The sequence below is a fragment of the Cupressus sempervirens genome, chromosome 1, assembly GCF_028749045.1.
Source record: "Cupressus sempervirens isolate cs-2001-9-10 chromosome 1, ASM2874904v1, whole genome shotgun sequence".
Classification (NCBI taxonomy): domain Eukaryota; kingdom Viridiplantae; phylum Streptophyta; class Pinopsida; order Cupressales; family Cupressaceae; genus Cupressus; species Cupressus sempervirens.
In genome coordinates, this window is record NC_143118.1 from 344,624,617 (window position 1) to 344,696,705 (window position 72,089).

At 37.1% G+C, this 72,089-nt stretch overlaps 1 pseudogene; it reads right to left on the bottom strand.

Moving 5' to 3' along the window:
* Window positions 1–8,564: 8,564 nt before the first annotated feature.
* Window positions 8,565–38,410, bottom strand: LOC149577635 (uncharacterized; annotated as a pseudogene).
* Between the last annotated feature and the right edge of the window lie 33,679 nt (window positions 38,411–72,089).

Below are 72,089 nucleotides of genomic sequence, written 5' to 3' on the forward strand. Positions count from 1 at the left end.
AGAATGAATTGTTTAAGATTACTCTTTCAAATTAAGATGCTTTGAGGAATTTATTGAGAAATTCACAAGTCAAATACAAGTCAATTCTTGAAGGAAATATGACGGAAAAAGATACATGGTTTTCAATTTTTCGAAGTCAATTTTTATTAATCATTCTAACATTATTTTTCCAATTTACGTGGAATCATTCTCTTGATGATTTAGACCCTTAGGGTCAGTTTGGTTCCTAGAAGATGACAGGAATTGGCTTTTTCAAAACCTAGATTTGAAAATTTGTGCGTTTGTTTCAAAATTTGCAAAATGGAATTAGCATACAAGACTTCCAATTTTGCCACAAAACCAAGTTTTCCAACTTCTTAAAAAAAGTAGGAATTGAAAATCAAAACCTGGTTTTTTTTTTCAAGGAATGTAAAAACAATAGATTGGACTACTTTTTGAAATTTGCCTTCAACTCCAACCTTATGCATAAAAATGTGTCTTCACACACATCTTCCGAGTGAAACAACTAGTTTCAGTAAAATCCCAAAAATCAGAATGAAGATATACAAAACCTTGATTTGGCTAAACCAAGGTTTGTAGAAATTCGGGTTTTTTAAATTCCATGAACCAAACGGACCCTTAAAGAAAACCTTGTATTATGAATTATGGCATTCCCATTGAACGAGGTTTCTAAATTTTGGAAACCGGTAATTCTTTTAATTTTAATTTTTTTTAACTAAAAAAAATTGGTTCATTTTATTTCATAAAATTGTTATATTTTTCAAAAAATAAATAAATATACTTTTAAATCATTTTCATTTGGTTAAACATTTTTTTGATGTTATGGATAACAAAATAGATTAGCAAAACTAAGGGTATATAATTATGCAAATTTTATAAAGTAACATATAATTTTTCAAGGTAGTTTATGGAAACCTTGTTTCATAGTACTTTTCTTATCATTTAATATATTTCTATTTTTAATAATTTTAAGTCAATGAAGTAGTTGATATTTTGCATTTATTGTGTATATTTTGATAATATTTTATAATTAAAAATTTTAATTTCTCTTTTGTAACTATTTCATTATGATAATCTAAAATGTTGATGAATAAAAAATCTTGTATAATCAATTTTATAAAATATTTTCAATATATTAAAAAAAACTATGTAACAAATCTTTAATTTGTATATATTTATGAACTAGCTTAACCTCTTTCAAAATTCCACACCAACTTTCACTTTAGACCTTGTTGGTGTGTTTTCTAAGAAAGAGTCCTTCCTTCCATGTTAGGGTTCTTATCATGCCCAATTGCTAAACCCTACTTGCAAGGGTTTTGAGGTTAAAATCCTAGATATATGTGAAAATCCCCTATGTAAGTTCTTTTTCTTTGTTACCTAGATTCTTTAAAAAAAAAGAGGTGTCCACCATCATGTTGTGTTCGAGCCTAGACATTATTAGCTTTAAGTCGTGACCCCGTGCCTTTTGCTTTAAATAAGACAAGGGTTACTTCATCGTAGTTAGGGCCCCTGTGTGAATATCCTAGCTGTTGATTTTTATATCACCTGCGGTCAACACTTTAATTGAAAGCTAAACCTTTTTCTTAAACATCCTAAACAATAATTAGTTTTAAGCTCATGAAATGGTGGGACCTTAAATCAACGATACACATTTCTTCACAAGATTTGGTAGTTCTTTTAGCGAGAATACACAGTGTTTCCATGTGGCTGATGGCGAGATCAGACACTTTTCTTTTAAACTGGCAGCTAAACCAAATCAATGGCTACCACTTGTTCGCAAGATATTTCTCTCTGAGTGGCGATGTAACGGGATGATGGCATGTGTCTAAGAGATGGGCCCATGTGTTCTCAAATATAAAAGTGTTGATCAACCATTCCCATTAACTCATAAGCCTGGACAATAGTAATAGCGATGAAGCAAGATCTTGCTGAGTGGAATAAGACCCAAGCTCAAGTTGTTGGTGAGAGCAATTCCAAAAAGGATTTATTGCATTCTAATTGGTCCACATACATCCATGTCAAATAGTATGAATGGCTCTGAGATATGAATCGTACAATGGAGACACCAAGATAAAACAATGTGGATGCGAGGATTAGGTTTTCATTTATAATACAATGGGAACTCTCTCTTCTTTGAATCAACAATTATCAGACTCTTGCAAACTCTTAACAAAATTTTTAGCGAGAAACTGAGATCATGACGTGTGGTTTTGGTCCATAGAAAAGTTTCTAGTGGGACTTGAGAAGTCATTAGTGAATAGACATATGATTGGGCAATGTTGATAGTGTTAGCAAATCCAATTATGTAAGAATCTACAGTTTTAACCCTAAGATGATTGGATGACCCGTATTGTCTCACAAGGAATCTTTATCCTCAAGGCAATGAAACATGATGCTTCCAAGTGCCTACCTTGCACCATAGTATTCTATTGTTACCTAAAAACAAGAATTGTGAATGAGGATTAAATCAACCATGGGGACTTAATCACACGATAAAGATGAGTTGTCCATGTGTTCAGAAATAAAAAGAAGATCAATGGTTTGTGTGTTATCACGAGGGCTTGGCATCTATATGGCGATAAAGTGTGTTGTGGAAACATGTCCCGCCCACTTCAGTGTATGGAATTTTCAAAGGAGCTTATGTAATCACTTTTCTAATTTCTACTTAGTTGATGATGGGCCCCAAATGATGAAATAGATGGTCAGCCAATATCAAAGGAATATTATAGTCATCTAATGTAAGTTGAAAGATGATCAATGGTGGATGTTTAAACTTGGTATTGAGATAAGAAGAGAGGTTTTCTTTGGCTTGATAGGGTGATAATTATTACACATGAATTCATGGCTTTAATGCTACTACAATGGATTTAAAAGTTGTAACCTCATTCTGAATTGTCAACACCTACGTACGAAATCTACAAGATTGGGAAATCCAAACTCAAATATTTTCAAAATTGGACTCAAGGTTTTTTGAAAATTTTTGAAATGAACAAGCAAGTAAATATTTTCTCTTCTTATGCTCTAAATTAAGAAATTGTGTGTTCTGGGTTTTACATTGATCAATAAAGCCCTAGCTTGAGTTTTTAGACCCTAAATAAACCCTAGTTGTGTGGATACCCTTTAATATTAAAAACATGCCTCCAAAGAAATATTCTAGGAAGTTCACATATGAAGATAGAAGACTACACCATGATTTCATTGAATAATTGGGCCTATGTCAAAAGAGGGTAAGGAAGCAGTTGAGGTATGGAAAACATTGAAAAATGAGTTATGCTCTAGCTTGAAGGATAGGTATGAAAATGTTGGTGACACAAATATGCCAACTAAAGGTTTAGAAGTTTTTAGGTGGTGTTATGGTCAAGCTAATTCAGGGATCTGTCTTAGTAATGTTTGGCGATATGATTTAGGTAAATTGATAATGCCTACAGTTTTCCTCGATATTAACATACTCTTGGAATTGGTGGACAAGTATGACCCAATTTCACACATGATCAAGACACAAATGGGGAAGTCCTACTAAGGATTGATGTTGAATCTATCATAATGACTTTTGACTTACACCCTACAGTAGAAATAATTGATGAAATAGACTTTAAAATGTTTGAAGAAGCTTTTGATCAAGTAGGGGTTGACATGCAATGGAAATTAATAGTTTCCTTCATAAAAGAGTTAGATGGAATTAAATTGACACCTCTAGCCATATCACACACCATAGGTAATTATGAACTATAATGATACCTTGGTAAATACCCATACTGCTCTTAACTAGGTATTAGGGTTGACAACTATGAGGAAATTTAGTAAATCTACAATGAAGACATGTCTTAGGATTCTAAAGTATGGGAATTTAGTAATTTATGAGTTCCCTAAATATCTGGGAATAAATATCAATGAGGGATTGACAACCTTGAAGAAAGGGGAATCCATGGATTTTAGATGGTACTCACTACTAATGTATATGATTCTATTTCACAGAAAAAAAAAATTTGCAAAATGGATGGATGTTGAGTTTGAAAGATGATGAAGTGTTTCCTATAGTTATGGGCAACCATTTTGTTAATGGATTAGGAGGGTTCTAGTTTTGTGTTGTTTGTAAACCAATTTGGGACAACTCTAAGAAGAAAGATTTTATCAAATGTCACTGATTTTCCTTGTTCTTTGAGAATTTTGTTGAAGCCAATTGATTTTAATATGGAAACAAAGATGTTTCGTCAATGGGGAGACATTTAGTTCTACACTCATACAACATTTATTAGACTATATGGATTTCTAGGAAGGCCTTTTGTGTTGCCTAACTATTATCTATTGAGGATTAGTTTTCTTGAAGTCAAGAGGTAGCTTTTCATGCTTCAAGATACTAATTTCCCACTAGAAAAGGCCCAAAAAGGAACTTTCTTTCATGATCTTACAATTTTTCACCACTTCACAATTATTAAAGATGGAAGGAATAGTTTGGTGCAATTTCTTAAACATTACAATTTGGAAGTTACTTCAAAAAGGATGAATGATATAGAGGGTTTCTGTGAAAGCAATGTAGGAGCATCCTTGGTTCGCTAGCAATCCTGCATGATGGTGTGGTTTGACCTTGGAGTTGGTGGACTTGATCAAAGAATGAGGTGTAGCTTGGTTGATATTGAGTTGTTCATGATTGTTGTATTAATTGAGTAGCTTGGTCATTGAAGGGCCTCGATTGTTGAAGGAGGAACTCGGCATACACTGGCGATCTTGGCTTTGTCTAAATAGTTTGGTTTCTATGTTGACTAAATGGCTTGGTCAATGAGGGGGCTCAGTTATGCTTGATGGAGTTGCTAATACTTGGAAGTGGTTTCTAATGCTTGGTCATGTCTTGGTCGATGTGTTAACATAATTATTTGTGAGTTGACCTTTTGGCATTTAATTTGGGTCGTAGGTATTTAATGAGTGTTGTAACTAACTTGTAGCTTATGCATATATTTAATACAAGGGTTTAGTTTAATTTGTAAAGGGCTAGACTGACATGTGGCTTAGTTGGGTATAAGAAAGGGATCACATAGAGTCTTTTAGGCATTCATTCAATGAAGCGAGTCAAGATTCATCTAGCTTGGAGATGAGGATGTGGTAGAAGAGAAAATTTTGAGAAGGGCTAGTAGCTGAGGCTTGGGAAACAATGAGTTTTCTTGTTGGACTTGCGAGCACAAGTTGAGATTTTCCTTAGAGGTTTCTACTAGAGTGTGTGAATCTAGACTAGCTAGGATTTGAGTTAGATCTTGTAGAACTATTTTCGTAATTGCTATTATATTTGGCCCTAACCTGGAAGGCCTTATAGCTAGGCACATTGCATGCAAACAATTATTTTATAAATAAAGAGTTGTGAATTGGTATTAGATCTTTCTTTATTGTTGTGTGGTTATTTGCAGGGATCCAAATTGCCTCTAGTAGGCATAACTTTAGATTCTCACTGCATCAAAAAGATTAATGAAAAAATAAACAAGGCGCCTAGGGGTAAACATGAATTTTATTATCTAGAGGAAATCATCAAATACAAGAAATATTTCAAATATTAGAAGAGAAAGAAAGCATATTGGCATACATACCAAGAGATATTGGGGAAAATTTGGGAGAAGGATCTAGGTTATGATCCACTCTCAAACTATGAGAACTTGGATAAGAAGTTGATAATTTACTTTTTGATAATTTCTTAAGTATAAATGATACCATGCATTAAAAGTTCAGATATAGAAAGAAAAAAAGGTAACTTTTGTGGATGATGCAGAAAGTTTGAATGTGTTGTTGTAATTTGCAAACGTGGTTCGTAAAGATGGTAGAGGACAAAAGAGAATAAGAGAAGAGTCAAAAACTCATGGTGATGAGTGAGAGAAAAAGATTGAAACTCTAGAGGTTTTAAGAGTGTATAAGAGGAGGAGACTAGGAGAGAGGCCCATTGATCCAAGGACAGTTGAGATAGTAAGTCTAGAAGCACTAGAGGAAAAAGATATGATAAGGAGATCTCCTTCTCTAGAATCTCCAAGACCACCTGCTATAACCTCACCACATGGAAGGCATCATGAGGATATACCTAGTGGAAGAGAGGCTCTAATGGATACATAAAATGTTCAGGGTATAAATAAATTTGGGCAATTAAATCTTCCTTATGGAGATGATGATGAAGTGGGAGAATACATTGAGGTCCTTGAAGAAGCGTTGGCAGGAAGATATCTTCAAGTTCTTAGGGCACCAATTTCTAATATCATAGCACAAGAAATACAAGCACTTTTTGAAAGGGAATTGAGAACAAAGTCTTGTAAGGTAGATGTGACTAATAATGAAATTTTCAAATAATTCCCCTTCAAGTAATTATTATTGCTATATTATTGGGAGGATTGTCTCAAAAAGGATGAAGAGAAAAGAATACAAAGGTCAAATGTTGATCCTAATGACCTTGCTCAAGAAGTGGAGTATGAGATGATGATATTTAGTTTGATGCTATTACCCTGGAAGAAGGGAGGAGAATTGTTAAAGAATTAGGGATCCAATTATCTCCAAATCTTAATATTGTTGATGTAATTGCCTTTGATTCATTTATGAAAGACATGAGGTTAAAGAGGCCTAAGAAGGAAGCTGAGAGGTCTATCTTTGGAATGTATTACAATGAGGATTTAGTTATTTTAGCTACTTGGTCTTTCTTACCTTCTTCTTTTGGTCAAAATATTGATGAAGATAGTGGAGTTAGAGGGAATGTGGTTTTACAAAGGGTGGATGATGCTAAACTTTCCCATTCCACAAAGAATATGCAAGGACATGTTTCCTATATTCATAATATTGTAGAAGGAAACAAAAAGAGATATGAGAAATTATAGTAAAGATGCAACCATATGTTTCCAGCATATGAGAAAAGGACAAAGGAAAATGCTAATATGCAAAATTAGATAAATATGTTGGAAAAAAGGATAGCTAAGCTTGAAAAAAATTAAAATTCTTTTATGGATCAATTAATAAGCAGAGACCAAGCAACCTCATCAGAATAGTTGAGCATAGTACCTTTTACCTCTGCAATTAGATTGGTGCATCCCAAAGAAAAGAAAAACTAATGATGCTTTGATATTTAGGAGGTTGTGGATATACAAATTTAGTTGGAGAATAAACATATTGATTTTTATAATAACAAAGAGGTTATTGTTAGAACTGGATTAATTTTCTTATATGAGAAGATTAATTCTAAATTGTTTAGGATCCATGAAGTATATAAAATACTTTATTTGGCCAAATTAGTAAGATGAAGGATGCTAGGAACTTGTTTAAAACAACATATCATAAATGGGTAGGAAGGATTGAGAAACTAAGAAATAATGAGTTCTGTGTAAGAATACACCTTGATCCTCCCCCAACTACTATGGCTATAGTGAAAATTGTCAAGCCACTTAAAAAAAAATCTCTATTGCCTGATTATATTAAAAGTAAAATGGTGGAATTAAAGGACTTAATAGAGGATTTCCAAGATACTTTGATACCACCTATTTTGGATGAGGAAAAAAATATCAAACTGCTTAGTCCCAAACTGCATGATTGAAAACTGCAAACTGCCTTCAAAAACAAGTAGTTGTTTCAAGGTGTCGGACAGGTTTATATGAAATGCCCACCTATAATAGCCTATCAGCTAATTAAATAAAAGAAATAGACATGATAACTAAAACTTATTTTTCCAAATGCAATGAGAATATATATAACACATTCATATTTGAACTTGGTTACAACTCCTTTCATAGCAACAAAACCTTGTCCTCTACAATAATTACTTCAATGTCCTTGTCCAAACAAATTCTACCATTTGACATCAACTACAAACATATGCTAACATGTATATTGTAATCTATTGGGAGAATATTAGAACAAAATGTTTACTTTAAAGAGAGCTTTTAAATGAAAATCCAAAGACCTTTCAAATATAATGAAAACCTTCATAATCTAGGTTAGATAAGCAAAAACTTCTTTAGTGCTACAGAGTAATAAACTCATCATATATTACAACACTATCAAAATCCTTTAAAACATACATATATGGTTCAAATGATGAATAACATTCCTTTTTTTTTTAAACTGAAAATAATGAAAATAAATGAATGTCATTTATGAGTTATGTCCAACAATAATGCACATAAAATAAATATTAATAACTAAAAGAGAAATCTACTTTCAAACTTGTATTTTAAAACTTTATATACATTTGAATGCAAGGAGAATTATTTTTTCTTCATATGAATCCATGAATTAATATGGAAAAGAAAAGAAATATTTTATCTAAATATAATATTCAACTAACACACATTATAGCACACAAATACTACAATTAACATTTTACTCATAAATTCCTCCAATTAGCATAAATAACTTTTAACTAAGAAAAAATAGTTTCCTCCAAGATCTAATAACGAGGACCCTATATTTTCTAGTAGCCATCAAACTATATTTGAAACTTGAGAGGCTTCTTAGTAAAACTTCAGGTTTTCCTACGAAATCAATACATCATGTATTTAATCAACATTAATATGAACTTCAAATCCATATACTTTCCATGCTACTTGTTATCTATGACTTGTAGATCACATACATGTGTATTCCATCAACATTAATATGAACTTCAAATCCTTATACTTTCCATGCCACTTGTTGTCCGCGACTTGTTGATCACATACATGTGTTTCTAAAGAGCTATTCTGAACTCCCTTCTTATCGCTCCTCTCTTCTCCTTGTTTAGGGTTTAACTCTATCACCTTCAATGCGAACAGTTTACCAGAAGGCAGCCCCACTCTGTAAACAATCCCTTTGCCCCCTTTACCAATTATATACTTCTCACTTAGGTTTTCCGTTAATTGCAAAATTTCTTGCAGTCCAGACGGAACTTCTTCACCAGATTTGGGGTCATAAAGTCTCCATGAAATCAAAGCTACTGGGAAACAAGAGAGCATGACTGCTCCGATCACAATAAGGACCGTATAGACAATGCCAAGACGTTTGAGTTCCTTGTTAGGGAGAGTAAAATCGCCCCTGCATCTACAGAGACTCCCCTTTTTCTCTGTTGCACACAAATTTGGATTGCCAGTGAACGAGCTTGAGGAAGAATTCCTAAACTTCAACCATGACTTGGGTGGGCAACCACTGAGCTGATTGTTCGAGATGTTGACTGCAACAAGCGACACCAGGCCGTCAAATGCAGATGGAATGCTACCAGAGAGATTGTTGGATGACAAATCCAAGCTAAATAGTTTATTTAGATTTCCCAGGGACGCTGGAATTGTTCCACTCAATCTGTTCTTGCCTAAATTTAAACCAAATTCTAGATTTTCTAGATTTCCTAGTGAGGGTGGAATTTGGCCTTGGAATTGATTTTGACCCAAATTGAGTTGCAGCAATTGTCCCAAATCGGACAGCCAAGACGGAATGCTTCCGCCAAAAAGGTTTCCTTCTAAGTTTAGGTTCTGCAATTTCTGTAGTCTAGCTAATTGGTCCGGCAGAAAACCGTTGAAGGAATTGAAACTTAAGTCCAACAAAAACAAGAGGGAAGCATTACCTAGCTCCCGAGGAAGCGGGCCAGCCAGATCATTACAGGAAAGTTTTAAGCGCTGTAGCTTAGGGAGTTGTCCTAATTCTGCGGGAAGACTACCATTGAGTTGATTCATGGACAGGTCAATGGAGCTCAGATTTTTGCAGTGCCCAAGGCTCCTCGGCATTCTTCCTTGCAACAAATTATTGCTCATGTCCAGATAATCAATGATAGAATTGGAGGCCAGAAAATCTGAAGGAATAACACCAGTGAGATTGTTGTGGCTCAGGATCAGTCGCCTCAAGCTCCGGCATCGACCAATCTCTGGAGGAATGTTCCCCTGCAGCTGATTATGTCCTATGACTAGAATCTCCAATCGCCCCGAGAAGCAAAGAGATGGAGGGATTGTCCCCGTGAGCAGGTTCCCCATTAGATCAATCCCTGCGAAGTTGTTCTTGGCACTCAATTCTGAAGGTATTGGGCCTGATAGTTGGTTAGCCTGCAAAAAAAGGATTTGTAAGTGTACAAGATTGCAAATTTTGGGGGATATGCTTCCCGTGAGACTGTTGCTATAGAGATAGAGTTCCCGTAAGCTCCTTAAGCTGAAAAGCTGGATAGGAATTGGGCCATAGAGAGAATTTTCGGCCAAGAACAAGATTTGCAAACGCCCCAATCGGCCCAACTCGGGAGGTAGGAAACCCTCAAGTTTGTTGCTATGTAAGCCGTGTGAAAAATCAAACTATTGCAGTCACTGATTATTAATCTCCTATCACAAATGATTATTAAACTGCTGAAAATAAATTTCCAGCTAATATCGAAAAATAACACAACTGCAACTTCACTTAAAATACGGAAACAAATGTGCAACAGAATCAACACAATATTTTCGGACAAATTGTCCCTGGAAAAACCCCTAAGGGAAAACCAGTTCTACAGATGAGAAATTATATTAAACTTCAGCAAATCGAGAGATACAAAATTCCTTGCCTCTCACTGGCAGAACTCCGACAACCTCCTAATTTCTCCCGCTGATATTTCTCACTGCTATCCCTGCGCTAACACTGCGCCCTTGCTAACACTGCAAGACTGTTTGCTAACACTGCAAACTCCTTCTCCAAAACGCTTCTTCCTGTGCCCTTGCTAACATTGCAAGACTGTTTGCTAACACTACAAACAGCTTCACCAAAGCTTCATCGCCTTCACGCAAAGCTTCCTGCAAGACTGTTTGCTAACACTGCAAACTGCTTCACGAAAGCTTCCTTGCTAACACTGCAAGACTGTTTGCTAACACTGCAAACTGCTTCTCCAAAGCTTCCTTGCTAACACTGCAAAGCTTCTCCCTTACGCAAAGCTTCCTGAAAGACTGTTTGCTAACACTGCAAACTACTTCTCCAAAGCTTCCTTGCCTTTTGCCCTTGCTAACACTGCAAGACTGTTTGCTAACACTGCAAACAGCTTCTCCAAAGCATCACCGCCTTACTTTCCAAATGCCCCCTAGACCCCTTTTTATACTACTCTCGTTGGTAAACCAACGACCGAGATTAAATCAAACCAACGGCTAAGATTAAGACAACTCAACAACCAATAATAGAATTGGTTGCAAGGTGTCCAAAAGGGAATGCTGTCTTGACATCCATTTGATGGATCTGTCATCCCATCTGTGCTGCAAGTGAGATTACAGCTCGTATAGAAGTATACCTGGCAACTGGAGCAAATGTCTCCTCATAGTCTATTCCCTCCTTCTGAGAGAACCCCTTTGTCACAAACCTAGCCTTGTATTTCTCGATGCTACGATCTGCACCGTGCTTTATCTTATAAATCCAGTGTGATCCAACTACAGCCCTATCTGTTGGTCTAGGTACTACCTCCCACACATCATTCTGCATTATTGAAGAATATTCCTCAACCATAGCATCTCGCCATACCTGATGTTCTGCAGCTTCCTGATAGCTAGAAGGCTCACTATCTACCAACTGACTAACATAGTCATTGAACTTGGCTGGTTGTCTTCGCTGTCTAGTACTCTTCCTAGGAGCTCCCACAAACTCCTGAGTATCCCTTTGTGCACAATCTCTGATGAAGTGATATCTGATATCTATATGTTTAGACCTGTCATGAAACACTGGATTTTCAGACAACTTGATGCAACTCTGATTGTCACAATGTATCACAGTAGTCTCAACCTTCTGACCAAACAAGGCTACTAACAACTTCCGAAGCCATATAGCTTCACATGTCGCCATGCTAGCTGCTATGTATTCTGCTTCTGCTGAACTTAGAGCCACAGACTTCTGCTTCCTGCTGAACCAAGATACAACTCCTGATCCCAAGCTGAAACAACACCCTGAAGTGCTCCTTTTGTCTGTTGTACTTCCTGCCCAATCTGCGTCAGTATAGCCTATCAACCTGATACCTTCACCCTTAGATCTTGTGTCACTCCTTGGAAAAGATGCTTTCGCAAACTTCCCCAACACACATCCCTTACATACATCATCATGCTCTGTGCTCACCTCTGGAACACCTGTCACGGTCTCACGAAGCAATCTAAGTGCTCCATGATGAATATGGCCCAACCTCCTATGCCATAGCTCTCCAAGATCTCTAGGATTATTGTTGCTCATAAGTGCCTTAGGAGTATCAAATTGCAATCTATAAAGGCGACCACTCCTAACTCCAATAGTTATGGGTGATTTCCAATCCTTGTGCTTAATCAACACATGTGTCCCTCTAAAGAGTACATTATACCCCCTATCCTGAAGAACAGATACAGAAATCAAATTCATACCTAAGCCCGGCACATATAACACATCATGAAAAGGAATTATCTTTCCATTCTCCCTCTGAAACTGAACAGTCCCTTTCCCAACAGGGTTGAGTTTGGACAAGTTTCCCATAGAAATTTGGATGTTGGTGTCCTCCTCCTTGTAACTGGAGAAGTACTCTCTAACTCCTGTCATATGAAATGACGCCCCACTATCTATATACCAAACACACTGTGAGGTTGATCTAACCATACAAGCTATGAGTGCAAACTCATCTTCCATTCTGCTGGAGAGTTCTTCTGCACTTGCTGAAGCTGCCACCTGCTTCTTACCCTTTTTCCTCTCTGGGCAATCACTGACATAGTGGCCAAACTCGTGACATCCAAAGCACTTGACCTTAGAAAGGTCCTTCTTCTTCTTTTCACTTTGTGAATTTGATCCTTTGCTAGATCCCTTCTTTGCTTTCCCTTTACCCGCTAGGGCAACGTTCTCTTGTTCCACCTCATTTTTCTGACTCTGGTTGGCCCCATTGACAAGACGTAGTCTAAACTCCTCCTAAGTGAAATCAATCCATAGTCGATCCCAACTCGGTAAATTATCTCGTCCACTGACAACTTGAACAAAGACACTCCATTGTTTAGTAAACCCATTTAGGGCTATTCTCACTAGCTCATCATCACTAGGGCTATCTCCAACAGCTGCTAACTCATCCTTGACAAGTCTGAGCCTGGTGAGGTAACTTGTGACGTCTTCTCCCTGATTCATCCGGGTATTCTTTAGCTTCTCTCTGAGAATCAACTTCCTGTTAGTGGTAGCATTCTGGTACAGATTTAGAATGGCGTCCCACATCTTCTTTGCTGTATCTAGCTCCGAGATATGTGGAACAATATGATCCTTGACACCATCAAGGATAATCCTCCTCGCTTTGGCATCATCCTTCCTATATGCTGCAAGCTGTGTTGCATCCGTTGGTACAGGTACACCACTGGTAGCATAATCCTTGATACCATTCTCTTCCAACAATAAAGAAATTCTGGCCTTCCAGACACCAAAATTTGAGGCACCATCCAATCTATCCTGATCTCTCAAACCAGCTAAAGCCATCTCAAGGGTTTAAAGCAATAATAAATCTAAAGAGATCAAAATTTCTTTCCTAGGGCAAAACTCTTCTACCCTTAACAATGCTCTGATACCATGTGAAAAATCAAACTATTGCAGTCACCGATTATTAATCTCCTATCACAAATGATTATTAAACTGCTGAAAATAAATTCCCAGCTAATATCGAAAAATAACACAACTGCAACTTCACTTAAAATACGGAAAGAAATGTGCAACAGAATCAACACAATATTTTCGGACAAATTGTCCCTGGAAAAACCCCTAAGGGAAAACCAGTTCTACAGATGAGAAATTATATTAAACTTCAGCAAATCAAGAGATACAAAATTCCTTGCCTCTCACTGGCAGAACTCCGACAACCTCCTAATTTCTCTCGCTGATATTTCTCACTGCTATCCCTGCGCTAACACTGCGCCCTTGCTAACACTGCAAGACTGTTTGCTAACACTGCAAACTCCTTCTCCAAAACGCTTCTTCCTGTGCCCTTGCTAACACTGCAAGACTGTTTGCTAACACTGCAAACAGCTTCACCAAAGCTTCATCGCCTTCACGCAAAGCTTCCTGCAAGACTGTTTGCTAACACTGCAAACTGCTTCACGAAAGCTTCCTTGCTAACACTGCAAGACTGTTTGCTAACACTGCAAACTGCTTCTCCAAAGCTTCCTTGCTAACACTGCAAAGCTTCTCCCTTACGCAAAGCTTCCTGCAAGACTGTTTGCTAACACTGCAAACTGCTTCTCCAAAGCTTCCTTGCCTTTTGCCCTTGCTAACACTGCAAGACTGTTTGCTAACACTGCAAACAGCTTCTCCAAAGCATCACCGCCTTACTTTCCAAATGCCCCCTAGACCCCTTTTTATACTACTCTCGTTGGTAAACCAACGACCGAGATTAAATCAAACCAACGGCTAAGATTAAGACAACTCAACAGCCAATAATAGAATTGGTTGCAAGGTGTCCAAAAGGGAATCTCTAAAATTAGTAAATAATAACCATTTACTAATTTTTGGCAAGTGGACAAACAGCTGTCCAAACCACCCATAAATACAACCGCTATTCATAGATAAGGACGAACAGCTGTCCAAGCTACCCATAAATAGTGCTTCTATTTCCGGGTCAGAAATAACAGCTGTCCAACTAACAATAATTAACAAGCCGAGCTCCTCCAGAAGACTGCAATTCCCAAGCTCTTCTGGGATGCTGCCGGAGAGAGAGTTTTGGTTCAAATAGAGCTGCTTCAAGAATTTCAGCGATCGAAGCGAAGACGGTATGCGCCCTGTGAGCCGATTTTGAGTGGCAAAAATGATGGTAAGCTTGCTGCACTTGCCGAGCTCTCATGGTATTTCTCCACTGAAAGAGTTGCTGGACAGTTCAGCTTCAATGAGATCTGTACAGTTGCCAAGTGATTTGGGAATGTGACCTCCAAGCTTATTGGAAGTAACATACATATATTTTAACTTTGAAAGCCGGCGTAATGATTGCGGCTACTCGCCAACCAGCTAGTTGTTGTGCACATAAAGATCTGTTAGATTGATGGGGACACAACCCAAGAACAGAATGGACACAACAGAAAAGGGAAATTGTATTAACAAAAAAATAAGCTAGTACATTTAGTACAGAGAAAATAAACTTGAAAATGCCCTAAGGGCTTACAATAGCATAAATGTGGAGATAATTTCTCCTTTCAGTACCTCCTCTCAAACTCCACTCCAAAACTGCCCTTTACAATGCCAGAAATCTCCTTAAATAGACCCCGGAGGGTTAAGGACTAGGAGTACATTCTAAAAAGTGCTAGTAGGCATCCACCGACCAAATAAAAGGTTCCAGAAGTTGCGTTAGAAGTTGACGCAAATCTAGAAGAATCTAGAAATAGTAATCGAACTTTCGAGAGGCATAACTTTTGAACCGAAGCTCCGATTGATGAACCGTTTACATTTTTGGAAAGCTCTCGAAGCGCTTTATAGCCCTATGGACCATTTTTTCTCGTCCCCCATTTTTCAGCCCTTTTCGAGGTCATTTAATGCCCCTAACCTGACTTTGAAGCATTCTTAGGAGGTCTCCACAACCCGAAAAACTACAATATCTTTCAAACCTTGGGGCCTTTTGACCTGATTCTTTTTTTGGAATGCTCTAAATTACAATTACATTCATCTAGCCAATTTACACCTCCTAGTTCACCAAAATGATGGCTCAATTACATATTCCTATTTTTTCAAGATTTACACGAACACTGATAGTGGAATTATAAGAGTTGAAACTTTTATTTGACCCAAATGGGTATCCAAAAATGAAAACACACGAAACAGAAACTAAGTCTAAGTATTTTTTTTGTTTGGGTGACACAGGATTGCCCTTATACCTCTGGATGCTCTTGCATCAGACACCCAGGTTAGATTGAAAAGTGACCCTGTCACTTTATGAATGGTAGAGGAAATCCCAAATGGGAAACCTCAGCTGTTGAAATCCAAGTTGAGTCCTCGATCGGTCGTCCCTTCCATTTGACAAAATACTCTTCATACTGCCTGTTTCTGGTACTCCTACCCACACAATGATCTAGAATGTCTTCTATCTCCTCCTTCTTAGAAGCAGGAATTGGACATGGCTCTAACACCAGCTCCTCATCTGCACCATCATCATGATACTCAGTTAAATCTGCAATGTTGAAACTGGGAGAAATGTGAATACCGTCTGGCAGCTCTACTTCATATACACTTCCTGAGTCATGTTTCTTCAAAATTTTGTAGGGGCCAAATTTTTTCATTTTCAACTTTTTGTAAGTACTAGCTGGAAATCTTTCTTTTCGTAAGTGCACCATGACTAGATCCCCTACTTGGAATTCCTTATGTCTTCTCCTTTGATCAGCCCTAGGATTATTCTCTTGATTCATCTTGGTAATGTGTGCTTGAACCTCCTCATATAGACACTTGATATGTTCAGCAAATTCTTCCGCTTCAGCACTTGTCCTCTCCCCTTGCTCTATCTTACTCAATTCTGGTGCAGTCCTTGGGCTATTCCCATATACAATTTGGAATGGTAATTTTCCAGTACTCCTATTTATAGAGTTATTGTAAGCAAACTTTGCTTGTGGTAAAATCAAATCCCACCCCTTGGGCTTATCCCCAACTAAACATCTCAGCAAATTGTCCAGACTTCTATTTACCACTTCTGTTTGGCTGTCAGCCTACGGGTGATGCGTGGAACTGTATTTTAGGTCTGTTCTCAACTTCTTCCACAATGTCCTCCAGAACTACCCCACAAATTTAGTATCTCTGTCAGAAACTATACTCCTTGGAAGTCCATGTAGTCTTACCACCTCTTTGAAAAACAAGTCTGCAATATGGACAACATCATGAGTTTTGAGGCATGGAATGAAATGTGCCATTTTCGAGAACCTATCAACCACCAAGAATACTAAGTCATTACCCCTTTGTGTCCTTAGCAATCCAAGAACAAAATCCATACTTATGTCCTCCCATGGCCTTGATGGAACAGGCAATGGCTGATATAGGCTAGTATTGTGACTAAACCCCTTGGCAACTTGACAAACCTGACAAATCTGTACAAACTTCTTCACATCCTGTGAAATTTGAGGCCAAAAATAATGTTCTCTAAGAATGGGAATGGTCTTATCTCGACCAAAATGTCCTGCCATCCCTCCACTATGTTTCTCCTTAATCAAATTTTCCCTCATGGAACTCCTTGGAATGCACAATTGACTACCCTTGAACAACATGCCATCCTGAATCAAATAGTCTAACCACTTGGTTCTCTACAGCAACAAGTTCTTTACAAGCTTTCCATGCTTCAGCAAAATCAAGATCCTCGGGGTACAAATTCTTGAGTTCATCAAACCCAACTACTTCAACCTGCATTACTGTAAGCAACAACTGTCTCCTACTTAGTGCATCTGCAACCCTGTTAGATTTTTCACTTCTATGCTTCAACACAAATGTATAACTCTGCAAGAACTCTACCCATTTCATATGCCTCTGATTCAATTTACCTTGGCTATTTAGGCACTGTAATGCCTGATGATCAGTATACAAAACAAATTCCTTTGGCAATAAATAATGCCTCCATTTCTTTAAGGCCTGAACTATTGCATAGAACTCTTGATCATAAACAGAATACTTCTTCTTTGCATCATTCAATTTTTCACTAAAATATGCAATAGGCTTACCTTCTTGGCTTAATACAGTCTCAATAGCACTGCCACTGACATCACAATCCACCTGGAAAACCTTTCTAAAATTTGGAAGTGCCAACACATGTTGTTCTGTTACCTTCTTCTTTAGCAATTCAAAATTTCTCGCAGCTACTGCAGTCCATTTGTATCAGTTAGGGGTGCACATATGCCACTTAAATTCTTAATAAACTTCCTGTAAAAACTAACTAGACCATGAAATGATCTCACCTCAGTAGCAGACCTTGGAGTAGGCCATTCCAAGATGGCTTTTACCTTCTCTGGATTCATTTTGAGACCTTCAGGTGATATAACAAACCCCAAATAGACTAACTCCCTTTTTGCAAAGATACACTTCTTCAGATTAATTAACAGTTTCTCTTCCGTTAGCCTTTCAAGGACACTACGAATATGCAGTAAATGTTCTTCCAAAGTCTTTCTGAAAATTAAAATATCATCCAAATAGACAATAACAAATTTTCCCAAGAAATTCTTAAGTACCTCATTCATGAGCCGCATGAAGGTGCTTGGGGTGCTCATCAATCCAAAGGGCATGACTAACCACTCATAAAGACCCTCCTTGGTCTTGAAGGTTGTTTTCCACTTATCTTCTTCTCGAATTCGTATCCGATGATAGCCACTCTTGAGATCTATCTTTGTGAAGTACTGAGCTCCACTCAAGCAGTCCATAAGATCATCCATCCTTGGCAAAGGAAATCGGTACTTGATGGTTATCCTATTTATAGCTCGAGAATCTATACACATCCTCCACTCTCCATCCTTCTTTGGTGCGAGTACTGCAGGTACTGCACATGGACTCAGGCTCTCTCGAATTAAGCCCTTCCTCAACAGCTCCTAAACCTGTCTATTTAGCTCCTTTGTTTCAGCGAGAGTCATCTTGTGAGCAGCCTTGTTAGGAAAACTAGCTCCTGGAATCAGATCTATCTAATGACTGATTTGCCTTACTTGTGGCAATCCATCTGGAACATTATCAGAGATAATATTTCCAAACTCCCCTAGTAAATCTGAAACTTCAAGTGGTATTTCACTACTACCTTCTTTATCTTTCATAGGAATCAAAGCATAACACATATGCTAATGTTTCATGCCATCTAAAAACTTCCTTTCATCAACAAGACAAATCATAGCACTACTACATACCTTTTCACCTTCCTTTTTCATGGGCTTCAATTTGTGGTGAACTCTATCCTTTGTCAAAGTGTATGTGTTTGCATGCCCATCATGTACTGCATGTCTATCAAACTGCCATGGTCTACCCAACAATAGATGGCAAACATCCATCGAAATAACATCACAGAGAACTTCATCATGGTAACTCCCAATTTTGAATTTCATTAAATATTGTTCACTTACCAGGAGCTTATGATCATCTTTTACCCCAGCAATCCGATAGGGCTGGGGATGTTTCTCCCTCTTGAGCTTCAGCTTAGAGACCATCTCTTCTGATACCAAGTTATTAGTGCAACCACCATCAATGATCACGTCACAACATTTATCCTCACACTTGCATTTGGTATGGAACAAACTCGTCCAGTGTCCTGGTTCCATCTCACCACTTAGTAGGACTCTTTCATTTACCAAGGTCTCTCCTCTTTCTGCATCCTCTAAATGTGATGATTGTGCATCCTCATCCACATGAGAAACCCTAGCTTGGCCCTCAGCTCTCCTATTTGTCTTTCCTTGTCGTTGAGGGCATTCAAAGGCACGATGACCTTCTTCATTGCAATGGAAACAGGTACCACGGAAGCCTCATCTTCCTTGTCCACGTCCTCTAACTCTTCCTCTGTGATTTCCAAAGTCTTGATCATGGGAGAGGTTGAAACCCTCATTTCTCTGGTTCCTGCTAGTACCCACATCTTCATTTTTCTTTTGGGTTTCACTGCAGCCCCTAGATGATCTACTGCTTCCCCTTCCTCCTTGACCGCACCCTCTTTGTCTTCTTTCAAACCTTTTATTCAACTTCTCTTCAACTCGTAGGGAAAACTGGTATGCCTCTTCAGCGCTGGTCATTCTTACCAGACTTAATTCCTCCTGGATGCTAGGTCGCAACCCACTTATATAACGAGAAACCTTCTCCTTATTTGCTTCTGCATGCCCCGCTCTGATCAAGAGTCGGTAAAATCCCTCTATATATTCTTGGACTGATCTTCCTGCTTGCTTTAACTTATGCATCTTCTTAAACAAATCAACCTCGTAGTCCACAGGAATGAACTGCTCCTTCAATTTGTCCACCATGCGATCCCATCTTGTGATCTTCTCCTTTCCTCTTCTGTTTCTTTCCAATTGGACCTCTTGCCACCTGATTTTTGCACGGCTTTTCAGTTTGGCCTTTGCAAACTTCACCCTATCTGGGTCCCTGTTATCCTCATACTCAAAGTATTCTTCCAGTTCATTGATCCAATCGATCAACTCATCTAGTTTCAGACTTTCTGAAAATACACCCACTTCAATTGTAGGTCTTTTCCCAAACTTAGTAATGGTCCTAAAAAGCCTTTCCTCTGCATGATTCAGAACTTCCCTGTCAAATTCCCCTTCTCGTCCAATTTCATCTTCTTCATTTTCATCTTCACTTTCATCACCTGCGGCTACAGTTGCTCCTCTATGGAGCTCCTCCTGCAATGCTTGTACCTGCCTTTGGAGGGCTCTAACCTCTTCAGGATTAATAGCTCTGGCCCTTCCGCCCTACTCTTTTTGTGGAGGCATCTTCTTATCTCAAACCCACAACCACACAGTCCTGGTGCAAACTGCCTCACAGTGGGTGCTCTGTCTACACATTCAGGAAAACCCGGTCTGATACCACTTGATGGGGACACAACCCAAGAATGGAATGGACACAATAGAAAAGAGAAATTGTATTAACAAAAAAAAAGCAAGTACATTCAGTACAGAGAAAATAAAATTCAAAACATGACCTAGGGGCTTACAATAGCATAAATGTGGAGATAATTTCTCCTTTCAGTACCTCCTCTAAAACTCCACTCCAAAACTGCCTTTTACAATGCTAGAAATCTCCTTAAATAGACCCTGGAGGGTTAAGGACTAGGAGTACATTCTAGAAAGTGGTAGTAGGCATCCACTGACCAAATAGAAGGTTCCAGAAGCTGCGTTAGAAGTCAACGCAAATCTAGAAGAATCTAGAAATGGTAACCGAACTTCCAGGAGGCATAACTTTTGAACCGTAGCTCCGATTGACGAACCGTTTACATTTTCAAAAAGCTCTCAAAGCGCTCTATAGCCCTATGGACCAAATTTGCTCATCCCCCATTTTTTAGCCCTTTTTGAGGTCATTTAATACCCCTAACCTGACTTTGAAGCATTCTTAGGAGGTCTCCACAACCAGAAAAACTACAATATCTTTCAAACCGTGGGGCCTTTTGACCTGATTCTTTTTTTGGAATTCTCTAAATTACAATTACATTCATCTAGCCAATTTACACCTCCTAGTTCACTAAAATGATGGCTCAATTACATACTCTTATTTTTTTCGGGATTTACACGAACACTGATAGTGGAACTGTGAGAGTTGGAACCTGTATTTGACCCAAATGGGTATCCAAAAATGAAAACACATAAAAAAAAAACTAAGTCTAAGTATATTTTTTTTTTGGGTGACACATGATTGCCCTTATACCTCTGGATGCTCTTGCATCAGACACCCAGGGTAGATTGAAAAGTGACCCTGTCACTTTATGAATGGTAGAGGAAATCCCAAATGGGAAACCTCAGCTGCTGAAATCCAAGTTGAGTCCTTGATCGACCGTCCTTTCCATTTGACCAAATACTCTTCATACTGCCTATTTCTAGTACTCCTACCCACACGATGATCTAGAATGTCTTCTATCTCCTCCTTCTTAGAAGCAAAAATTGGACATGGCTCTAACACCAGATCCTCATCTGCACCATCATCATGATACTCTGTTAAATCTGCAATGTTGAAAATGGGAGAAATGTGAATACCATCTGGCAGCTCTACTTCATATGCATTTCCTGAGTCATGTTTCTTCAAAATTTTGCAAGGGCCAAATTTCTTCATTTTCTTCATTTCTAGCTTATTGTAAGTACCAGCTGGAAATCTTTCTTTTCGTAAGTGCACCATGACTAGATCCCCTACTTGGAATTCTTTATGTCTTCTCCTTTGATCAGCCCTAGCTTTATACTCTTGATTCATCTTGGTAATGTTTGCTTGAACCTCCTCATGTAGATGCTTGATATGTTCAGCAAATTCTTTCGCTTCAGCACTTGTCCTCTCCCCTTGCTCTATCTTCTTCAATTCTGGTGCAACCCTTGGGCTATTCCCATATACAATTTGGAACAGTGATTTTTCAGTACTCCTATTTATTGAGTTATTGTAAGCAAACTCTTCTTGTGGTAAAATCAAATCCCATCCCTTGGGCTTATCCCCAACTAAACATCTCAGCAAATTGCCCAGACTTCTATTTACCACTTTTGTTTGGCCGTCATTTTGCGGGTGATTCGTGGAACTGTATTTTAGGTCTATTCTCAACTTCTTCCACAATGTCCTCTAGAAATACCCTAAACATTTAGTATCTCTGTCAAAAACTATACTCCTTGGAAGTCCATGTAGTCGTACCACCTCTTTAAAAAACAAGTCTGCAATATGGACAACATCATGAGTTTTGTGGCATGGAATGAAATGTGCCATTTTGGAGAACCTATCAACCACCATGAATACTAAGTCATTACCCCTTTGTGTCCTTGGCAATCCAAGAAAAAAATCCATACTTATGTCCTCCCATGGCCTTGATGGAATAGGCAATGGCTGATATAGGCCAATATTGTGACTAAACCCCTTGGCAACTTAACAAACCTGGCAACTCTGTACAAACTTCTTCACATCCTATGAAATTTGAGGCCCAAAACAATGTTCTCTAAGAATGGAAATGGACTTATCTCGACCAAAATGTCCTGCCATCCCTCCACTATGTTTCTCCTTAATCAAATTTTCCCTCATGGAACTCCTTGGAATGCACAATTGACTAACTTTGAACAACATGCCATCTTGAATCAAATAGTCTAACCACTTGGTTCTATCAATAGCAACATGTTCTTTACAAGCTTTTCATGCATCAGCAAAATTAGGATCTTCGGGGTACAAATTCTTGAGTTCATCAAACTCGACTACTTCAACCTGCATTACTGTAAGCAACAACTGTCTCCTACTTAGTGCATCTGCAACCCTATTAGATTTTCCACTTCTATGCTTCAACACAAGTGTATAACTCTGCAAGAACTCTACCCACTTCATATGCCTCTGATTCAATTTACCTTGGCTATTTAGGTACTATAATTCCTGATGATCATTATACAAAAAAATTCCTTTGGCAATAAATAATGCCTCCATTTCTTTAAGGTTTGAACTATTGCATAGAACTCTTGATCATAAACAGAATACTTCTTCTTTGCATCATTCAATTTTTCACTAAAATATGTAATAGGCTTACCTTCTTGCGTTAATACAGCCCCAATAGCACTGCCACTAGCATCACAATCCACCTGGAAAACCTTTCTAAAATCTGGAAGTGCCAACACAGGTTGTTCTGTTACCTTCTTCTTCAGCAATTCAAAACTTCTCACAGCTGTTGTAGTCCATTTGAACTCTTTTCTATCCCCTCTTATTGTATCAGTTAGGGGTGGACATATGCCACTAAAATTCTTAATAAACTTCCTGTAAAAACTAACCAGACCATGAAATGATCTTACCTCAGTAGCAGACCTTGGAGTAGGCCATTCCAAGATGGCTTTTACCTTCTCTGGATCCATTTTGAGACCTTCAGGTGATATAACAAACCCCAAATAGACTAACTCCCTTTTTGCAAAGATACACTTCTTCAGATTAATTAACAGTTTCTCTTCCCTTAGCCTTTCAAGGACACTATGAATATGCAGTAAATGTTCTTCCAAAGTCTTGCTGAAAATTAAAATATCATCCAAATAGACAATAACAAATTTTCCCAAGAACTTCTTAAGTACCTCATTCATGAGCCACATGAAGGTGCTTGGGGCATTCGTCAATCCAAAGGGCATGACTAACCACTCATAAAGACCCTCCTTGGTCTTGAAGGTTGTTTTCCACTCATCTCCTTCTCGAATCGGTATATGATGATAGCCACTCTTGAGATCTATTTTTGTGAAGTACTGAGCTCCACTCAAGCTGTCCACAAGATCATCCATCCTTGGAAAAGGAAACCGGTACTTGATGGTTATCTTATTTATAGCTTGAGAATCTGTACACATTCTCCACTCTCCATCCTTCTTTGGTGGGAGTACTACAGGTACTGCACATGGACTCAGGCTCTCTCGAATCAAGCCCTTCCTCTACAGCTCCTGAACCTGTCTATTTAGCTCCTCTATTTCAGTAGGAGTCATCCTGTGAGCAGCCTTGTTAGGAAAACTAGCTCCTGGAATAAGATCTATCTGATGACTGATTTGCCTTACTGGTGGCAATCCATCTGAAACTTTATCAAAGATAATATCTCCAAATTCCCCTAGTAAATCTGAAACTTCAAGTGGTATTTCACTACTACCTTCTTTATCTTTTCTAGGAATCAAAGCATAGCACATATGCTGATGTTTCATGCCATCTAAAAACTTCCTTTCATCAACAAGACAAATCCTAGCACTGCTACATACCGTTTCACCTTCCTTTTTCGTGGGCTTCAATTTGTGGTGAACTCCATCCTTAGTCAGAGAGTATGTGTTTACATGCCCATCATGTACTCCATGTCTATCAAAATGCCATGTTCTACCCAACAATAGATGGCAAACATCCATCAAAATAACATCATAGAGAACTTCATCGTGGTAACTCCCAATTTTGAATTTCATTAAACATTGTTCACTTACCAAGAGCTTATGATCATCTTTTACCCAAGCTATCTAATAGTGCTGGGGATGTTTCTCCCTCTTGAGCTTCAACTTAGAGACCATCTCTTCTGATACCAAGTTATTAGTGCTACCACCATCAATGATCATGTCACAACATTTATCCTCTCACTTGCATCTGGTATGGAACAAACTCCTTCGTTGTCCTGGTTCCATCTCACCACTTAGTAGGCCTCTTTCATTTACCAAGGTATCTCCTCTTTCTGCATCCTCTGAATGTGATGATTGTGCATCCTCATCCACATGAGCAACCCTAGCTTGGGCCTCAGCTCTCCTATCTATCATTCCTTGTCATTGAAGGCATTCAAAGGCACGATGACCTTCCTCATTGCAATGGAAACAGGTACCACGGAAGCCTCCTCTTCCTTGTCCACGTCCTCTACGTCTTCCTCTCTGATTTCCAAAGTCTTGATCATCAGAGCGGTTGAAACCCTCATTCCTCTAGTTCGTACTAGTACCCACATCTTCATTTTTCTTTTGGGTTTCACTGAGGCCTCCAGATGATCTACCTCTTCCCCTTCCTCCTTGACCGCACTCTCTTTATCTTCATTCAAACCTTTTATTCAACTTCTGTTCAACTCGTAGCACAAACTAGTATGCCTGTTCAACGCTGATCATTCTTACCAGATTTAATTCCTCCTGGATGCTAGGTCGCAACCCACTGATATAACGAGCAACCTTCTCCTTATTTGCTTGTGCATGCCCCGTTCTAATCAAGAGTTGATAAAATTCCTCTGTATATTCCTAGAATGATCTTCTTGCTTGCTTTAACCCATGCATCTTCTTCAACAAATCAATCTCGTAGTCCACAGGAATGAACTGCTTCTTCAATTTGTCCACCATGCGATCCCATCTTGTGATCTTCTCCTTTCCTCTTCTGTTTCTTTCCAATTGGACCTCTTGCCACCAGATTTTTGCATGGCCTTTCAGTTTGGCCTTTGCAAACTTCACCCTATCTGGGTCCCTAATATCCTCATTCTCAAAGTATTCTTCCAGTTCATTGATCCAATCGATCAACTCATCTGGTTTTAGACTTCTTGAAAATACACCCACTTTAATTGTAGGTCTTTTCCCAAACTTAGTAATGGCCCTAAAAAGGCTTTCCTCTGCATGATTCAGAACTTCCCCTTTAAATTCCCCTTCTCGTCCAATTTCATCCTCTTCGTTGTCATCTTCACTTTCATCACCTGCGGCTACAGTTGCTCCTCTACGGAGCTCCTCTTGCAATACTTGTACCTGCCTTTGGAGGGCTCTAACCTCCTCAGGATTAATAGCTCTGGCCCTTCCGCCATGCTCTCTTCGTAGAGGCATCTTCTTAACTGAAACCCACAACCACACAGTCTTGGTGCAAACTGCCTCACAGTCGGCGCTCTGTCTACACTCTCAGGGAAACTCGCTCTGATACCACTTGATGGGGACACAACCCAATAACAGAATGGACACAATAGAAAAGGGAAATTGTATTAACAAAAAAATAAGCTAGTACATTCAGTACAGAGAAAATAAACTTCAAAACATGCCCTAAGGGTTTACAATAGCATAAATGTGGAGAAAATTTCTCCTTTCAGTACTTCCTCTCAAACTCCACTCCAAAACTGCCTTTTACAATGCCTGAAATCTCCTTAAATAGACCCCGGAGGGTTAAGGACTAGGAGTACATTCTAGAAAGTTCTAGTAGGCATCCACCGACCAAATAGAAGGTTCCAGAAGCTGCGTTAGAAGTCGACGAAAATCTAGAAGAATCTAGAAACGGTAATCAAACTTTCGGGAGGCATAACTTTTGAACCGTAGCTCCTATTGACGAACCGTTTACATTTTAGGAAAGCTCTCGAAGCCCTATATAGCCTAATGGATAGCTTTTCTCGTCCCCCATTTTTTAGCCCTTTTCAAGGTCATTTAATGCCCCTAACCTGACTTTGAAGCATTCTTAGGAGGTCTCCACAACTCGAAAAACTACAATATCTTTCAAACCATGGGGCCTTTTGACTTGATTCTTTTTCTAGAACGCTCTAAATTAAAATTACATTCATCTAGCCAATTTACACCTCCTAGTTCACAAAAATGATGGCTCAATTACATACTCCTATTTTTTCAGGATTTACATGAACACTGATAGTGGAACTGTGAGAGTTGGAAACTTTATTTGACCCAAATGGGTATCCAAAAATGAAAACACATGAAATAGAAACTAAGTCTATGCATATTTTTTTTTGCGTGACACAGGATTGCCCTTATACCTCTAGATGCTCTTGCATCAGACACCCAGGGTAGATTGAAAAGTGACCCTGTCACTTTATGAATGGTAGAGGAAATCCCAAATGGGAAACCTCAGCTGCTAAATTCCAAGTTGAGTCCTCGATCGGCCGTCCTTTCCATTTGACCAAATACTCTTCATACTACCAGTTTTTGGTCCTAATACCCACACGATGATCTAGAATGTCTTCTATCTCCTCCTTCTTAGAAGAAGGAATTGGACATGTCTCTAACACCAGTTGCTCATCTGCACCATCATCATGATACTCTGTTAAATCTGCAATGTTGAAAATGGGAGAAATGTGAATACCATCTCGCAGCTCTACTTCATATGCATTTCCTGAGTCATGTTTCTTCAAAATTTTGCAGGGGCCAAATTTCTTCATTTTTAGCTTGTTGTAAGTACCGACTCGAAATCTTTCTTTTCGTAAGTGAATCAGGACTAGATCCCCTACTTGGAATTCCATATGTCTTCTCCTTTGATTAGCTCTAGCTTTATACTCTTGATTCATCTTGGTAATGTGTGCTTGAACCTCCTCATGTAGAAGCTTGATATGTTCAGCAAATTCTTCCGCTTTAGCACTTGTCCTCTCCCCTTGCTCTATCTTCCTCAATTCTGGTGCAGTCCTTGGGCTATTCCCATATACAATTTGGAATGGTGATTTTTCAGTACCCCTATTTATAGAGTTATTGAAAGAAAACTCTACTTGTGGTAAAATCAAATCCCATCCCTTGGGCTTATCTACAACTAAACATCTCAGCAAATTGCCCAGACTTCTATTTACCACTTCTATTTGGCCGTTAGTCTACGGGTGATGGGTGGAATTGTATTTTAGGTCTATTCTCAACCACAATGTCCTCCAGAAATACTCCACAAATTGAGTATCTCTGTAAGAAACTATACTCCTTGGAAGTCCATGTAGTCTTACCACCTCTTTGAAAAACAAGTTTGCAATATGGATGACATGATGGGTTTTTGGGCATGGAATGAAATGTGCCATTTTGGAGAACCTATCAACCACCACGAATACTGAGCCATTAACCCTTTGTGTCCTTGGCAATCCAAGAACAAAATCCATAATTATGTCCTCCCATGGCCTTGATGGAATAGGCAATGGCTGATATAGGTTAGTATTGTGACTAAACCTTTTGGCAACTTGACAAACCTTGCAACTCTGTACAAACTTCTTCACATGCTGTGAAATTTGAGGCCAAAAATAATGTTCTCTAAGAATGGCAATGGTCTTATCTCGACGAAAATGTCTTGCCATCCCTCCACTATGTTTCTCCTTAATCAAATTTTCCCTCATGGAACTCCTTGGAATGCACAATTGACTACCTTTGAACAACATGCCATCCTAAATCAAATAGTCTGACCACTTGGTTCTATCTACAACAATAGGTTCTTTACAAGCTTTCCATGCTTCAGCAAAATCAGGATCCTCAGGGTACAAATTCTTGAGTTCATCAAACCCAACTACTTCAACCTGCATTACTATAAGCAACAATTGTCTCCTACTTAGTGCATCTGCAACCCTGTTAGATTTTCCACTTCTATGCTTCAACACAAATGTATAACTCTGCAAGAACTCTACCCACTTCATATGCCTCTGATTCAATTTACCTTGGCTATTTAGGTACTATAATGCCTAATGATCAGTATACAAAAAAAATTCCTTTGGCAATAAATAATGTCTCCATTTCTTTAAGGCCTGAACTATTGCATAGAACTCTTGATCATAAACAGAATAATTCTTCTTTGCATCATTCAATTTTTCACTAAAGTATGCAATAGGCTTACCTTCCTGGCTTAATACAGCCCCAATAGCACTACCACTGGCATCACAATCCACCTGGAAAACCTTTCTAAAATCTGGAAGTGCCAACACAGGTTGTTCTGTTACCTTCTTCTTCAGCAATTCAAAACTTCTCGCAGTTGCTGCAGTCCATTTGAACTCTTTTCTATCCCCTCTTATTGTATCAGTTAGGGGTGCACATATGCCACTGAAATTCTTAATAAACTTCCTGTAAAAACTAACTAGACCATGAAATGATCTTACCTCAGTAGCAGACCTTGGAGTAGGCCATTCCAAGATGGCTTTTACCTTCTCTGGATCCATTTTGAGACCTTCCGGTGATATAACAAACTCCAAACAGACTAACTCCCTTTTTGCGAAGATACACTTCTTCAGATTAATTAACAGTTTCTCTTCCCTTAGCCTTTCAAGGACACTACAAATATGCAGTAAATGTTCTTCCAAAGTCTTGCTGAAAATTAAAATATCATCCAAATAGACAATAAAAAATTTTCTCAAGAACTTCTTAAGTACCTCATTCATGAGCCGCATGAAGGTGCTTGGGGCGTTCGTCAATCCAAAGGGCATGACTAACCACTCATAAAGACCCTCCTTGGTCTTGAAGGCTATTTTCCACTCATCTCCTTCTCAAATCCATATTTGATGATAGCCGCTCTTGAAATCTATCTTTGTGAAGTACTGAGCTCCACTCAAGAAAACCATAAGATCATCCATCCTTGGCAAAGGAAACCGGTACTTGATGGTTATCCTATTTATAGCTCAAGAATCTATACACATCCTCCACTCTCCATCCTTCTTTGTTGCGATTACTGTAGGTACTACACATGGACTCAGGCTCTCTCGAATCAAGCCCTTCCTCAACAGCTCCTAAACCTGTCTATTTAGCTCCTCTGTTTCAGCAGGATTCATCCTGTGAGCAGCCTTGTTAGGCAAACTAGCTCTTGGAATCAGATCTATCTGATGGCTGATTTGCCTTACTGGTGGCAATCCATCTGGAGCATTATCATAGATAATATCTCCAAACTCCCCTAGTAAATCTGAAACTTCAAGTGGTATTTCACTACTACCTTCTTTACCTTTCTTAGGAATCAAAGCAGAGCACATATGTTGATGTTTCATGCCATCTAAAAACTTACTTTCATGAACAAGACAAATCCTAACACTACTACATACCTTTTCACCTTCCTTTTTCATGCGCTTCAATTTGTGGCGAACTCCATCCTTTGTCAGAGAGTATGTGTTTGCATGCCCATCATGTACTGCATGTCTATCAAATTGCCATGGCCTACCCAACAATAAATGGCAAACATCCATCGAAATAACATCACAGAGAACTTCATCATGGTAACTCCCAATTTTGAATTTCACTAAACATTGTTCACTTACTAGGACCTTATGATCATCTTTTACCCAAGCAATCTAATAGGGCTAGAGATGTTTCTCCCTCTTGAGCTTTAGCTTAGAGACCATCTCTTCTGATACCAAGTTATCAGTGCTACCACCATCAATGATCACGTCACAACATTTATCCTCACACTTGCATCTGGTACAGAACAAACTCCTCTGTTGTCCTGGTTCCATCTCACCACTTAGTAGGACTTTTTAATTTACCGAGGTCTCTCCTCTTTCTGTATCCTATGAATGTGATGATTGTGCATCGTCATCCACATGAGCAACCCTAGCTTGGTCCTCAGCTCTCCTATCTGTCCTTCCTTGTCATTGAGGGCATTCAAATGCATGGTGACCTTCTTCATTGCAATGGAAATAGGTAACACGGAAGCCTCCTCTTCCTTGCCCACATCCTCTACCTCTTCCTCTCTAATTTCAAAAGTCTTGATCATGGGAGTGGTTGAAACCCTCATTCCTCTGGTTCCTACTAGTACCCACATCTTCATTTTTCTTTTGGGTTTCACTGCGGCCTGCAGATGATCTACCACTTCCCCTTCCTCCTTGACCGCACCCTCTTTTTCTTCCTTCAAACCTTTTATTCAAATTCTCTTCAACTCGTAGGGAAAATGTGTATACCTCTTCAACGTTGGTCATTCTTACCAAACTTAATTCCTCCTGGATGCTAGGTCGCAACCCACTGATATAACGAGCAACCTTTGCCTTATTTGCTTCTGTATGCCCCGCTCTAATCAAGAGTTGGTAAAATTCCTTTGTATATTCTTGGACTGATCTTCCTGCTTGCTTTAACCCATGCATCTTCTTAAACAAATCAAGCTCGTAGTCCACAAGAATGAACTGCTTCTTCAATTTGTCCACTATGTTATCCCATCTTGTGATCTTCTCCTTTCCTCTTCTATTTCTTTCCAATTGGACCTCTTGCCACCAGATTTTTGCATGGCCTTTCAGTTTGGCCTTTGCAAACTTCACCCTATCTGGGTCCCTGATATCCTCATACTCGAAGTATTCTTCCAGTTCATTGATCCTATCGATCAACTCATCTGGTTTCAGACTTCCTGAAAATACACCCACTTCAATTGTAGGTCTTTTCCCAAACTTAGTAATGGCCCTAAAAAGCTTTTCCTCTGCATCATTCAGAACTTCCCCATCAAATTCCCCTTCTCGTCCAATTTCATCCTCTTCGTTGTTATCTTCACTTTCATCACCTGCGGCTACAGTTGCTCCTCTACGGAGCTCCTCCTGCAATACTTGTACCTACCTTTGGAGGGCTCTAACCTCCTCAGGATTAATAGCTCTGGCCCTTCTGCCATGCTCTCTTCGTAGAGGCATCTTCTTAACTCAAACCCACAACCACACAGTCTTGGTGCAAACTGCCTCACAGTCGGCGCTCTGTCTACACACTCAGGAAAACTCGCTCTGATACCACTTGATGGGGACACAACCTAATAACAGAATGGACACAACAGAAAAAGAAAATTGTATTAACAAAAAAATAATCCAGTACATTCAGTACAGAGAAAATAAACTTCAAAACATGCCCTAAGGGTTTACAATAGCATAAATGTGGAGAAAATTTCTCCTTTCAGTACTTCCTCTCAAACTTCACTCCAAAACTGCCTTTTACAATGCCTGAAATCTCCTCAAATAGACCCCGGAGAGTTAAGGACTAGGAGTAAATTCTAGAAAGTGCTAGTAGGAATCCACCGACCAAATAGAAGGTTCCAGAAGCTACGTTAGAAGTCGACGCAAATCTAGAAGAATTTAGAAACGATAATCGAACTTCCAGGAGGCATAACTTTTGAACCGTAGCTTCGATTGACGAACCGTTTACATTTTCAGAAAGCTCTCGAAGTGCTCTATAGCCCTCTAGATAGCTTTGTTTGTCTCCCATTTTTTAGCCCTTTTCGAGGTCATTTAATGCCCCTAACCTGACTTTGAAGCATTCTTAGGAGGTCTCCACAACCCGAAAAACTGCAATATCTTTCAAACCGTGGGGCCTTTTGACCTGATTCTTTTTCTAAAATGCTCTAAATTACAATTACATTCATCTAGCCAATTTACACCTCCTAGTTCACCAAAATGATGGCTCAATTACATACTCTTATTTTTTTGGATTTACACGAACACTGATAGTGGAACTGTGAGAGTTGGAACCTTTATTTGACCCAAATGGGTATCCAAAAATGAAAACACATGAAATAAAAGCTAAATCTAAGTATTTTTTTTTGGGTGACACAGGATTGCCCTTATACCTCTGGATGCTCTTGCATCAGACACCTAGGGTAGATTGAAAAGTGACCCTGTCACTTTATGAATGGTAGAGGAAATCTCAAATGGGAAACCTCAGCTGCTGAAATCCAAGTTGAGTCCTCGATCGACTGTCTTTTCCATTTGACAAAATACTCTTCATACTGCCTGTTTCTGGTACTCCTACCCACACGATGATCTAGAATGTCTTCTATCTCCTTCTTAGAAGCAGGAATTGGACATGGCTCTAACACCAGCTCCTCATCTGCACCATCATCATGATACTCTGTTAAATCTGCAATGTTAAAAATGGAAGAAATGTGAATACCATTTGGAAACTCTACTTCATATACATTTCCTGAGTCATGTTTCTTCAAAATTTTGCAGGGGCCAAATTTTTTCATTTTCAGCTTGTTGTAAGTACCAGCTGGAAATATTTCTTTTCATAAGTGCACCACGACTAGATCCCCTACTTGGAATTCCTTATGTTTTCTCCTTTGATCAGCCCTAGCTTTATACTCTTGATTCATCTTGGTAATGTGTGCTCGAACCTCCTCATGTAGACGTTTGATATGTTTAGCAAATTCTTCCGCTTCAGCACTTGTCCTCTGCCCTTGCTCTATCTTTCTCAATTCTGGTGCAGTCCTTGGGCTATTCCCATATACAATTTGGAATGGTGATTTTCCAGTACTCCTATTTATAGAGTTATTGTAAGAAAACTCTACTTTTGGTAAAATCAAATCCCATCCCTTGGGCTTATCCCCAACTAAACATCTCAGCAAATTGCCTAGACTTCTATTTACCACTTCTGTTTGGCTGTCAGTCTGCGGGTGATGCGTGGAACTGTATTTTAGGTCTATTCTCAACTTCTTCCACAACGTCCTCCAGAAATACCCCACAAATTTAGTATCTCTATCAGAAACTATACTCCTTGGAAGTCCATGTAGTCTTACCACCTCTTTGAAAAACAAGTCTGCAATATGGACAACATCATGAGTTTTGTGGCATGGAATGAAATATGCCATTTTGGAGAACCTATCAACCACCACGAATACTGAGTCATTACCCCTTTGTGTCCTTGGCAATCCAAGAACAAAATCCATACTTATGTCCTCCCATGGCCTTGATGGAACAGGCAATGGCTGATATAGGCCAGTATTGTGACTGAACCCCTTGGCAACTTGACTCTGTACAAACTTCTTCACATCCTGTGAAATTTGAGGCCCAAAATAATGTTCTCTAAGAATGGGAATGGTCTTATCTCGACCAAAATGTCCTGCCATCCCTCCACTATTTTTCTCCTTAATCAAATTTTCCCTCATGGAACTCCTTGGAATGCACAATTGACTACCTTTGAACAACATGCCATCCTGAATCAAATAGTCTAACCACTTGGCTCTATCAATAGCAACAGGTTCTTTACAAGCTTTCCATGCTTCAGCAAAATCAGGATCGTCGGGGTACAAATTCTTGAGTTCATCAAACCCAACTACTTCAACCTGCATTACTGTAAGCAACAACTGTCTCCTACTTAGTGCATCTGCAACCCTGTTAGATTTTCCACTTCTATGCTTCAACACAAATGTATAACTCTACAAGAACTCTACCCACTTCATATGCCTCTGATTCAATTTACCTTGGCTATTTAGGTACTGTTATGCCTGATGATCAGTATACAAAACAAAATTCCTTTGGCAAATAAATAATGCCTCCATTTTTTTAAAGCCTGAACTATTGCATAGAACTCTTGATCATAAACAGAATACTTCTTGTGATGTGAATACTTCTTCTTTGCATCATTCAATTTTTCACTAAAATATGCAATAGGCTTACCTTCTTGGCTTAATCCAACCCCAATAGGATTGCCACTGGCATCACAATCCACCTGGAAAACCTTTCTAAAATTTGGAAGTGCCAACACAGGTTGTTCTGTTACCTTCTTCTTCAACAATTCAAAACTTCTCGCACTGCTGCAATCAATTTGAACTCTTTTCTATCCCCTCTTATTGTATCAGTTCGAGGTGCACATATGCCACTAAAATTCTTAATAAACTTCCTGTAAAAACTAACCAGACCATGAAATGATCTTACCTCAGTAGCAAACCTTGGAGTAGGCCATTCCAAGATGGCTTTTACCTTCTCTGGATCCATTTTCAGATCTTCAGGTGATATAAAAAACCCCAAATAGACTAGCTCTTTTTTTGCAAAGATATAATTCTTTAGATTAATTAATAGTTTCTCTTCCCTTTTCCTTTCAAGGACACTATGAATACGCATTAAATGTTCTTCCAAAGTCTTGCTGAAAATTAAAATATCATCCAAATAGACAATAACAAATTTTCACAAGAACTTCTTTGGTACCTCATTCATGAGCTGCATGAAGGTGCTTGGGGCGTTTGTCAATCCAAAGGGCATGACTAACCACTCATAAAGACCCTCCTTGGTCTTGAAGGCTTCTTTCCACTCATCTCCTTCTCGAATCTGTATCTGATGATAGCCACTCTTGAGACCTATATTTGTGAAGTAATGAGCTCCACTCAAGCAGTCCATAAGATCATCTATCCTTGGCAAAGGAAACCGGTACTTGATGGTTATCCTATTTATAGCTCGAGAATCTGTACACATCCTCCACTCTCCATCCTTCTTTGGTGCGAGTACTATAGGTACTGTACATGGACTCAGGATCTCTCGAATGAAGCCCTTCCTCAACAGCTCCTGAACCTGTCTTTTTAGCTCCTCTGTTTTAGCAGGAGTCATCCTGTGAGCAGCCTTGTTAGGCAAAGTAGCTCCTGGAATCAGATCTATCTAATGATTGATTTGCCTTACTGGTGGCAATCCATCTGGAACATTATCAGAGATAATATCTCCAAACTCCTCTAGTAAATCTAAAACTTCAAGTGGGATTTCACTACTACCTTCTTTATCTTTCCTAGGAATCAAAGCATAACACATATGCTAATGTTTCATGCCATCTAAAAACTTCCTTTCATCAACAAGACAAATCCTAGCACTGCTACATACCTTTTCACCTTCCTTTTTCATGGGCTTTAATTTGTGGTGAACTCCATCCTTTGTCAGAGAGTATGTGTTTGCATGCCCATCATGTACTGCATGTCTATCAAACTGCATTGGTCTACCCAACAATAGATGGCAAACATCCATCGAAATAACATCACAGAGAACTTCATCATGGTAACTCCCAATTTTGAATTACATTGTTCACTTACCAGGACCTCATGATCATCTTTTACCCAAGCAATCCGATAGGGCTAGGGATGTTTCCCCCTCTTGAGCTATAGCTTAGAGACCATCTCTTCTGATACCAAGTTATCAGTGCTACCACCATCAACGATCACGTCACAACATTTATCCTCACACTTGCATCTGGTATGGAACAAACTCCTTGATTGTCCTAGTTCCATCTCACCACTTAGTAGGACTCTTTCATTTACCAAGGTCTCTCCTCTTTTTGCATCCTCTGAATGTGATGATTGTGCATCGTCATCCACATGAGCAACCCTAGCTTGGCCCTCAACTCTCCTATCTGTCCTTCCTTATCGTTGAGGGCATTCAAAGGCACGGTGACCTTCTTCATTGCAATGGAAATAGGTACCATGGAAGCCTCCTCTTCCTTGTCCATGTCGTCTACCTCTTCCTCTCTGATTTCCAAAGTCTTGATCATGGGAGCGGTTGAAACCCTCATTCCTTTGGTTCCTGCTAGTACCCACATCTTCATTTTTATTTTGGGTTTCATGGCGGCCTCGAGATGATCTACCACTTCCCCTTCCTCCTAGATTGCACCCTCTTTGTCTTCCTTCAAACATTTTATTCAACTTTTCTTCAACTCATATGGAAAATTGGAATGCCTCTTCAATGCTGGTCATTCTTACCAGACTTAATTCCTCCTGGATGCTAAGTCGCAACCCACTGATATAACGAGCAAACTTCTCCATATTTTCTTCTACATGCCTCGCTCTAATCAAGAGTTGGTAAAATTCCTCTGTATATTCTTAGACTAATCTTCCTGATTGCTTTAACCCATGCATCTTCTTAAACAAATCAAGCTCGTAGTCCACAGGAATGAACTGCTTCTTCAATTTGTCCACCATGCGATCCCATCTTGTGATCTTCTCCTTTCCTCTTCTGTTTCTTTCCAATTGGACCTCTTGCCAGTAGATTTTTGCATGGCCTTTTAGATTGGCCTTTGCAAACTTCACCCTATCTGGGTCCCTCATATCCTCATACTGAAAGTATTCTTCCAGTTCATTGATCCAATCGATCAACTCATCTGGTTTCAGACTTCCTGAACATACATCCACTTCAATTGTAGGTCTTTTCCCAAACTTAGTAATGGCCCTAAAAAGCCTTTCCTCTGCATGATTTAGAACTTCCCTATCAAATTCTCCTTGTTGTCTAATTTCATCTTCTTTGTTGTCATCTTCACTTTCATCACCTACGGCTACAGTTGCTCCTCTACGGAGCTCCTCCTGCAATGCTTGTACCTGCCTTTGGAGGGCTCTAACCTCCTCAAGATTAATAGCTCTAGCCCTTCTGCCACGCTCTCTTCATGGAGGCATCTTCTTAACTCAAACCCACAACTACACAGTCCTGATGCAAACTGCCTCACAGTCGGGGCTCTGTCTACACACTCAAGAAAACCCGCTTTGATACCACTTGATGGGGACACAAGCCATGAACAGAATGGACACAACAGAAAAGGGAAATTGTATTAACAAAAAAATAAGCTAGTACATTCAGTATAGAGAAAATAAACTCCAAAACATGCCCTAAGGGCCTACAATAGCATAAATGTGGAGATAATTTCTCCTTTCAGTACCTCCTCTCAAACTCCACTCCAAAACTACCTTTTACAATGCCTGAAATCTCCTTAAATAGACCCCGGAGGGTTAAGGACTAGGAGTACATTCTAGAAAGTGCTAGTAGGCATCCACTGACCAAATAAAAGTTTCCAGAAGCTGTGTTAGAAGTCGATGCAAATCTGGAAGAATCCAAAAATGGTAACCGAACTTTCAGGAGGCATAACTTTTGAACCGTAGCTCTAATTGATGAACCGTTTACATTTTTGAAAAGCTCTCAAAGCGCTCTATAGCCCTATGGACAGCTTTGCTCGGCTACCATTTTTCAGCCCTTTTTGAGGTCATTTAATGCCCCTAACTTGACTTTGAAGCAGTCTTAGGAGGTCTCCACAACTCGAAAAATTGCAATATCTTTCAAACCGTGGGGCCTTTTGATCTAATTCTTTTTTTGGAATGCTCTAAATTACAATTACATTCATCTAGCCAATTTACACCTCCTAGTTCACCAAAATGATGGCTCAATTACATACTCCTATTTTTTTGGGATTTACATGAACACTGATAGTGGAACTGTGAGAGTTGGAACCTTTATTTGACCCAAATGGGTATCCAAAAATGAAAACACATGAAATAGAAACTAAGTCTAAGTATATTTTTTTTTTGGTGATACAAGATTGCCCTTATACCTCTGGATGCTCCTGCATCATGGATGCTTACAATTGGTAATGGAGGAGGGTATCTTTCCTACTAAGGAATTTCCTCCTAGCCATACTTTGGATAGTTGGGTGAGATTCCCAACATTTGACGGGATTCTTCCACTCAAATTATTGTTAGACAAATAAATCACCTCCAGCAGGGGAAGCCCAAAAATGGTGAGCGGAATGCTTCCGTTGAGGAAATTATCATAGAGCGACAAATGGCTAAGCCTTTTGAGGCTACCATGTTGGACATGGATTTGTCTGTGGAAACAATTGTTTGAGAGATCTAAAATCTCCAAATGTGTGCAATTTCCCAGCTCAGGAGAAATGGTGCCAGCCAGATTGTTAGAACCCAAATACAGTTCTTTCAATTTGTGTAAACCACAGATAGCCGGACACAGCTTTCCAAAAAGTTGGCTTTCAGAAAGATTGAGTGAACGCACAGTATGATCTGGATTACAGATTACTCCTTTCCAGTGGCAGGGGAACTTGTTAGAGGAGTTCTAGTTGCTGAATAAGTTTGCAGGAGCAGTCAAATTGTCGAGAAGAGAAAGCAGAATAGTTCCATCAGTATTCACTGCTTGAGTGCAGTGTGTGAGAAATGTAAATACAATCAACGCCATGACTGTAAGTGAACTCATTCTCAATTTTTCAAACAATTATCCATTTCCTAATAATTTGGAGGGAGGCGAGGCCTTTAGCCTTCAAACTGGGATACTTCTATGAAGTTGGAATTCTTATAGTTTCTCATATTATCGAGAGAATTCAGCCAACCTTTCCACATCAAGGGTCAACATACGATAGAATCTTTACGAAAATATGAGGAAAAAATGCATGGTCTCAACTTTTCCAAATTAATTTCTTTTTTATGTGGAATGGTACTACAATAATCACAAATTGTATCAATCTAACTGTAAGCTCATTATGAAAATTTTGAGCAATAATCTATTTCTTAACCAGTGAGTATTATCTGCAAGAAGCGCAAAAAAAATGACTGTTTATTGACATTTATTTATTATTTAATATAAAATTAAAAATAGCAATCTTATTGTATTATAATTTATTAATGATTAATTAATTACCATACACTATTCTTTCGGCTGTATAACCATTTCCTTATCTAGAGGGAGGTATAGCATTCTTCATTCTCTTAAGTGAGAGTCAATAGAGTTTCCATATTTTTAGCAAATTTTAAGCTTTGATTTGTTCTTGTTTCTATTGGAAAAGTTAGTTGATTCGCTCTTCTAATCAAGTCAAAAGGTAGAATGAACTGGAATGGCATTCTTCATTCTCTTAAGTGAGAGTCAATAGAGTTTCCATATTTTTAGCAAATTTTAAGCTTTGATTTGTTCTTGTTTCTATTGGAAAAGTTAGTTGATTCGCTCTTCTAATCAAGTCAAAAGGTAGAATGAACTGGAATGGCATTCTTCATTCTCTTAAGTGAGAGTCAATAAAGTTTCCATATTTTTAGCAAATTTTAAGCTTTGATTTGTTCTTGTTTCTATTGGAAAAGTTAGTTGATTCGCTCTTCTAATCAAGTCAAAAGGTAGAATGAACTGTGCAACTTTACTCTTTCAAATTGAAAATTTTCTATGAATTTGTTGAGAAATTTAAAGTCAAATTCAAGTCAATAGTTTTTGGAAATGAATAAAAAAATAAAATTAAGTATGGGAAAGGTACTCGGTCTTCAATTTTCTAAAGTCGATGTTTTATTAGTATATGCTGATATACATATATTATTATAATCAATTTTGTTAACTAATTATTAACAAAAAAAAGTTTCTACCAATCAAAACTGCTTATTTTTCATTTTTTTAAGTTTTCAAATTTTGTTATAAAGTAACATGCAATTTTTTAGAATTCATTCCATAAAGTTTGGTTAAAATCAATAATCTATTACAGAAAAATACTAAAATCATATTATTTTCTAGATGATATCTTTTCTAATAATAAAAATTACATAATTTTTTTTAATTCCATTTTCTTATAACTTATATGTACATAACAAAAACAAACATCTATTACAAATTCATTAGAAACTAAACTATATTAGAAAGAATATAACCTCCTTTTGTTTTTCTCAATATCCTTTCCAAATATTTTTATTTATATGCGGGTAAGTGCACCATGTTGTGGTGCCATAAAGATGACACCCTTTTTTTTTCTTAACTTTCAATAGCGCACACATGCTATAGCGTGTACGTGTTTTTGAAAACCTCAAATTATTATAAATGGGTTGCAAACCCATCGCTCATTCATTTTTTCCTCATTTTCCAACTTCCTCTCCTCACAACGCATACGCGAATTGAGCAAATTGAAGGTTTTTGCCACCCACTTCGTCAATATGCCTCCTCATAGTTGAAGTTTGAGATCACGATCATGTCGTATGTTGTCTAACCTTCTTTTTGCATTGTTTTATATGTTTTTTGTATTGTTTTTATATATTTTTTTCAATTTTTCTTTAAATTTGTTTATTTATTTAGATTGCAATTGATTTCTTATCAGGAAATGGGAATAATGAATCGACAAATCCTCAAAAAGATCAAAACCAAAACCCTCAACAAGATCCAAACCAAAACCCTCAACAAGATGAGAATAGAAACCCTCCACAATAAGAACAAGAAATTCTGCAACCTACACCAATTGGAAGAACTCCTCCTGACACACAAGAAAACATAATAAATGAAATAGAAAGAGGCAAAAATGAATTAGAAGCACTCATTGGTAGGTTGAATGCTTGTGGATAGACCAATCCAATGAGAGCTCAATTGGCATCCTCCCTCGAGTCCATTAAGACCCACGAAGCTTCTGTTAGTGGTCAATTAGATATTTGGCTGGATAAGAGGGATAAACAAAAAAGATACTATGCAAACAAATTATCATATGAAGATGTTAAAAAAAAAGAAATACCAAAAGGTAGAATTTGTGCATTGTTTAGAAAGCTTGGTAAACAAAATACTATTAGAGAGACAAGTAAATGGTTTTCCATCCATTGGTGCATACACAATGGTATTAGAAATAATTTTAGGGATAGATGGTGGATGGTTTTTGATGCCCCTCCCTACAATAATCACAGGGTCCCAATGTATTTCATAAGAAAATTGTATTGTGAGTTTGTCCTTGGGGAGATCCCTAATTATTTTGATATATTAGAATCTCTAGGTAAAGGTAGGGGATCATCATTTGAGAGGCTGGGGGCATGTCATGACCCTAATGTAGTTAGGGCACCTGTGGTCAAGCCACATGGTGAGCGTGTGACTATTCCTTTAGTTGTGAAGGAACATGTAGAGACCAACACTCTAGGGACTATTAATTCTTTGACATAGACCCTCATTCATTGCATGAGTCCATTAGTTGAGGAGGACCCTTCTGCATGTCACAGTCACATGTACACATCATGCAAATCCTTGTGCACATTTGGCAGTCATGTTGGAGATGGTGCAGATGATGGGCTAATCAATGATTATTTCTTGAATGAGACATTTGGCATCGATAGATAGGTAAATTACAATTAGAATAAACTAATTTGATCACATTTCATATGTATAGTGAATGACTAATTAATTAGCATGTATTGACATTGTTCAAAATTTAGGGATAGAGTGTTGGCGGCCCTAGTAGCAATCCCCCAACCCCATTTTTTGTCTTGTTGACAAGTCTAGAGGTATGTATCAATTTAATCATTTAAATTAATACATATATTTATTAAGTAATCATATGAAGGATTGACAAAAAAATTTATGCATGTGCATAAGTTCTCTACAGGACTGTCGACATTTACTACAAACTCCAAGCCTAGACATGATACGAGCTTCGTAGAGGTACATTTGTTTCATGTTAATTTAATTCATTTGATTATATTTGTTTCATGTAACGTGTATTTTATGACATGCAACTCTTGACATCTGAGACTCCTTCTCATCTTCAACAGTCTGTCGATCATGGAGTGGCTATAGTTATGGCTAGTTCACAGCCATTGACTGAGGTATGAAAGAATTTTCTTGGTTTTAGTTTTTATTTATAATAGTTAGTATCAAAATTTCTAATGTTATTTATAAGTGATTATATTGATTGAATTGTAGTAGGGTATTGTTACACTCGATCATCCACGAGCCTTCGAGGTGGATTTGCAGAAGGACTATTTGATGGTGGTAAGAAAATAATTAATTTTGTGTGTACATATATTTGATTTCAATGTATAATAATTATTGATTCATATCCACTTTGTTTGTATTAGCCTAAGTTAGAGAAGAGCCTCAACAAGAGGATGAACAAACATGTGAGGAAGACCCCATCATCGCCATCATCTCCCTCCACATGACGACCAAAGACCTCTAGAGATTTGTTTCCTTCCCCTCATGGGAAGCAGAAGATACAGTTGATAGACATACATCTATAGGCATTAGCAGACATATATGTTGGATTTTATGTCAATGGACATATTCGATATACATTTGATGTATATATGACATTTTATATTTGATGTATGACATTTATTTGATGCATGAAATTATTAGACTTATGACATTATTGGTTGATATATGATATGTTTGTTCATGTACGACATTATTGGTTATCATAATATATTATGTGTTTGTTAATGTATGATATTATTAGTTATCATTTTATATTATATGTTTGTTCATGTATGACATTATTCGTTATCATAATTTATTATATGTTCCTTAATGTATGACATTATTGATTAACATAATATATTATATGTTCATTCGTGTATGACATTATTGGTTATCATAATATATTATGAGGTTGCATGGGTACTTGTAGCCACACCCCTGGTACTCGTACCCACATACCCAAGTACCAGGTACTCAATGAAGAGCATCATAGCCAAGAACCTTGATTGAGATTTCAGATTTTTTTTTTGGTTTTTTGTTTGTGTATCAACTCGTTGTTTATCAAGCTTAATTCAATACCTAATTAGTTAGAAACTTTGATAGAATATTGATTAACATTAAACTTTATCACTATTTAAGCATAAGTTTATCATTTCCAATATGTCATCATCATATGATTTATGATCTTGTTCATGTTTAAAGTTTTTCTTCTTTGTTATTTGTTTATCAAGCTTTATTCAATACCTAATCAATTTGAAACTTTGATACAATATTGATCAAAAATATACTTTATCAGTGTTAAAGCCAAAAATTTATCATTTGCAATATGTCATCGTCATATGATTTATGATCTTCTTGTTCATGTTTAAGCCTACCTTCTATGTTATGCATCTAAACATTTATCATAAATTATTATTACGAACATATAACAAATTTGAAACTAAAAACAATACATTACATTTGCAAACTTTATCACTGTTCTTGATTTGGAAAATCATTTTCATGACTCATAAATTCATGTTTTCTATAAATATAAAAGTATAATTAAAAATAAAGTTTGACATACCCAAGTACCCCCATCCCCTATTATAAAAAATAGATGTACCCATACCTGTACCCTAAGTACCCCAAGTACCCTCCTCCTCATGCAACCTTGTATAATATATGTGGATCTTGGTGTTTTTTGTACACATATGTGGTCTACAGGATCTCTTGCTACTTAGAACATCCCCTGACCTTACCCAACCTCCTCAGTAGGTTAACTAATCCAAACTTGTAGCATCACTCCCTTAATCTTTTAGGAACAATATCTCTCCAAAGGTTTTATAGGTCTACTAGGGTAGCATAGCACTCCCCAGTCCAACCAAGGTTTCCATGATGTCCTAAGGTGTTATTGGAACACTTGTACTATGCTTAAATGGACAACAATGGGTTTGTACCTGATTTCAAGATTTCTTCACAAAAGGGCTACAAGGAGAGCCCCTAATTAGGTCTCCACCCAGATTTCTAGGAGTTTCAACACCTTTGGCCTTAAGAACAATTGATACATAGGACCCATGCTCAAGTATTTATAGGATCTCAGGGTGCATATAGGCTATACAACAAAAATAGCAAAATTGAGGGTTTGGTAGGGTTTTCTTGGCTGCCTACTATCCCCACTTTTAAGACACCTTCCACACTTCATCAAGACTCCTAATCCACAAGTTAGAACCTCCTCATACCCCAATTCAATCCCTCAAAAGGTAAAGTCTTCATTCTTCAAGCTTTGCTCCCGAGAGCTCTTTCTTTGCTAACAGTCCCTAGCCAGGCATTGCCTAGCTCACCTAGGGCTTGGTCAAAGAATTCTTTGCACTCACTTTTAGGGCCCTTGCTTGCATAATATAATACATTAGGGTTTGTATCCTTAAAATCCAGAAGACCATGGAATTTCCATGGTGGAGACAAGACTTATAGCCCTATCATGATAAACAACTCCAAAACTGGTAGCAAATAGACATCTTTGAAGAAATTTACAAAACCTTTCAAAACTTGGTCACAAAGTATAACTAATGCATGGAAAATGGAAAAAAAAAATAAGACAACTACAACATGCAACAAAATGATAATAGCCACACGATTTGCCTCCAAACAAGATTAAAAACTAGTAAAATATGTGCTAAAACAGTCACAGTCTACTGCATACATTCCAATAGTATGGATTCATACAAGAAATGAGTTTCCAACCCTTGATTAGGGTTCCTCAAAGCATAAATAGGTTGCTTCTTGGGTTAGAGATAGGTTTTAGGGATTTTTCAAAGCTTCTTTACAAAGTACATGAAAATATTATACCTATGTTAGAACCCAATATTGGTTTTCATGACAAGAAAGAAGATATTCTTAGTCAGTTAAATATTCTTGCTTGGCAGTCTAGGAGAACTCAAGAAGATTAGGATAGAGCTAGTAGAGTTCTCAGGGAGGAAGAAGATATAGATGATGTTCTTAGACAACTACAACAACAAAGACAAAGACAAAACTGAATAACCTCTAGAAACCAAGAATCCCAAATATCTTAGTTTGTGAACCATTGTTGGGAAAATTGGAGTTTTTATTCTCTAGAAAATATAGTAGATCTCAAAAAAGGGAAGGTATCCTTGATGATATATTTCAATAATTACAAGACCTTAACTTCTCACCAAACCTTACAGGGTCTAGGAGAAAAGCAAAAAGTAGACATTAATCTCCTTTGAAGGAAACCTAGTCAACTCCCACCCTACTATTTGGAAAACTTAAACTTTACATAGGACAAATCTTCCCCATAAAGTCACTATCTCAACTCTAATTGCTATAATATAACTACTCAAAAGAAATTTTTCTTTGCGAAGTAATTTTTTTATATTAATTTCTCAAAATTTTCCTTTTTCAGATTTCTTTGTAAAATAAGAGAATAATCATAATGAGATGCAATCAAATTGTAAACTCTAGAAATAGAGTATACACAGTAAAACTATTCAAGCACAAGAGAAGCAGAGAATTTTTGAATCTCAACAACAGTAATGGAAAGGTGAAGAAAACTAAACCTTACAAACACAAAAGCAACTAGAATTTAAGATATTTTCTGTCTGTGATTTTTGTATCTTCAAGATTGGAAGACCTAGAAGATTATTTATATCATGTTTACAAAATTATTCATTTACAAGTGTAAATAAGGAAGCCATTCATACAAGATTTTTACTCACCAATTGAGCAAAGAATTTTCTTTTCATGACCCTAAAAATGAGGCTCCATTAGATTTCAAACTCAAAGATAAATGCAAACAAAAATAATTGTGCATGCACTGTTCACATGCCATTGATAATAACAACTTCCTTGCCTGCTCTTCTCACATTTCAAATTTTGGAACTTGTAAATTCATGCATTTGTTAGAAGGTAGTAAAAAATAATCAATATTGGCAAGAAACAAATTACAAATCTCTTAAAGTTTCCATAACCTTCAGAGGAGGTGTGAATCTATTCGAATAATGAAATAGAGTGGCAAATGATTTACAAAACATTTTCTAACTTTGTACTAGCCAACACTTCGAGTCTCAACATCACTTGAGATGGCATCATAAAATCAAAATGGAGTAAGATCTCCAAAAAGTGAGAGAGGTTATTGTAGGTCTCCACAACATAGTTCTATAGGAACTAAAATTACATCCATACTTCACACGAGCTCTGAGATATGCCCCATCAAAGATCGCTTCCCTATGGCATTTAATGACCCTTAGGGATGTTTCAGTTTGGCGTGCCTAAGAATGTTTGAGTGCTTAATAGGATAGGACAAGCTTAGGGATAGGGTTTACTTAGCCACCCAGAGCTAATGAAATAGACAATTCAATCCCATGACAAAAGGTGAGAGAGATTTGGCAGTTGGCAACTTTGTACTGACCAATACTACAAGTTTCAACATCACTAGAGATGGCATCGTAAAATCAAAATGGAGTAAGATCTCCAAAAAGTAAGAGAGATTATTTTAGGTCTTCGAAACATGGTCCTTTAGGAATTAGAATCACATCCATATCTTGCATGAGCTCTAAGATATGCCCCATCAAAGATCGTTGCCCTATGGAATTTAGTGACTCTTAGGGGCATTTCAGTTCAACATGCTTGAGAATGTTCGAGCATTTAACAGGATGAGACAAGCCTAGGGATAGGGTTTACCTGCCCACTCAGAGCTAATGGAATAGATAGTTCAATCCCACAACAAAAGGTGAGAGAGATTTGGTAGTTGGAATCTTTGTATTAGCCAACACTACAAGTTTCAACATCACCCAAGATGGCATTGCAAACTTAAAACAAAGTAAGATCTCCAAAAAGCAAGAGATTTTATTGTAGATCTCCACAATAGGATCCTATAGGACCTAGAATCATATCCATACCTTGCACGAGCTCCAAGATATGACCATCAAAGATCATTTCCCTATGGCATTTAGTGACCCTTAGGGACATTTCAGTTCGGCATGCTTGAGAACATTCGAGCACTCAATGAGATGGGATGAGCTTTGGGATAAGTCTTACCCAACCACTTGGAGCTAATGGAATAGATAGTTCAATCCCACGACCAAAGGTGAGAGAGATTTGGCAGTTGGCAGCTTTGTATTGGCTAACACTACAAGTTTTAGCATCACCCGAGATGGCGTCACAAAATCAAAATGGAGTAAGATATTAAAAAAGTGAAAGAGGTTATTGTAGGTTTCTATAACGCAATCCTATAGGACCTAGAATCACATCAATACCTTGCACAAGCTTTGAGATATGCCCTATCAAAGATCGCTGCCCTATGGCATTTAATGACTCTTAGGGATGTTTCAGTTAGGTGTGCTCGAGAATGTTCGAGTGCTCAATGAGATGAGCTTGGGGATAGGGTTTATCTGGCCACCTAGAGCTAACAGAACAAATAGTTTGATCCCACGATGAAAGGTGAGAGAGATTTGGTAGTTGGCAACTTTAAACTAGCTAACACTATAAGTTTCAACATCAACTAAGATGGTGTCGCAAAATCAAAATGGAGTAAGATCTCCAAAAAGTAAGAGAATTTATTGTAGGTCTCTGCAACATGGTCCTAAAGGACCTAGAATCACATTGATACCTTGCATGAGCTTTGAGATATGCCCCGTTGAAGATCGCTGCCCTATGGCATTTAGTGACTCTTAGGGACGTTTCAGTTTGGCATGCCCGAGAATGTTTGAGTGCTCAACGAGATGGGATGAGCTTGGAGCTAGGTTTTACCTAGCCACCCAGAGCTAACAAAATAGACACTTCGATCCTATGACCAAAGGTAAGAGAGATTTGGCAGTTGGCAACTTTGTACTGGCCAACACTACAAGTTTTAGCATCACCCAAGATGGTGTCACAAAATCAAAATGGAGTAAGATCTCAAAAAAGTGAGAGAGGTTATTGTAGCTCTCCATAACATGCTCCTATAGGACCTAGAATCACATCCATACCTTGCACAAGGTCTAATATATGCCCCATCAAAGATCGCTTCCCTATGGCATTTAGTGACCCTTAGGGATGTTTCAATTCGGAATGCCCGAGAATGTTTGAGTGCTCAACGAGATGGGATGAGCTTGGGGCTAGGGTTTACCCAGCCACCTAGAGCTAATGGAATAGATAGTTTGATGAGAGAGATTTGGTAGTTGGCAGCTTTATACTGACCAACACTACAAGTTTTAGCATCACCCGAGATGGCGTTGCAAAATCAAAATGAAGTACGATCTCCAAAAAGTGAAAGATTTTATTGTAGGTCTCTACAACATGGTCCTATAGGACTTGGAATTGCATCCATATCTTGCATGAGCTTTGAGATATGCCCCGTCAAAGATCACTGCCCTATGTCATTTAGTGACACTTAGGGATGTTTCAGTTTGGCATGTCCAAGAATTTTTGAGCACTCAACGAGATAGGAAAAGCTTAGGGATAGGGTTTACCCAACCACCTAGAGCTAACATAATAGATAGTTTGATCCCATGACAAAAGGTGAGAGAGATTTGTCAGTTGGCAACTTTGTACTGGCCAACGCTACAAGTTTTAGCATCACCTAAGATGGCATTGTAAAATCAAAATAGAGTAAGATCTCCAAAAAGTGAGAGAGGTTATTGTAGGTCTCCACAACACAGTCCTATAGGACCTAGAATCACATCTGTACCTCACACGAGCTCTGAGATATGCCCCATCAAAGATCACTTCCCTATGGCATTTAGTGACCCTTAGGGATGTTTTGATTTGGCATGCTCAAGAATGTTTGAGCACTCAACAGGATGGGATGATCTTGGGGCTAGGGTTTACCCAACCACTTAGAGCTAACGAAACATATAGTTTGATCCCATGATAAATGGTGAGGGAGATTTGGTAGTTGGCAACTTTGTACTGGCCAACACTACAAGTTTCAACATCACCCGAGATGGTGTCACAAAATTAAAATGGAGTACGATCTCCAAAAAGAGAGAGAGGTTATTTTAGGTCTCCAAAACACGGTCTTATAGGACCTAAAATCACATCCATACCTCGCATGAGCTCCGAGATATGCCCTATCAAAAATCACTGCCCTATGACATTTAGTGACCCTTAGGGACATTTCGATTTGGCGTTCCTGATAATGTTTGAATGCTCAATAGGATGGGATGAGCTTGGGGCTAGGGTTTACTTGGCCACCTGGAGCTAATAGAACATACAATTCAATCCCATGACGAATGGTAAGGGAGATTTGGCAGTTGGCAACTATGTACTAGCCAACACTACAAGTTTCAGCATCACCTGAGATGGCATCACAAAATCAAAATGGAGTAAGATCTCAAAAAAGTGAGAGAGGTTATTTTAGTTCTCTATAACATGGTCCTATAGGACCTAGTGTCACATCCATATCTCACACGAGCTCTGAGAAATGGCTTGTTAAGGATCGCTGCCCTATGGCATTAAGTGACCCTTAGGGATGTTTCGATTTGGCATGCCTAAGAACATTTGAGTGCTCAACAGGATGGGAAAAACTTGGAGCTAGGGTTTATCTGGCCACCCAGAGCTAACAGAATAGATAGTTTGATTAAATGACCCTTTTTTCACTAAGTTGCAAATTTGAGCAACTTTTACAACTTTCAATAATGCAACTTTGTACAAAAGTGCAATTTTTACATTTTTCACTTGATTCCACTTATATGACTTGGAAAAGGTTTGGAACCACTAAAATAACTTATTTTTGAATGCTTAGCCCTTCACCAATTCTCAAACTCCTGCCATTCACAAATCAACACGCTATAAGAGGTCAAATCCTTCATGGTACTTGACCTAGGGCTTGATTGGAAAAATCACAAAACACATCCTCCAGTCTTGAAACCTTATAATCTTAGAAAGGACCCTCCTAAGTACCATTTCACAAGAGGGTATGAAATTTCAACCAAGGAAATTGTAGTTAGAGGCCCATTCTTGCTATGTGCACCAAAATGTTGTCCTAAAAAGCTAGTTTCACTAAAAATGGAATGACTTGAGTTAGAAAACACATAGAATGATGAGACTAGAAGAAAAATAAAGCTGATTCAAAGCTCTATCTTAAAAATCTATCACATCTAGTCTAAAAGTTTTTATATTTTTTGTATCATGCAAACAATAGTCAAAATGACTCAAAAATTGAATTTCTTTCTTTACAACTTCTTCCAATCCATATATTAATGCCCTTCGAAATCAGCGCAACCACTTGGGAATCTTCCTCACCATGCCAATAGTCCATTCCACCCTTCACCTAGGTCATTACAACAAGTTTGAGAGTTTCACACCAATTTCTCTTCAAAATCGGGTTGAACATATAATGATGTTCAACATAAGGTTTACAAGAAAAAATAGTAAACCAACTTTTCTACCCTTGAAACTCTGCCATATGTAAGAATACACCCCTAAATTTCTTCCCACCAAATGGCATCAATATCCCACCATTGGATTGCAAGTTAGAGGGCCATAAGTGCAATCTAGTCAATTTACAGGCTTACCTACTCAACCCTCAGTAAAATGGCAATATCTTACACAGATGAATAGATCAAAACCACAAACCAAGTGCAAATGAAAGACACTTAAAATAAATATCCAACCATATGAAATTTTCATATGTTCCAATCTGTACATGTTTGTACAACAACAAAATATAAGAAAAATGTCAGAAAATTAGATTTTTATTGCTTCAAAAGACATCAAATCTGTACAACCATCAACCACTGAGGCCTGTACGGTCATCTCATATATACATGCTTCCATTCCAATAGTTATAACCACATTTCAAATGGTGGTTGTAACATACACTTGGTTTTTCAACAAAATTACAAAATTCTCAGCATTTTTGCAATTTTGCTTTGACAACTTTTGCAATTTTTTGCAATTTTTGACATCGTAACTCCTAGACACCTAAAACTTAACCCAATGACCCTACAGACCTTTATAACCTTCTAAGAAACAAAAAAAGCCTTTTTTCATTGAAAAATCACCTATATTGCCCATTTTTGACCCCTTGGTTCAATTTGGCACTCTGGCTTATAATGGCACCTAGAGTCCAATTGACCTTACATCTTGGGTTTTATTAAATAATTTTGCAACCTTGTTCCTAATTCACAACTAAGATGACACCTATCTATTTTCCTTGGTGCCCTACACCAATGATCATCCAACTGGACAAGTTTGGAGTGCTTGGGTGCATGAAAATGTAATAAATTTGTTGCCATAGGTATAGCAGCGGGAGATCTGCCTAAAGGGGGCCATGGTTTTATGTAAAAAATTCAAATTAATCATCATAATAATAGTGTAAGATCATCTAATAGGTCCTAGAAGTGATTTATTGGTCAGATTTGAAGAGGCCCCAGTTTTTGGCCTTGTTTGGTGAGGGTTTCATAAAAAGCATATATAGAGAGTTGATGGGTTCAATCCAATTGAAGAATCCTCACTTTAGGATCATATTAAGATACTTGATCAAGTTGTATGATGGGGGATAATTACTCCATATAGTTCCTTTGTAAATGGAGGGGTTTTTATGCCTAGAATGTGGTCCATAGTGTAACAACAGAGACTTGGTCCAAAACTACCATACTTCATCTTTTAACATGTTATAGAAAAGCCAAATGGGTATCCTAATATTCAATTTATTTTCTTGATGTTATGAAAAAATGCAAAAAAAAATGCAAGAGAAAAATATTTTATGCTTAAAAAGTGGCCCATAGTGTAATTGTCATCGAATGACAGTTGTTCCAAGTCTCTAAAATTTCAAACTTGTTCTTGGTTGGTTAGGGAAACCTATACTTGGTGTTTCTAATTTTTGGTCTATACTAGTAATTTAGTGGGCTGTTCACTTGTCATTCTTTCTTAGCATAACTTTTATTTCTCTTTTTATCTTATTTTTGCTTGCTTTACAAGTTTTGTACATAGGGCATTTACCCATGACTTAAACACCTGTGGACAAGTTCTTTTTCTCTTTTTACATCATCACTTTGGAAAAGTAGAAATATTACTACCCTAGTTTGAAAATCAAGTCTATTCTAGTTATCATATTAAATTATTGTATCTTCTTTCATGCCAGTTACAACTACATATAAGATTCACCAAAGAAAGTGATCTAAGGCTATCTTTAACATATCACCTAGAAGAGAGTTAGAATTTTTAAATTTTAATCTATTTTCTACTACCTTTAGTGAATATACACCCTCTTTACCTAGATTTGAAAATTGTGTCTCTTTGACATTATCTAGGGAGGAGAATGAAAAAAGGATCGACAAACTCCTATCTAGGATGATAGACAAATGGTTACAGCGTACAGAATGAGAAAAACAAGCCTATATGGAAGAAGCATGACAATTTTCTCAAGGATTTACCAATTAATTTTTTAGATATTGTTCACTTTCACTCCAAAGGTCAAAACATACTAGACATGGTTCACAAGATAATGATCTAGATCTAGAAATCACCAAGGAAGAGATTTTACAATTTTAACAAGATAAATATTAACAAAAGCTCATGAGATTGAACTTGGATCAAGAAAAAGATATATGCTTCATGCACTTATTCTCTCAAGGAGTAAAATTTTCACACATTCTCAATGCTGACAACTTGATTCAAAAGGAGGAACCTTCACTTTTAGAAGTTGTTATGAAACAAATGGAAAGAATGAGGAAGGATATGTTACACATGAAAAATAAGCAAGAGAAACCTAAGCCATTTTTTTCACTTGAGTCTATATGTCTATTTCCTTTTGACAAATACTTATAAATGTATCCTTTTACTTGTAAGGTTGAATTTTTTAAGAATGAAAAATATGATGGTAGTGGAGATCCTCATGATCACATTAGGAATTTTTGTGCACTAAGTATGAAATTCTTACATGAACTCACTTATCTCATAAGCCTTTTTTACTAAAAGTCTTAGTGGGCAAGGTATGGAATGGTTCACAAAATTTTGTCCTCCACTTATGTCATTTGATAAAATGGAAAAAAGGTATTTCTAACATTATTCCTACAGTATTCAACATGCAATCACTATGCTAGACTTATGAAACATCAAACAACACTAAGGAAAATATTCTATTTCCTTTCTTCAGTGATGGAGGAAGCTTTATTTATGGTATCCAAGGCAAATCCCTGAAGCTAAAAAGATTGATATATTTATCTACAACTTTGTGTCTTAATTGCAGCATGAACTTAGGAAACAACTATTTTCCAATTCCTTATAACTATGTTCCAATTCCCAAGGAGCCTAATTTGATCAACTTAACCAATGACATTCAAACTACAAAACAATATGCTTCTCTAACAATATTGACTCAAACAAATCTAATCACTCTAGTAGAGGTAAACCATCATGGGTTTCCAAATCTAAGCACACCTATACACCTCTAGGAGACTCACTTGAACTAGTGTTTAATACTTTGATATCGAATAAGATCATTACACTACTATATAACTATAAACCTTATGAACCCAAGGTTAAGCCTAAATTTTGGAATGACAATCACTATTGCATCTATAATAGGAATAAGGGTCATAAGACAAAAAATTATGGTGCAGAGCACCTAACTTTCATTGATCAATATATTTTTAATAAGGTTAGGGGATATATCTCATGATCTTCCTATGACCTATCCATTTTGTTAAGGACACAAGACCCCTTGGTGTGTTTATAAACCTTGGGCATCATTTGGTCCTAATGGATGATATGTTAGTCATTTCATGTTTTTCTAGGTGTGTCTTAGGGGTTTGGAAGCCTAACAAGGTTTCTAAGTGTTAATCAAGTTTAAATACAATATTTCTTTCTATAGCAGCAAAAGTTGCTTCAAAGTTGTCAGCAACTTTTACAATTTGCTAAGCAACTTTTTGGTTTAGGAGCCCCAATGGCTCAAACCACTTGATGGTTGAGTGGAACAGTTGGAAAAAACATATTTAGGCTTGAGACATTAAAAAATGGATAAAGAGTGAAGATCCAATTGTAAAATTGCTTTCAAATCAATAAAATATACCTATTTCAGTGCAATTTCTTGACATTTTGCAAGTATAGAAGGGAAGAATAAGGGGTAGATGATGAACTTTTTAATCTGAAAGATGATGCTAAGTGTCTGAAAGCTTTTGACAGTGATTTGGAGTTTTTATCAATTTTCTTTCAAAAATAATTTAATTTATAAGCTTGCTAGTTTGAGAAACCCTCAATTTCAGGGTTTTGGCATTCAAATGGCCCTAACTTGTTGATCCACCAGTGGAATTTCTTCTCCACTTATATGAAGCAAGTTAGGGATGTGTACTATAATATTTTTATAGTTTTGGAACATGAATTGAAGGCATTGAATTTTGGGAGCAAGCCCTAGGTCAAATATCACCATGTATTTGACCAATTTTAAGGAGACCGGATTAGATAAAGAGATGGAGAGGCTTTGAGGACTTGGTGATCAAACAAATTGTCTTTTTTTGAGTTAGTAGAACACCTTAGAAGTGGAGTTTTGGTTCTCTACACCCATTCCTAACCTCTTTCTTTGAAACTCGAGCCTAACCTAGCTAATTAGGCTTGTGGACTTAGTTAGGGTTATGATATGCTGAAGTGGAGTCAATATTTGCAACTTTGGGGTTTGAGAGAACTTGAAAAAGGGTATCTAAAAGTGTGATTTTTTCCTTAAGTCTTTTGAGAAGTTTTGAAGTTAGTGGCAAAAATTAGGGATTGGAGACCTAATAGAATTCTAGGTCCTTCCTTGCAATTTGTGTTGTGGGTTGTTGGGAGTGCAACCAGTGGTGGATTTTTCTTAGTTGGGTTGTGACTAAGTAGTTTCTAGCCTTTGTTGGAAGTTGTGAGGCCTAGAGCCATAAAATCCCTATTTTACCCAAATTAAGGGAACTTGTCCTTAAAGGCTTGATTTGGGTCAAATTACTTTGTGTAATACTTATGTATGGTGAGTCTTAAAACCCTCATAGCAGCTCCTTGTAGATGTATACACTTGTTGAAGTGAAACAAACCAAATTTTCAATCCTTTGAACATCTTGAGTGTTGGTTTTGGGGTTGGGTCTTAAGGTTGTGCTTCCATTGTTGCACTCTACATCAAATTATATGCAACTTAAATATCTCATTCAAGATCTCATTGATGATAAGAAAGTTGGGGTGGATGGACTCATGACTAATACTGATCATAAGGTTTTAAATGAACCCAGATACTCAAGCATGAACAAGAAGAAAGTTTTAGGAAGAAAAATAGGATGCAAAGATCAATTACATATGATTGAGCCAACTTGTGAGAACATAAACATGATTAGGTCTAAAGGAAAAAGAAAGGCTACAAATCAAACATTGATGAACCACCTATGATTATCCTTAAGGGTGTGGATTCTTCTACACAATCACAACCTTACAATCTTGAGACTAAGAGTGAACAAACATAATAAACTATGCTCATTGTTAAAGGATTTGACCCCTGAACCCATACATATTCTAAAAACTTGAATCTTGTGACTAGGACTAAACCAAAGATTATACACTTTAGTCTTAACACTTCCAAATAGACAACATCTAAAAAATTTATAAGACGAGTTTTATAAATTTATGATTCGAAAATAAATTTGTTTAGGAGTTTATCTAAAATAATTATAGATGACAAAACAAATAAAAGCCAAAAGCATGTTAGTCATAATATCAATATTCGTAACAATGTTCCAAATGAAAATAATTATTTGTTTGAGCTTCTAGTAATGATCAAGCAGCTTACTAAATGGCTTGATGAGTCTTGGAAACTCCTGTCATTATATCCTTGCTTTCACCAGTTTCAAGTTTCTGGTTACATGTACACAATCATGACTTTATATCACAAAGCATTCACATTCTAACAATTTTCATGTTCTTTCATTACATTTTGATCTAAACAACAAATTTTAAACTTTAACTTATTCAAATGACTAATATGAAAATGGGTCCTATTAAAGAATCTAATATAAATTCAAATAATGTATCTAGATTCTATACAAATCAAAACATAAAATCTGTGATTTAAACTTATCTCATCACTTACACTAATAACAATACCCACCTTGTCATGTGGACAGTTTTGGGGGAGAGGTTGCAACATTGTATTTGAATCCAATTGATCACTCTCTCTCTCTCTCTCTCTCTCTCTCTCTCTCTCTCTCTCTCTCTCTCTCTCTCTCTCTCCATCTCTCTCTATTCAATCTAATGAACCAACTGGATCTACTCTGCATTTTAATGTCTCAAGTATTACCTTGTGGTTTGACTCACAAACTTTTCAAAGAATCTTATTCTGTGGTTTTGTACCATATTTTATCAAGTGGATATTTGATGTGACAACAAGGTTTGAATAATGAAAAATCTTCCTCTCTATTTGCCAATCCTCAAATAACCACAAGTTAGGCTTCTTCATAGAATATTGTCTAAGCCATGTGTCGGTTACAACCACTGCACCGATATGGTACTCTAAACCTTCACCATCTATAATTGAGTGATCCAATTTTTGTTTAGCTTGGACACAATGATACAAATAATAATCTGTCCCTTCTTCATTGTCTTCAAGTGCAATAATAGCAAAAACATGGCCTACAATGAAAAATGTACAAAATGTGGTCACTAATTTAGAAAATACTTAGGTAAAAGTTATAAAGTTACATATTAAAATTATAAAGATATATAAATATATATATTAGCAGGTTGCACTAGATCAGACAAGCGGTTAAAGTCAATAGACAAATCCATCTCTACCATTTCTAGTGCTTGTTGAGGATGATAGGTGTCAATTGGGTCCAAAACCTGTATATCTCATTTGTCCACCCATTTAGTTGACTCACAATCATCCCAATTTTTCTCTACACATGATGTATAATAGCATGCCATTTTTCATGTGTGGATACTCTATGAACCTGTATCAAAGCTTCTAAAAGAGTGCAACTCACTGGATCCTATTAGTGTGCAACAATCCTCATATGGTGCAATATTAGTATTATCTATCAACCAAAAAAATCTATGAACCATATACTCATCTTGCTTACCTAAACCCATTGTAGTGTTACACCATTGGATAATAGATTTTGCATCTATCAATATTGCTCCATCTTTGTACTTTAGTTCTTCATGAGCTAAGGCTCTTTTGATGCATGTGCTTACACCATTGTGCTCTCCCTTTCCATGACTAGCCTCTGTGAAATTCCACATATATTAATTCTACACAACCTATGCATCCTGCTCAACTAATAGAACATCTGTGCATTCTTGAATTGAGATGCACAATTGTCTAACCAAATAATGTGCTGATGATATGTTATGACCCTATTAGGAAAATCCCCATAAAATAGTTAAAAATGACCATGTACAAACTTCGTAGAATGTGATTAATCATCACTAATATAAAAATGGTACTCCCTCAAAATCTTCTTCTCATCCTCTATACTTTTAAGTGAATGCATGAATGTTATGTGAACAAATATGAAAACCTATTGAGAAGTATAATACTTTGCTTGCACCTCATTTTGTGGTTGTATTGTGTAGTTCTCTATGAAGTCTACAACCAAAACAATGGTATCCAGTGGAAATGCATCCTTGCACAACTTGAATTGAAAATCCAACCATCAAGCTCTATGTGTATGCCTTACATACTCATAAATAATCTTTTCATGAAAATGAATCTTTTTAATGACTAAATCACATCTTTTACCCTATTTCCCATCTTTTAGAGCATATGTCATTGTCTTAAATTTTTTGTAATCTAATATTTCATTTCTAATTGCATGTGTACTATCCATATGTTCACAAGTTGATAAAGTTGCAAAGAACCACAAAATAAGCATGTACCATCCAAGCATGATGTCTTGTAAAATTGTTGGCTATCCCTTATTTCACATAAAATGTTGGATATGAATTTTTTTGCAGATCTTGGTGGATCATTTATGTCACAATCCTACAAAAAAAATTCAGAATGCAAAAATACACATATATGCCTAAAACTATCAAAATGGTTAGAAAATTCAATATGTATCGTACAACAACAAGTTGTGTGTGTGTGTGTGATTTATCTTCACATAAAAAAGTTTAACCATCTCCAAAAATATTTGACTTATTTGAATTTGAGGATACGTACCAATAAATTTTGCAAAAAAACTGTGTTTGAGTTGAGTCCAAAAAATGTTTCGCATGTGGGTCATGATTTTGGCTAACAATCCTCCTTCTTACAACATCTCTTTGATTAGGGGAAACACGTGTGTTATTTTTTCAAAAATCTTTTATCAATAATTTCAAAGCTTCACTAATTTCTTTATCCTTTTGTGGTAATCTACCACTAAATATCCATAACCCATTTTTTGTTGGATCTTCCAATCTCTCATGCCTTAGCATGGCTCTCTTTAGAGTACCTTTACTAATTTTTAATATTTTTCTTGTCTTTCTCATGAGTCGAGCTTTCTTCATTTGGGTACTTACTATTGTTGATGTAAGTACTCGCCTTGTGATATTACTATCTTTGGTGCGTGATTTAGAACCCACTTTGTCATAAACACTCATTAGATTATTTACAATTCTTTTTTCATTTGAATTGTCCATCATTCTTAGGCCAAGAATCTTCATGGTAGGCCTAAATTTCAAATTCCTCATCATTTCAACAAATAATTGGCATTGAATTGTAATATTTAATTCTTCAAAGAATAATCTCCACATATGATTAACTTTTCTTTGACAAGTATGCTTGCTAATCTTGTTAGGGATTGATTTCAAAATGTTAGTATCAATATCAATCAAATATTTTGGTCTTCTAAAACAAATTCTAGAAGGTGTTATAATCTCTTCCATTTCGTCAACATTTTGAACATCAAAATAAGGTTGAGTGTTTTGCGTACCTTGAACCGAAGATGATGTGCCTTGGCAATAAGATGCAAAAGATGGAATATCACCTACTTGATATGTTGATGTTGTGCCTTCATCATGACATGATGGAGTGTGTACATTCTTGGATCTACAAATTAGTGTCTCTTCAACACGAGAGGATGATATGACTCCAACATTGAAGGATGGTGTAGCTTCACAATTCAATTGTCTTCTTGAGTGTAATAGTCTCATTTGATCTCTTTGTCTTTCCAATTCTTCCTCTTTGTTTCTTTGTATCAGTGGTTCTTGATCCTCTTCAAAAGTCAATTCTTTATTATTGCTTTGCAATTTTTTTTGTTCATGTAGTAGTTTCATTTAATCTCTTTTAATTGCCAAATCTCTCTCCCTAACTTCATTTTTTTGAGTTTTTGGTTTCTTCCTTGGCGTGATGATGATTTCTACATGTCAAATTATTCAAACATCTGAATTACTTACAATTTGTAAATTACAAATCATTCAATTACATATAAAAATTACAATTATTTCATTGAATGCATAATATATATCAAACAACTTACCAAAATTCTAACCATTTCAAAACAAAAATTTATTCAAACATACAAATTTTAATGAATTCACTATATATTAAACAACATGTCAAATTATAATCAAATTTGTCTCTATATATCAACAAACAATATTTAAAAAGGACTGTGCTAACCTTTTCTATAGAAAGAATATTCAAAAAGCCAATCCAATGATTGAATTTGGTGTTTGCCAATTTCAAAAAGTCTTTAAATAATGTTTGCTATCTTCCAACAACTTGAAACCCATGTTTTCTGTTGGAACAACAGAATGCACAATAGACAAAAATCTTTGTGACCATTTTTTAGTGATTTCACATAGCACGTAAGCACTATAAAGTGTGTATGCACTATAGTGCATACACACCATGTCAAAAAACATCTCTCCCTATCCCACCATCCCCCATCCCCTAATCTCTCTCTCTCTCTCCCTAATTTCTCTCTCCTCTCTCATCCCCTACTCTCTCATACTCTCCCTCTCCCATTGCCTATTCTCTCTCACTCTCTCTTTCTCATCAACTACTCTCTCTAGCTCTCTCTCCTCTCCCATCCCCTAGTCTCTCTCGCTCTCTCTCCTCTTCCATCTGCTACTCTCTCTTTCTCTCCCTCTCCCACCACCTACTCTCTCTCACCCTCTCTCTTCTCCCATCCCCTACTCTCTTTATCTCACACACTCCCATCCCCCCTCTCTTTTTTGGGCTACTCTCTCTCTCCCCTCTCCCATCCCCTACTCTCTCTCTCTCTCCCTACTCTCTCTCCCCTCTCCCATCCCCTACTCTCTCTCTCTCCCTACTCTCTCCCCTCTCCCATCCCCTACTCTCTCTCTCTCTTACTCTCCCTCTCCCACCACCTACTCTCTCCCTCTCCCACTGCCTAATCTCTCACTCCCATCCCCTATTATCTCTCTCCCATCCCCTACTCTCTCTCTCACTCTCCCTCTGCTACTCCCTCTCCCACCACCTAATCTCTATCTCTCTCTCTCACTCTCTCTCTCTCACATCCCCTACTCTCTCTCACTCTCTCTCAGGTCTCCCATCCTCTACTCTCTCTCTCACTCTCTCCTCTCCCATCCCCTACTCTCAAGATCTCTCACACACACTCCCATCCCCCCTCTCTCTCCCTCTCCCACTCCCTCTCCCACTGTCTACTATCTCTCTCTACTCTCTCTCTCCCATCCCCTACTCTCACTCTCTCTCTCCCACCCCCTACTCTTTCTCACACTCTCTCCCAGCCCCTACTCTCTCTCTCTCTCTCTCTCTCTCTCTCTCTCTCTCTCCCCCATCCTATTCTCTCTCTCTTCCACCCCCTACTCTCTCTCACTGTCCCCTATCCCCTACTCTCTCTCTTACACACACTCCCATTCCCCCCCCTCTCTCTCCCACTCCCTCTCCCACCATCTACTCTCTCTCTCTCCCTCTCCCACTCCCTCTCCCACCACCTACTCTCTCTCTCTCTCTCTCTCTCTCCCTCTCTCTCTCTCTCTCGAGCTACTCTCTCCCTCTCCCATCCCCTACTATCTCTCTTTCACAAACAGACACTCCCATCCCCCTCTCTCTCCTCTCCCATCCCTGACTCTCTAGATCTCTCTCACACACTCCCATCTCCCCCTCTCTTTCTCTCTCTCCCATCCCCTAATCTCACTCTCCCTCTCTCTCCCATCCTATAATCTCTCTCTACCACCCCCTACTCTCTTGCACACTCTCACACTCTCTCCCATCCCCTACTCTCTCTCTCTCACACACACACATACACATTCCCATTTCCCCTCTCCCTCTCCCTCTCCCACTTCCTCTCCCACTATCTACTCTCTCTCCACTCTCCCATTCCCTACTCTCTCTCTTTCACAAACACACACTCCCATCCCCCCCTCTCTCTCCTCTCCCATCCCCTACTCTCTAGATCTCTCACACACACTCCCATCCCCACTCTCTCTCTTTCTTTCCCACTCTCTCCCACCACCTACTCTCTCTCTCTCTCTCTCTCTCTCTCTTGCATCCCTTATTCTCTCTCTATCTTTCTCTCTTTCACACACACACACACACACCCATCCCCCCCTCTCTCTCTCCTCTCCCATCTCCTACTCTATTTCTCACTCGCTCTCCCTCTCCCACTCCCTCTCCCACTACCTAATCTCTCTCTCACTCTCTCACTCTCACTCTCACTCTCACTCTCTCCCTCTCTACTCTCTCTCTGCCACCCCCTACTCTCTCTCACATTTTCACACTCTCTCTCACCCCCTACTCTCTCTCTCACATAGATTTCCATCCCCCCTCTCTCCCTCTCCCACTCCCTCTCCCACTACCTACTCTCTCTCTCCCATCCCCTACTCTCTCTCTTGAGCTACTCTCTCTCCCCCCTCTCCCATTCCCTACTCTCTCTCTTTCACACACATGCACTCCCATCCTCCTCTCTCTTGCTCTTCCTCTCCCACTGCCTACTCTCTCTCTCTCTCTCTCTCTCCCCCATCAGCTACTCAATCTCTCTCTCTCTCCCATCTTGTACTCTCTCTCTACCACCCCTACTCTCTCTCACACTTCCTCTCTCTCCCATCCCCTACTCTCTCTCTTATACACACTCCCATTCCCCCCTCTCTCTCCCTCTCCCACTCCCTCTCCCACCACCTACTCTCTCTCCCTAATCCCCTATTCTCTCTCTCCCCTCTCCCATCCCCTACTCTCTCTCTTTCATACACCCACACACTCCCATCCCTCCTCTCTCTCTCTCTCTCTCTCTCTCTCTCTCTCCCTCTCCCATCCCCTACTCTCTAGATCTCTCACACACACTCCCTCTCCCTCTCCCACCACCTACTATCTGTCTCTCTCACTCACTCCCTCTCTACTCTCTCTCCCCCATTCCCTACTCTCTCTCTCTCCCCTCTTCCATCCCCTACTTTCTCTCTTTGCCACCCCTACTCTCTCTCACACTCTCTCCCATGCCCTACTCTCTCTCTCTCTCTCTCTCTCTCTCTCTCTCTCTCTCTCGTTCCCTCTCTCATTTCCTACTCTCTCTTTCCCATCCCCTACTCTCAATCTCTCTCTCTTTCCCATCCCATACTCTCTCTGCCACCCCTACTCACTCTCACACTTTCTCTCTCCCACCCCCTACTCTCAATCTCTCTCTCATCTTGTACTCTCTCTTTGTCACCCCCCCACTTTCTCACACTTCCTCTCTCTCCCATCCCATACTCTCTCTGCCACCCCTACTCTCTCTCACTTCCTCTCTCTCCCATTCCCTACTCTCTCTCTATCCCCTCTCCCATCCCCTACTCTCTCTCTCTCTCTGTCTCATACACACACACACACACACACACATCCCCCCCTCTCTCACTCTTGCTTTTCCTCTCTTCTTCCCTCTCTATGCACTATTTATGTCTCAATATGCGTGTGCACTATAGCATGCACGTGCTATTGAGACCCAAATTTAAAAAAATTTATTTAGCATGTGCACACTATAGTGTGCATGTCCTATATGGCATACATGCTATTCAAACCTTTGCATTCTACCAAGCCTAAGGCTTGGCTTTGCCTTGGGGATCAAACCCAAAGGTTTGGAGTCTATAAACTAGTCTGAGATGTGTTTTTCTACAAACATACAAAAAATGATTGATTTTTCCTTCAAGATTCCTCGTGGTTGAGCATCGATAAAATTAGGTTACATGACATTGTAGGTCTCTATGTTAGCTATATAACCATATATATATATATATATTTTTTGAACTATTTCAAGCCTTTCATCTATAATTTCTTTTGAATGTATATCCATTTTTTGTCAAAAACCAACATGTACTAATTAGACTGTAGATTTTAGCTTGTTTATCAAATTTTGCAACAACTTAATTTTTTAGAAACTAGACTCTATTATACACACTTTGAAAAAAAGAAGTTTTGATTTTAGATTAGTATTCAATCATTTCTAGTGGGAGCACACAAATATTTCATGTTTCTGAGATGTGTCTAGTTAAAAAATTCATAAATAAAATACACATTATAAAATTACTCAAAAAATCTAGGATAATCTACATAGTGTTAAGTAACTTTTGACCAAAAAAATTGAAGAATTTTTAAAAAAAGTTAAAATTTTAGGGGGGCCACACTTTGTATTGTGTTATGTTTTTTTGGAATAAATAGTACCACTTTCTATGGGCCTCTATTTTGAGGACCTAAAACTAAACCATTTTGGAAAAAAATTAGTAGTTTAGAAACTAGATTCAAAGGACTACTACTTTTGTTTTTGTCATATCATAAAATTTTGAGTGTAACTATCTTCAAATTCTTGTTGAAATTCAAAAATTGCTGATTTCAGAAAAAAAGGTGTCCACTTATACCCCCCTTTGGCACCACAACTTGGTGCACTTACCCATGCTTAACATTGTAATATTTTTGTTAATTTTCCCCTGATCAAACATATATGGGAGGAGGATGTCACCACTAACTACTTGGAAACAAAGAAGTGCAAAGATAGAACTATGAAATGGAGGGAAATAATGGCCTTTGAAGAAGAGATGAAGAGGATTGACCCTTCATTCAAGGGTTTCTATCACGAGGAAAGATTTTTGGATAGGTATAACAATGCATCCAGAATTATTAAGAGATATTAGCCCAAATGTCTCCAGAAGTGAGGAATAGATTGGAGCCTAACTCTCCTAAGTAGGATATTGTGCTTGAGGTTGATGAAGAAGAGGAACAACTAGAAAGTTTAGCATGGGTCAAAGAAGGTAGAAAGAAATAAAAATTGATTGAAATACAAAATAAGGTTAGGGAAAAGGCTCTCCAAATCATGCCAAGAAGTAGCCAATACTTTGTTGATCTAAGCCATATATTTTTGATGAGACAAGCCACTTAAAATGAGACAATCGTTAACAAAATTAAGCTTGAGGCATTATTGATGACAAAATCATACATGCTTAAGAGTTTATGCAGGCTGATGATTTCATCTCAACTAAATAATTCAAAATATTTCAATTTAAATTAAAGAAAAATGAATTGACATTACAATTACAACTAGGAGATTTAGAGGAAAAGGTGGCTGAACTAGTGGGAAAGTTACATGAATATTCAATCTCAACACTAAAACTCTCACTATAGAAGAAGCCAGAGAGCTAGTGAGCAAAAGTGGAATGATAATGTTCCCTGGTTGGGAAATGAGCTCATCCTTTATGCTTGACCAAATAATAACATAAGAAAGACCTATATCTTTCAAAGATGTTAATATAACTGAAGAATCAAAAGGATCTGATTTTAATATTGATGCCCAAACTATAATTCCCCTCCTTTGCTATAATTTTATACTTAGTTGTTAAAGATATATCTGACTCTTATATAGATGTGTTAGCCCTTAATTGATATTTGAAATGCAATCCTTTGATATGTTGAGTAATTGATTTTTTCAGGTTGTAACAATTTCCTACTTGCAGTGATGATGCTTTAATTGTTCTTATTTAGTTGATAAAATTAATTTTGTGATGATGTCATATGGTGTGTCTTAAAAAGATGTTTTTTATGTCCTCATGATGATGAGATGTTCATTTTAGTATATGATGTTATTTATATTTAGGATTTACTATTATAGTTACCCTATACTTGCATGTGTATGGTGTGTGAGTTTTACATTTATGTTTGACATGCCTGCTATGGTTGAGAGAGGGAGTCATAGTCACATGCTAGTCAGGATCTACATGATGTACCACTTCTTGTCATTGCCTATTTAGCTTAGATATATATGCATATGTACATGCTCATCTTTTATACAGATTTGCAGGTACCAGACATTGACTTCCCAAATTGCTAGGATGAGCATGCCCTTATCATAATAACTCAATGGTAAGAATGGGGAGATAATGATCAAGGCCAATCCCAACCATAGCCTAAATACTTCTCCAACAAGGAGGACTCGTAACTGAGTTTCCACTCTTTTTAAATCCATGAGTTTATCTTTGCCTATGAAGTTTAATTTTTAGTTTTGGCCAGTTTTAGTAATGTTGCTTTTATGTGGATTTGGCTTTGTGATTTATGTGGTAAATGATTTAATTATAATATTTGGGTTAATCATATAATATTGAGAATTATTAAATATTATTTGATTAAAAAAAATATTAAAATATAATGCTATTTAATTAATTAAATATGTGCTTTAATTTAAAAGACTTAATTTGAAAGTCTAAATTGGAAAATTGGTTAAAGAAAAATTAAAATATGAAAACATTTAATTAATTGATAATTAATTAAATATGCACTTTTGTTTAAAAGATTTAATTTAAAAGTCTAATTTAAGAAGTTAGATTAAAAAAAAAGAATTAATGGATTAAAAGATTAAATATTTGATATTATTTTATTATAACTATTTAATTAATAATGACTAAATTAGAGTTGCATTTAATAATGAGATTTAATTATTATTTTTCATTTAAATAATAAATTACATATTAAATAGTGCTTGCACTAATTAATAAAGTGGAGGAAAAGAAAATAAAAGAATTAAAAGGTTCTTTAAGTGTGCATGGAAGGATTAAATAATTAATGTAATTATTATTTAATAAAGTTAGTGGATTTAGTAATTTAGAAACCCTAGTTAGGGTTATAGTTATTTATAAGGGGGTTGGTAGTTCATTTGAGAGACACAGGTTTTGGGGAGCAAAAGAATTGTTGAAAGTTTTAGAGAGTTTGGATTTGCATGCGTTCAAAGATTGTCTCAAATTTTAGTTGTGGTTTTGAGGTAGGGTTTGAAAACCCATTGTAGAATTTTATTAAAAGATCTATCTACTTTGTGTCTCCTTAGGTGCTTGCATAATGCTTATTAATTTAATGTATTAATTTTTGGATAAAGAATTATGTTTCATATTTTGAAAAAGAAAACTTATTGATCAAGAAAATTTGATCGAGGAAAATTGTAGAAAAATATAGAAAATTATTATGACTATATTCCTTTAAAACCCTTTCTAATATAGAAAAAAATCAATTATAGAAAATTGGAAGAAAAAATACATTGAACAGTTAGGGTTTCAACTTTAAATTTGTCATTAGAATCATGTGATTATCATGAATTTTCTAAAATAAAGAGATTTTACATTTAAATACTTGTTTATTTAAATAGATATAGTAGCCAAACTATCTATGTAAACATGTGTATTGTTATTTGAATGCTAAACACATTCTTATGACCCAAACTAACAATAGTAATTGATGGAATTAAATCATATAATTGGAAACTACATGTTTTCTTATATTCTATTTACAGTCTTGTGATGTTTATTTTTGTGATGGTTTTCTTTATGAGTTGTTTAGTTGACCAAGTTAGGATGTACACCAAAGGCATTTTTAGATTTCTTTTATGTTTATTTGACTTGATGTCATGATGTACTTTATGATTTGAAATGAGATTTATGTTCTATGAGCTTTATGTTTTTGAGCATTTATGAGAACTTGAGTTTTGAGAACCAATGTTATTTTTGGGTTGTTTGTTAAGGAATCAAATTCAAGTAGTATTACTTTTGTGGTATGAGACATAATTGTGGTTTGTGGTTTTTGGGAAGGTAGTCTAGGTGCATCTATGTGGGAGTGGCTTGCAATGGGGGTTGGGGCCAAAAGTGGCTACCAGGGTAACTCATTGTAAATTATGTAACAAGTGATAACATAGTAATTAAAATATCTTGCCTAGCCCTTTTCCTTGAGATACACTAAAAAGATAAGTTAGAAATGTTTGCATTTCCCATGCCTTGAATGCTTCTACAAGATAAGGATGGGAATAGGATGATACCTAGTGAGAGGTATGACTAGTTTTCCTTATCTTCATGAGAGGCTATTTTGGTTTTGTATGTGTCACGTTGAGGGTTTGGGGTCTAGAGTGACCAGTCTAGGGTAACTCAACACTTGAGGGTCTGGGGTCTAGTGAGAGGCTAGTCTAGGGTAACTCAAGTAGTTTGACCATGTGATGATACAAGTGGGGAGTTACACAAAAAACAATATGGAGTATTTCTCTAGAGTCTGACAAGCTAACATTGATACAAGCAAAAGACTCTACATAAGGAAATGTGATCTTCTAGAATGTTAGTCCACTTCTAGAGATTAGGTTTTCAATATGATGAATATTGTGTAAATCATGAAAAAGAGTAAAATGGATTTACTAGAGGAACAATTATATTAGGCCTATGACAATTAGATAGAAACCAAGAAACAATATGAGGAGAAAATGAAGAGGACCTATTTATTGGAGCAAAACAAATGCCACTTTAAAAAATGAGATAAAAACACTGAGGACTGTTACTAGACCTATTACAGAGGTCAATGACCAAGAAACCCAAATAGAAGGAGATGTGTTAGAGATGGGTGTAATAGCAAGTCAGCCAATGGAAATGGATGTGGATGAAGAAGAATCATATAAGAAAATAGAGATAAGGTGAGGTAGGAGCATCCTAGTTGTAAGAGCAATCTTGCATTACTCAAAAATATTTTTATTTTAATCTTTTCTATTTTAATAAGGACTAGTAGATAGGGTGGTTACTATTTATGGGAGCTTACTATTTTTAGTAAGTTTTTCATATGAACTCAGAATGTTCTTATTTTCTATACGAAGGTTCATTTCAGCATTATAAGCCTACCATAAAAATCTCATTGCTCCAGCTTAAGTATTAGAGAAGTTATTGTAGATTTTCATTGGAAAAAATTGTAGGAAAATCTTTAGGCTCACTGTTGGAAGCATTAGAGTGCACAAATGAGGTTCGAAAACTCGATGAAAGGGCACCCTTCCAAACTTGTAGATCAAGAGCTGGCATTTCCGAAAAGTGGCTATAATAGCCAATCATAGCAACGATTTGAGAGTTATGGTCTTCTGAAGTTGGGCTACCCAAAATTCTTAAAATAAATGTCAAATATGTATTTAGTTGATTCTACATGTTTTGTTAGGGTTTGTCAGCCCTTGGTTTAAGTTTGAGCATCTAGAACCTTCTTGGGTGGCATAAAATTTTCTATTTAGGAAATACCTAAACATTGTCTAAAACAACTCTCGGTGATAGTTCACAACACTATCTAGCAGATTACTATAATGAAGGTGCCCATTTGGGTTAGCATATTGTATTTGTGAATTCTGTAATTCCACATTTACAATGATAATACGAGGTCCGTATTTTGTTCTTGCATTTGCTATTGTTTCTTTGTTTTTGTTATGAGTTTATGGTATTAAGGGGAGCACCCTTCATCATAAGGAAAATGGAAAATATGCTTGCCTACAAGGTAGGTGTCTGGAAGAAAATTTCATGAAACATCCATAATAGTTACATGTAACACCACACCAGGGAACCCAAAATAAATTAACCTAAGATGTCACTAAGTTTTCCAAACATTTCTTTTAAAGATAAAAAATAACAAGAGATAACATAGTGGAAGCAATAAGTCACATGCATACAAACCATCCATAAATATATTACATCTCTTAAGGGTTCCATGACATTGAATCACGCACATAAGTTTTCTTAAGATTAAATCTGATACATAACAAAATCTATAGCCTAGAATAACCATAAGTATGAATCAAATGAAATAATATACAAATACATAAGATGCCACATGGCATAACCCAAATTCATAATGATCCTTTATACAAGTCACAAGGTATGAAAAGCTAAAATAGTATACATCATGAATAAATACAACATCTCATAAAATCTCCAATAATCAAGTACAATATATCAGAGTATGACCAAATAACATAATCACAATATCAAGAGAATACAACAATTGCACAAGTACATTCAGTTTTCAGATCTAAATGGTATAAGAAATACTACCACTTGACTCCATAGAACCTAAATAGATTGCTTCCACCATGCTAAGGAGATAATCTCAAGTCGCATACAGATAACAATCTAATAGTCATAACCATTATCTAGGTCAAGGAAGTCTTAATAGAAATCTATCTCAAAGTTACCAAGACACAAGTGACATCTAAACCCAAAGGAAACAAAGATACATAAGAAATCTACTATATAAGTGGGAAAGTGTCATCACATGAGCCAACTCTAAGATTACTATGACAACCTCTCTAGACTTCAGCCCCCTAGTGAATCCATGCGGCATCAATATCCTTTCTCACAGACAAGGTTTCAACCAAGCATCCTCTCTAGTCCCATCCTAGCCTATACTAGCACTCAAGGCATGGGTGAGGTAAAAAAATTGACTATTGTTAATTCCTTTAAAACCCATTTAATGAAATGTTATCACTTATTAATACAACCTACAATCGATTACCTAGAAAACCTCTTTAGGGCTCCAACCTCCATTGCAAGCCACTTCCAAGAATACATAAAGATAACCTATCATAAGCTCATAATGGAAAATCTTATTAAGTCACAATGACCATATTAGTCCTATACAAGAAATTGGAAATCACAATATAAACATTGATCCATATCTCAAAGATCAAATCAAATTTATCATGACATTCACACAACATCATAAGACAAAACTCCCAAGCCTCTAGTAAACATCTAGACTGATCAACGTACTAAGTTAAACATAAATCACATCACATCAAGTATTTAACAAGTGTAGTTTCATAGTTCATTTGGTTTGAAATCATAAAAGTTTAATTTACAAATGGGTTTAAGTTTTCATTTTCAAAATGACATAATAAAGTACTTTTTTCGAGTTCACAAATATAATAGAAATTCCTTAGTATAAAACTATTTTCATATAAAATCAACCATTTCTAAAAGTAACAACCTAAATTTTAAATGAAAAATTCTCTTAAATAATAATGGAAATACATCTATTCATTTTTTAAATAATACACTATATAAAAAATCTTATAATTACATGTTATTATTAAAATATTAATAAAATAATATATATAAATTTATTAACAATAATAATAATTAAATTAAATAACATAATAATAATTTTATTAATATAATTGGTGTGTGTGTGTGTGTGTCTATATATATATATATATATAATGCAGTTTAATAAAATTGCAACCCCAAAATGGGTATTTGTAGGATCATGGTGTGTCAAAAAGTGGTGATGTGAGAAAAGTGGTATTTGAAAATGTCCAAAAGCGTTTCAAAATCTACTCTGACTTTTTTCTACCCATCCTGATACCAAGGCAAAAAGGTTGGGTCAAACCTTTTCAAGTACTCGATACCATATCGGGTATCGGATATCATATCAAGTATCTAATATGAGATTGGATACTCAAAACCTACAACATGAAATTTTAAAAAAAAAAACTCGAGAGCATTTTTGACAATTTGCGTTTTGGGTTTGTTTGTGCTGCACCATTTTGGGTATCAGATATAGGAATGGATATTAGATACAGGTATTTTTTTTTGTATTATTTTATGATTTGAATGAATTTTAATATAAATTAATCATTTTAAATAGAAATTGTTGAAATTTAGGTTTTTTTAAATAAAAATTACTGAAATTTAGGTTTTTTAAAATATAAATTATGTTTTGCATTTTAAAAGGTATGGCTGACCCAAATGATGACACTGTGCTAGAAAACAATGTTCCTCGTAACCCTCCACCAAATGATTTAGTACCCCCTCAAAATCATCCACCAAACAATCCCCTACCCCTTCAAAACCCTCCTCGAATTGAAGAATTGATATATAAAAATCTCAGTGAACTAAGGGTTTTGCAAACCACATATAACAATATACCTACATTGGATCCCATGTTATCTATGTTAAACACCATAGTGGATAATATTGAAACACTTACCAATAAACAAAATACTGCTCTTCACTAGTGTGAGAAAATCCATGCTATGTTTGATGATGGGTTGGACTATGATGAGATTGCGGTTTTAAAAATAACTAAAGATGATATAGTTAACCTTTTTGAGGACCCAAAAACTAGTAAAATAGTAGAACACACAAAACCCAAATTATTGATTAAATGGTGCACAAATGAGGCTATGCATTCGAACTTTTGGGATCGTTGGTGGATGGTTTTTGACAAACCTCCAAATAGAAATTTAGAGGTGTGATTCTATTTCATTAAAAACTTGTATACCAAATTTGTGTTGCACCTCAAGATGAACTACTAGAGCATGAGGCCCAACATGGGCATAGGAGGAGGAGCTCCTCAGGATAGACCCTTTTCCTAGTAGAAGAAAGCTGGCACTTTTGTCCCCACTACTGATGTCACCCCCCCTCCTCCAGTGCAACATCCTAATATCATTATAGAAGCTAGCTCTTAGACTATTAGAGCCATCCATAGATTGAGTAGCCTCTTGATATCCTAGGCTAGATTAGTGTTGCCTCCCCATATTGATGATGTTGGCATGAGTTTATCATCGACAAGCTCATCACATGTTTGTGTGCCCCATACTTGCATAATGTGCAAGAATATTTTTCTAGGTCCCATAAGTGATCTTTTTGAATATTAGTTTGTATTTGAGGAGGATACCCCAAATGCATGTACAAAGACTACACACCTTGATGTGAGAGAGGAGGGGCATGCAAAGGAATGGCATCCTACTGTGTCAGTACATGTATACATTTTTTTGTTACAACATATGTGATTTAAAGTTAATCTTTATAATAGAATAATTTTAACCCATACTGACTTATACATGCATGTGATCTTCATTCATGTTTAGTTAATGACTAAGGAGGAACTCAAATAAGTTGATGTTTTCATGCTCTCGGCTATTTCATTTTTCCTTGAGACATCTACAATACATTATGTTGTGTTCTCATTGTTTTTCTATTTATTATTGGAGCATATATGGTTTCTAATCTTTCTTTTCTCTTGTAGGTATCACCTGTCAATGGGGGGTGAGGCACAACCCATTGACAAGGGAAAGGTAATTAGGTTCTTTTAAAGTGATTAAATATTGATGCATTCTTATAAACTATTTGTGGTAATAAAATTTAATGACATTCTTTATTGTATAAGGTGTGGCTATTGGTGATGAGTCCAGGAAGATTCGATGTCACAGACCCTCTAGCATTTCCATTCACAGCAAGAGCCCCATCATATGTATAAGTATCATTTATTTTTTATTTTCCTTATTTTCATAAACAAATTCAAAATCAATTTTTGTGATATTAACAACTAGGATTTTTTATCTCATAGGAAACACCTAGTGCA